Source organism: Corylus avellana, chromosome 2 (genome assembly GCF_965113065.1).
Source record: "Corylus avellana chromosome 2, dhCorAvel1.hap1.2, whole genome shotgun sequence".
NCBI lineage: Eukaryota > Viridiplantae > Streptophyta > Magnoliopsida > Fagales > Betulaceae > Corylus > Corylus avellana.
The window spans coordinates 35,113,763-35,168,261 of NC_142491.1; the positions used below are offsets into that span (position 1 = coordinate 35,113,763).

General features: G+C 37.3%; 3 protein-coding genes across 3 annotated transcripts; 1 reads left to right on the forward strand and 2 right to left on the reverse strand.

Moving 5' to 3' along the window:
• Positions 1-12,715: 12,715 nt before the first annotated feature.
• On the reverse strand, positions 12,716-17,399 carry LOC132166057 (CHY-type/CTCHY-type/RING-type Zinc finger protein). The gene is made up of 13 exons (XM_059576812.2): positions 17,165-17,399; positions 16,949-17,036; positions 16,749-16,805; positions 16,613-16,645; positions 16,437-16,514; positions 16,221-16,264; positions 16,072-16,112; positions 14,723-14,805; positions 14,552-14,643; positions 14,391-14,460; positions 14,187-14,228; positions 13,237-13,380; positions 12,716-12,964 (listed from the first exon to the last, which is right to left on the reverse strand). Exons 1-12 carry the CDS (start codon positions 17,212-17,214, stop codon positions 13,255-13,257), a joined length of 804 nt encoding a protein of 267 aa, XP_059432795.1. The 5' UTR covers positions 17,215-17,399; the 3' UTR covers positions 12,716-12,964; positions 13,237-13,254.
• Positions 17,400-23,184: 5,785 nt separating this feature from the next.
• LOC132168125 (kinase-like protein) lies at positions 23,185-24,935 on the forward strand. Its single transcript, XM_059579213.2, has 3 exons — positions 23,185-24,136; positions 24,647-24,765; positions 24,878-24,935. Exons 1-3 carry the CDS (start codon positions 23,185-23,187, stop codon positions 24,920-24,922), a joined length of 1,116 nt encoding a protein of 371 aa, XP_059435196.2. The 3' UTR covers positions 24,923-24,935.
• A 2,001-nt stretch (positions 24,936-26,936) lies between these two features.
• On the reverse strand, positions 26,937-33,750 carry LOC132189988 (lipase). The gene is made up of 11 exons (XM_059604855.2): positions 33,493-33,750; positions 33,225-33,295; positions 32,573-32,655; positions 31,910-31,975; positions 31,742-31,789; positions 31,556-31,623; positions 28,900-28,972; positions 28,656-28,817; positions 27,688-27,882; positions 27,504-27,592; positions 26,937-27,382 (listed from the first exon to the last, which is right to left on the reverse strand). Exons 2-11 carry the CDS (start codon positions 33,289-33,291, stop codon positions 27,163-27,165), a joined length of 1,071 nt encoding a protein of 356 aa, XP_059460838.2. The 5' UTR covers positions 33,292-33,295; positions 33,493-33,750; the 3' UTR covers positions 26,937-27,162.
• Between the last annotated feature and the right edge of the window lie 20,749 nt (positions 33,751-54,499).

The following is a 54,499-nucleotide window of genomic DNA, read 5'->3' on the forward strand; positions in this document are numbered from 1 at the left end:
ACACACGACTAGTCAATCTTTCTCATATGGTTGCCAAACAAAACTCAACCTTAAAGTCAAAGTCAAAAAAAAAAAAAAAAAAAAAAAAAAACTCAATAGTAGCTCAAATGTGCGCAAGAGTTTAAGCATAGGTAAAATGTACCTACCACATACGATTAAGCTTAGACTATAACAAAACGAGTCCATTATAATGGACTCGTGCATAGTAAGAACATTCTAAGAAATAAGGAATTGAATTGATAAAGAATACATGAGAAATTAATGGATTATCAATGTGTATATATATGACAAAAATATGGAGGCAATCAAAAAAATATATTTTTGTCTTTTTGAATTTTTCAAACTAAAAATGCACAAAATAATGCAATGCGTATGCAAAACTAAAATTATGCAAAAAAAAAAATGCAATGCATATGCAAAACCTTTTTAATAGATTTGGTGTCTTGTTTACGAGAAGTACTTTTGATCTCATGGATTGAAAAACTGCCCCAAGTAATCCCAATCAGTAGGAGGTGGATCCTGATTTTCTTCTTCCCATAATTTAGAGATCATTGCGCGAGTTGGATCATGATTTGTGTCCTGAAAGTTGTTTGGACCAGAATCATTCGAATGTGAAAAAAGGAAAAGAAAAGGAAAAGAAAAAAAAAAAGAAAAAGAAAAAAAGATTAGTGTTAAACTTTAAAATATTATGATTGGAAATTTTTGAAGTCATCAATAGGCATTTAACTATTCTAATAACAAAGCATTTCAACCTCGATAAAACATTTATTTTTGGGGAAACTTCACTAAGGCCCCCTGAACTTCTGGCCGTTTTTGCAGACCCCCCCTGAACTTCAAAAACTCTCATTTTGGACCCTTAAACTTCTATTTTCTCTCACTTTGGACCCTTTTAACTTTTTATACCCATTTTACCCTCGACTAAAACTACGCCGTTTTGGACTTAAACAAAACTACGTCGTTTTTACTCCAAAACTACACCGTTTTGAGCTTTAGAACTACGTCACCACCCAACCCAAAACGACGTCGTTTTGGTCATTAATATTAAAATAATAATAATAAATAAAATAAATTAAAAAAAAAAAGAAGAAAAAGAAAAAGAAATCGGGGGGGTGGCTGAAGCCACCCCCTTGGCCAAAATAGGGTGGCCGGACCACCCCATTTTTGGCCAAGGGGGTCGCTCAGCCACCCCTGGCTGGTCTGGGGGTGGCCGGACCACCCCCTTGGCCATGGGGGTGGTCCGGCCACCCCCAAAAGGCACAAAAAAAAAACGCGGGGAGGGGGGGGGGGGGATTGTGGGGGTGGCCGGACCACCCCCAAGGGGCTGGAGGTGGTTTCGGCCACCTCATACGGCCGGTATGTGGTGGCCGAAACCACCCCAGCCCCTTGGGGGTGGTCCGGCCACCCCCAAAGCACCCCGATCCCCTTTTCTTTTTCTTTTTTTTTGGGCCACGGGGGTGGCCGAACCACCCCCTTGGCCATGGGGGTGGTCGAACCACCCCCAAATCGGCCAGGGGGTGGCTCCAGCCACCCCCCTTGGCCAAAAATGGGGTGGTCCGGCCACCCCATTTTGGCAGCCACCCCCGATTTCTTTTTCTTTTCTTTTTTTTCTTTTTTTTTTTTTAATTTATTTATTTTGCTTTTCTTTTTTAAAAAATAAAAAATAAAAAAAATTAATGCATAAAACGACGTCGTTTTGGGCTGGGTAGGTGTTGTAATTTTAGGACACAAAACGACGTAGTTTTGGGGAAGGGTAAAAGGGGTATAAAACATCCAAAACGACGTAGTTTAATGTTAAAAGGGTCCAAAGTGAGAGAAAATAGAAGTTTAAGGGTCCAAAATGAGAGTTTTTGAAGTTCAGAGGGGGGTCTGCAAAAACGGCCGGAAGTTCAGGGGGCCTTAGTGAAGTTTCCCCTTTATTTTTTTTATTTTTTCAGATTTAAAGAGATTAATTTCATTATGTTGTTGGATTGGATTAATTAATCAAAAACTTAAGGCCAGTCCTCAAATAAATTTTATTTTATTTTATTTTATTCATTATCAAGAATTGAATCAAGAATTTATGAACTCACAAACCACAAAGAAAATGAAATATTATGTACGTCTTATCTTTTTCCAGCATTCACTTTACAAACTGACACCCTAACTCTAAATAAAACACATGAAAGGGAACAAAGAATGTAATGCCCCCAAAATTAACCTTAGCTAATTTAGCAATATTACTGGCAATTACCCCAGTTAAACCAACTTGTGGCTAAATGGGAAATCGCCCATCTAAACATTATCAGAGTTAATGCATAGAAAGGTGAATTAATTTGAGAAACTATTATATCATCAAATGGACAAGCATATTCCTTGAAGTTAAGACATGGAGCAACTAATAAAAATAATAAACAAACCTGATAATAGCATGAAAATTCTAAGCAAGGTCCGTAGTGGCAATCGGGCCACTTTTGAGTGCTAGTGACAACTTCCTAAAAGGGTAATAACAGCGTAAGTCTAACGACTTAGTAAGTAAACCTCACAATTTTGTATGATTAAGCCCAATTAATTATAAATAAACATACAGTTTTAGTCAACATTCAAAAGGAGGTATTGTCTCCATTAGTACACTATAAAATAGTATTTTGGTTTTCAAGTGTAGTGTACTACCGACGACAATCGCCTAAGTATTTTAATGCAGAAAGAATAATGCATTTATAGGTTGTAACTCTCATGTATGGTCTACCCGAGATATTACCCCTTCTCAGTAGGGTTAGCGCTGTCCCGGGGGACCTGTAATACAATCTCGGTTCCCCAGCCATTGTACGCTACCATACATCACATTAGGTGCACGACCGAGTCCGACCTCGGGTGGCCAATGCCACTAATGATGTCCGTCCTGTAGTGACCAACCATTTGCGAATGGCTGCGCCTAGTCACGAAACCATTGGATCCAAAGCCCACATAACAATATACACATTTGACCATAAAATGAAAGTCAATATAGTAAGCCCATAGCCATTATACCACACGTGCCGGTATACCATGTCATAAGATGCATCTTATTAATCAGTTGATAAAGCAGTTACTAAGTTATTATGAAAAGTAGACATGCTCATACCATACTTGTGGTCAGTCAACTGACATATCCCACGTTTTTAAGGAAAGAGTTCGTAAGTGTTTACTTACCTCGTATGCTCACTTGAATCCTCCGACATTGTTAAATCCTGCTATAACGCAACATGACACGTCATTATGCGCAGTTTTAGAGGACCCTTACAAGTAAAATACTAAGCCTTATCTAACAAAAGGATTGCTAGACTCTAAAATACACACAAGTGGGGCTTAAGGGCTAGTGCCTAGCTTTCTGACCGTACATCCGGGCTCGAGGGCGTAAGTTCGGTCAGTGAGTTAGGTCATCTGTCTAAAGCTCCAAACTGTGTTTTAAGGCTTTTATAAAATCTATAGGCTACTATATCCCCTTCTAGGCTAAGAGATAAACACATGCAACGTAAGAAAACTCAACATCATGCAATACAAGGAATCAAAGAAGCTTTCGAAACTATTTTGAAAACATTTCTTGTTTTTTAAGGAAAAGAGTAAAGAGCTTAACATAACATCTTTTGAAAACTCACAACATTTAAGAAAGCAATAAAAACAGTAGTGAAAGTATATAACGGACAAGGGATTACCTTGGGTAGAAGGGCAAGAACACAAGTTCCCTTCCTTCTCTCTCAAAACTCACAAAGATATTCACTCAAGGGGTTTCAGAGGGCCTGGGGGCGGAATGGTGGCTTCAAAGGGGTGGTGGGAGTCAGTATTTATAGGCTAGAAAAGCTGAGGGCGCTACCAACTCCTCTGAAAAGTAGTAGACATCCGGTACTATTTACTCAACGGTCCAAAGGGAGTATCGTACGTACAAGTATTATCCAATGGTTTTCCAAAAAGTAGTGTGCGTCTGGGTGGTCCCCAGGTGTATGACCTCGTACTTTTTGCAGGCGTACGTACGGTGGTCGCCCTGCGTAAGTTCGGTAACCCTAACGTACGTTCGGTCAGAAAGGGTTAAGCTCAGGTTTGTGCTTCAAAACGCCTAAGGAGTTTTAGGTTTTAAGTATGGGCTTAGGTTCTTTATTGTAAAACCGGGCTTTTCATAAATCCTTTAACCATTCTTTGTAGAAAATCTTTTAATAAAAACTATTGTTTTTATCGGGGTATTACAAAGAAAGATTAGCAATTATATATATATATATATATATATATATATATATATATATATATATATATATATATATATATATGATCATCAATGTGTTATAATTAAAATCATATTCATCATCATCAATCATCATGTACTCCTAAATCATATGCTTTTGCTAATCATGTGTTAAAATATTGAAGCTGAGTATTGATATGGTTGAATTACCAGTAGATAGGCCTCCAAATCGTGTAGAGTTGGAGAAAGTACTGTATATTCGGTTCACCTCCTTTTTCGATGCTGCTGATTTTCTTCTTCACATAATTCAATGATCATTTAGTACTATGTGTTTTTGATATCACACACGACAATATCATTGAACTGAAAGAAAAATGGGGAAAAAATACAATAGTGTTAAACTTAAAAATATTATGATTGGAAAATTTTCAAGTCATCAATAGGCATTTGAACCATATATGTATGATGTATGTATGCATAGAATAGAAAACATGTAAAATAAGTACATAATTAAGAACTAATTAATTACATAAATAGGCATAAAAATTAGCCTTTTCCATCTTCATTGGTATTTACCTCTTCAACCTCTCTCACAGAGGACCCCAGTTTGTAACCCATGTCCCTACCCATGCACGCTAATGGCAAGTTATGCATTCGCTCCCAAAAGGTGGCACAAGAGAAGTCCATTTGGGTGGGGGATGTCAGTCCGTCAAATCTTCCACCGAAAAGAGATTATCTTCGAAGATCCACAGGTGCCCCTCCAAGACTAGGGCTTTATGCCAGATATGTTCAAACTTGAGGAGTGATAAGCGCAGAATGTTGCACATTCAAGCCCCTTAACTCATATATGTTAATTTCTTAGCATTGTTATTTATTTAATTTTGTGTTGTTTTTGTGTTTTCAGGTTCCTAAGGAAAGATGAAATTAATTCCATTGATTTTGGGTTTAAAGCACACTTTGAGAAGACCTAGAAGATGTGGTTAAGCTTAACCAATCATAATAGATGACCTATATGATGTGGTTAAGTTTAAACAAATAAAGGAAATGATTAAATCGAAATTTCTCTAATTTGAGTTAAAATCGGATGGGATTAAATTTCAGATTCTGCACATGTCTCAGTATTTTGGCCATAACTTTTAGCTCAAATATTAAATTGAGGTGAAACTAGCGGCATTGGAAAGCTAACTCAAAATGATAGAAATCAATGTGAAATATAATTTTTCTAATTCGGATGTTTGCTATTCTAAAATTGTTTCACAATATAAGAACGCAAATCTGGACGAATCCTATTCCGATTTGTACTTGGGTTGCTTCTCAATTTGACTATGAGATTGAAGTACGATTTTTTTGGGATTTGTAGGGCTTCTAGGTTTTTTTTTTTTTTTTTTAATATCCTACAAATAGGCCTTTAAGCCTTGAAGAGAGGTGTGCTTAGTTTTAGACATAAATTATCTTCTTGGAGGCTTGAAGAATTGAAGAGAAGAACAACATGGTAGAAGGCCATTCTAGCACCACCATGAGTGGCTAAATTCGTAATAGGGTGTTGATTGTTAAATTATTAGTTATCTTAAAAGGTTAACTTGATAGGAAGAGGTGAATTTAATCACTTAACCATTACTTTAACACTCCCCCTCACGTGTGGGCTCAAATTTCCTTTTAATATGTGAGGCCCAACACGTGAAATATTTAATTGAAATTGGGGGGTGAATTAACGGAGTCAAGGTTCGATCTCAGGACCTTTGACTCTGATACCATGTTAAACTACCATTCATCCCAAAAGCTTAAGCTTTTAAGATAACTAGTAATTTAACATGGTATCAGAGCCAAAGGTCATGGAATCAAACCTTGACTTGAAAAATAATCCTACATTGCCTGTGGACAAGATCATGGGCATGTTTATAAGGAATGGGCAACCCTCTCTTACTGAACCGGTTTTATGAGATGAGTTAGGCCCACAAATTTCTTCATGGTATCAAAGCCTACCATAGGACAAATGGGGGCCCACACTACTTACTCCATGACAAGGACCAGGAAAAATACAGACCTGCAAATGAGGGAGGGTGTTGAGGAATGATCCTACATTACCTGTGAACAAGATCTTGGGCATGTTTATAAGGAATGAGTAACCCTCTCTTATTGAACCGCTTTTATGAGATGAGTTAGGCTCACGAATTTCTTCTTTGATGTATCCCTTTCCAAGTAACAATGGTTTAATTGTATTTTAATTTGGGATTTTCTATATGCATGATGATTGTATAATTGTGAGAATTGATTTTAATGTTTATATTCAATCATTATGAAATTCTTCTCTTGTGTTAGAAAGCTTTTTATATTGATTGAACTCAATCCTTTATATTTTCTATGATTATATGAATGATTGTTATACAACGGTTTTAACTGGCATATGATCAATAGGATTTGATAGGTCATGCCTATAGAAGGCGAATTTGTCTACACCCTAGTTTAGTGTAATTTAAGTAGACAATTCGTACTAACCTAAGATGAATTATACTTATCCATTGATTGTGTGTAACTGATTAAGATATTTGATAGTCCATACCTAAGGAAGATGGATCATACCGCATCTAGAGGTTAGGCAAACGGTCCGTGCCAACCGAAGATGGATTATATTTATTTCTTAATTATGGTATTTTCTTGATTACTCGAGTGAGGCAAGCCCTATATCATGCATAATTTGAATTTCCCTTATTAATTTGTGATTGATCATTGTTAGGCAGTTAGTGGTGAAATCAACCCCCTATTCTCTCTCTCTCATCACAATCTACTTTTGCTTTATTTTATGCATTTACTTTATAAATTCAAAAACGACAATCATCTTTTAATTAAGTTATATTTAATTTTGAAAAACTTGATAACAATTTCCATGCAATCCTTGAGGTTCAACACCCTCAATATAACCCTATCCTACGAGGATTCGTACTATTGCGAGTGGTATTTTATTATTGATATATTTTTGCTTTAAAAAGACCGCATCAATTTTTGACGCCACTGCTGAGGAAAGCTTAACGGTTGCATTGTTAAGTTTTAAAGATTACATCTAGCTTAATTATTTTATTTTATTTTGTTTTGTTTTGTTTTATAATCTTGTTTTGGTTTAGTTTTTTTTTTTGTTTTTTTTTGTTTTTGTTTGTTTGTTTTTTTTTTTTTTTTTTTTTTTTTTTCTACTCTTAAGTCCGTAGCTGCGCAGGAGTTTTAGCACCCATTCGCTCTAGCCCAACCATCTTGTGCTCGAGCCTATCATCGGCAGTGCGCTCGAGTGCACTCTCCTGTGCGATCAAGCGCACTTACGCACCCTACAAGCACGCTGCGCATGAGCACATTAGCCCCGCGCACCTACGGCGTAGTGCCTGGTTCCAGCTCCAAATTTCCAGCACACCTGCAGGCTGTTTGTGAGTTTTTATTTTATTTTATTTTGTTTTTGTTTTTGTTGTTTTATTTTCTTTTCTTTTTGTTAGTTTAGTTCATGTGGGGAAGCATTCCAATACCCCATAGACCATGTACATATTGCTATAATCCTTATCATCATGTTAGAGATTGTTCTATTGCTGGACAATTTTTTAATTATTCTTATGAGCATATGAACACACCATTCTCTAGACCGAGGAATGACCGTTGTTTGATTCCTATGACCCAGCATGGAGCAATCAGTTGAATCTCTCGTGGCAAGTTCAAGCTCCTGGAATTATGCTTCACAATTTCATGAAATGCACCATCAATCATATACGCAGTTCAATGATCACTCCTATGATTTCCTTCAATATCAATCAGCTCCACAACAGCAGTATCAAGCTGCACCACCTCCTCGGTCACATGCTGACTTTCAAGATAAGGTGTTGAAGGCTATTAGCAAACTAGAGGCCTATGATCAACTGCTGCATGCTCACGAAGAGGAGCCATCTCCCATCTACTGGCCTTCACAACAACAATACCAAGAGAAGCCATCTCCCATTTACTGACCTCCACAACAATAATACCAAGAGGAGTCATCTCTTTTGTTGGATTCTGACTTTAAAGATAAAATGTTGAATCTTATAAGCAAAGTTGAGGAGACTAATCAGATTATGAAGTCTCAATAGGAACTAGTGCACTATACCCCTCACTTCTTTGCCGAGATAGACGCCAAGATAGAAGCTCACATTAAACAAATCATCAATATTCTCAATAGAGAAGAAGAAGAGCTTCAAAGTCAACCGGTGGCCAATCCTGATAGACACTACATGGTGGATAAGAGTCCTTCTTATCATGAGCAAGCTATCACCACACTGAGGATTGGAAAAGTGATCAAAAATCACGTGGAAAAGGGGAATGATGATCAAATTGAGGCCCCACAGAATTTACATCGGAAAAAAGGCAAGGAAGTGAGCACTGAGACTTCTTCACCATCAACTCATATTCCCAAGACGCCATATGAGCCCTGAACCCCTATTCTATGTAATCTGAAACCTTCAGGGACAGATAACACTCTCCCGGCTATTATTGCTTATGACTTACCAAGAGGCCAGGAGAGTAGTTTAGAAGAGCAAAGAGAGACCATCGAGGTAGAAAAATTCCCTGAGTATTCTTCTCATTTTACTCCAGTTCATGACTCCCTTCTAGATGATAAATTGTTTGAGAATACTCAGAGGGATCTACCTTGATATTCGTACATTCAGAATTACCTATCTATGGGTAAAATTTTTTCTCTTTGGTCCAAGAGAAGAAAATATTGGTGCTTTAAATTTGAACTTAAGGGTTAAAGAGCACAGAACGCATCAAGGATGAGGATTTTGTTGGCTTGGCGGATCCCATATATTTTGACTAAATGAGTCAGCTTCATTGGTCCAAGCGCAAGCCCTATGCACTCGAGTCATCCATCAGGCCAAGGTACATGATCTCCTTCCAGGTTTTATCTTCTCCACTATTGTTTCATTTTCATTATTTGATTATATTTGTACAACAATGTGTTACACTTGACTGGTATTTGGTTGGAGTATCACTTTTTTTTTAGGACATGTATTTTTGCATACAAGTTTGGGGGTATGATGTGCCCCACATCTACTCATTCAAGTATTCCTATCCTCTTGCTCTTGTTTTTCAATTCTATATACACATTGGGGACAATGTGTGATTCAAGTTTGGGGGAATAGAAAAACAAAACATTGTCCAATATTTATGTTATTCTTAAGCATGTGGTTGAGCTTTGATTTTGATTTGAATTTCATTAGTGTGCTTAAAGTTATGAACACATGATCACTTGACTAGAAAATTGGAGTCTTGTTACTTTCTTTGGCAACATGAGATATTACTTGTTTCAATTTGATTATCACAAGCACACTAACATATAGTATGCGAGGTATGAAATTTGAAATCAATTGTGTTTGTTGTCAATGTCTTAAATATAGTTGGGTGACTTGTTGGATGAATAACCTTGGCATGATAAAAAATAAATAAATAATATTGATCACTTTGAGCTTTTCACTGAGTAATCAGACATCTTGCATCATTAAGCATTGAGTGTTCACGTCAAAAGTTTGGAAGTTCGATTTGGTTGATAACATGGCTAGATTAACTTCGTAGCCTTTTTTACTTGACTTAGTAAGCCCTTAAGGGTGTCTTTCCACCTAATGCCCTAAAGCCATTTGATTTGGGAGTCATTGGCTTAACGCTCGATACATGGGTCAATTAGAAAGCTTAAGGGAGCTAAGCATTACACAGTATATATATATATATAGCCTTGGTTATCTTATCCAATTGGGAGTCTAATGAATTTTGAGCATTGAACCATTCATGTTGAAATTATTTTTGAAGCCTCATAATTATGTGTTAGTTCATTATTACACTGATTGGAACTTGTGTTATCTCCACTGCCATTTATTAGTAACTTGATTTTGAATTTCCTAGAATTTTGAAGATGGAGTTTATTTCTTTAAGGTTGCTAATGAATGAGAATCATTATTTTGTAATACTTCATTATTGTGGATAACATAATGATGACAATGTTTGTAGGTATCATTCATGTTAAACCCTCACGAGACTTCACTCGTCTTCTAGGGATGCCTAGGGGTTTAAAATGCTTATTACATATGCTAAATGCAATCGTACATCCCTCAAAAGAATGATTTATCTTGTTGTTTGTATTGCTAAGGGACTAGCAATATGTAAGTTTGTGGGTGTGATAAGCACTGAATATTGCACATTCAAGCCTCTTAACTCGCATATGTTGATTCTTTTGCATTGTTATTTATTTGATTTTGTGTTGTTTTTGTGTTTTCAAGTTCCTAAGGAAAGATGCAATTAATTCCATTGATTTTGGACTTAAAGCACACTTTGAGAATACCTAGAAGATGTGGTTAAGCTTAATCAATCATAATAGATGACATATATGATGTGGTTAAGTTTAAACAAATAAAAGAAATGATTAAATCGAAATTTCTCTAATTTGAGTTAAAATCAGATTAAATTAAATTTTAGATTCTGCACGTGTCTCAGTATTTTGGCCATAACTTTCAGCTCAAATATTGAATGAAGGTGAAACTAGTGGCATTGGAAAGCAACTCAAAATGAAACAAATCATTGTGAAATAGGATTTTCCCAATTCGGACGTTTGCTATGCCAAAATCGTTTCGCAATATAAGAACACAAATCTGGACGAATCCTATTTCGATTTGTACTTAGATTGCTTCCTAATTTGACTAGGAGATTGAAGTATGATTTTTCTAGAATTCCTAGGGCTTATAGGGTTTGTTTTACACCATATAAATAGGCCTCTAAGCCTTGAAGAGAGGTGTGCTTAGTTTTAGACATAAATTATCTTTTTGGAGGCTTGAAGAGTTGAAGAAAAGAATAACATGACTGGAGGTCATTCTAGCACCACCATGAATGGCTAAATTCGTAATAGGGTGTTGATGCATCCATTTCCAAGTAACAATGGTTTAATTGTATTTTAATTTGGGATTTTCTATATACATGATGGTTGTATAACTGTAAGAATTGATCTTAATGTTTATATTTAATCATTATAAAATTATTCTCTTATGTTAGAAAGCTTTTTATATTGATTGAACTCAATCATTTATATTTTCTGTAATTATATGAATAATTGTTATACAACGATTTTAACTGATATATGATCAATAGAATTTGATAGGCCATGCCTAAGGAAGACGAATTTGTCTACACCCTAGTTTAGTGTAATTTAGGTAGACAATTCGTACTAACTTAAGATGAGTTATGTTTATCAATTGATTGTGTGTAACTGATTAAGATATTTGATAGTTCATACCTAGGAAAGACGAACCGTACTGCATCTAGAGGTTAGGCAAATAGTTCGTGCCAACCAAAGATGGATTATACTTATGTCTTAATTAGGGTATTTTCTTGATTACTCGAGTGAGACAAGCCCTATATCATGCATAGTTCAAATTTCCTTTATTAATTTATGATTGATCATTGTTATGCGATTAGTAGTGAAATCAACCCCATATTCTCTCTCATGACAATCTACTTTTGTTTTATTTTATGCATTTACTTTATAAATCCAAAAACAACAATCATCTTTTAATTTAGTTATATTTAATTTTGAAAAACTTGATAACAATTCCCACGCAGTCTTAGAGATTCGACACCCTCAATATAGCCCTATTCTACGAGGATTCGTACTATTGCAAGTGGTATTTTATTATTGATATATTTTTGCTTTAAAAAGACCACATCAATCAAGTGTCTATAAACATTTAAAATACACATTAAATTCTTAAAGTCATTAATATCAGTTTACTAACTTAGACTAACGTTTTAAATGTTTATAAACACTTGGCACTAGTTTAAATGGGTTAGAGAAAATTTCTGTCTTTTAATAAATATTTTGGGTACTAATGTAGATATTGATACACGTGGATCATTTTTATTGGTTGGACATGAAGAAAATAACAATTGGCAAATCTTCTATTAAAACCTGAATGGAAAATATGACAAAATGACTTATTTGTCACTAGCCCAAAACTCGGACATTTAGTTGTTACATTTAGAAATTTAGGTCTTTAATTGTCACATGGACAAAACTCTAAAAACTTTTGTGGTTATTTTTATAAAATAAAAAACAGAAAAAATTGACGAATGATAGATTTAATTTAGATTAAATTTTTAGCAATCCTGTCCTTAGCCTATCAGCCTATGACTAATTGACCGGGTTATTGTAATACATATTGATTGTTCTCAAATCTCAACAACTAGCAAGCTGCAGTAGTATTACGTTTCGAGAAATGCTACAAGTATTTTCAAGTGTCTACTCATTTGATGTGGCCGTAAAAATTACCATCTCATTCAAAATTCTACGGAAATTTTCGCAGCCACATCAAAAGGTAAACACTTGAAAATACATGTAGCATTTCTCTTACATTTTAACACTTTGTGACAATAACCAACACAACGGAAGAGAGCAAAGAGGTATTTTGGTGCCAAACAAACCCAAATACGTTCATTCATTTTATAAATGTGGCCCATAAACTTAAAGATATATAAGAGTAATGCTAAAAACCACATTTATATCCAACAATTATTCCAAAAAAATAAGATACAAAAAGTGAGATATCAATAGATCATCACTGTACCTCACACACAATGTGGGACAGCGACTACTGCTTGTAAGCCATGTAAAAGGTTCCATAGTTTACCACATTGACAACAACAAAGGTTATCATATTACACTCGATGCCAAAACCAGACAACTCCTCGTCAGATATCGCATCACTAGTTGACACGGTTGTTGATAGTCTGTAATTGGGAAACGATGTTTCAATCAAATTACTGTATATACAATGTTTACGTCAACCAAAAAGGCTAAATTTGCAGGTTTTAAGTCCATAAACAGAAGGAAGAATAATCTGAGAAGAGTTTCTGAGGCACACATATGAATTGTGCATTCACTTGAATCATAATATAATGATACAATAAGAAAGATAATAGTTCAATATGATTGAACAAACAATTGAATATCCCCTTCTGTAAAATATGAAGAGTAGGGTGCAAGCTTGCAATGCGCCTACCTGTGACAATACTCTAAATCATTGAGGAAGAACTGGAGGGGCAATTGTGCGGGTATTATATGACTTGCAATGGCTGCATTTCTGCCCAATTATGTGGAAGTAAACTTCAGTAGTATCATTGCAATCATTACACAGTATCCACACCTGCAAAAAAAAAACACTCTTGCTTCTTAATGTCTTCCAGCAAATTTTGCTCACAAATGGAAAGAGTTCAGTAAGGATAATGTACAGGGATATTCTGGTGGATCAAAATCCAAATATTGGAAAAACACATGGCGGGCCCTCTCCATACTAAGTTTTCAAAGTTTTAACTCTAGAAAAGGCATATCCGGATACCAAGGGTTGGCTTTCTCCGAGGCTATGAAATGGATTACTGCAGAAATGAGTAATTTAGAAGTCTCTCTTGTGTCACTCTAAGAATGAGGTGACTTTTAAAATCACCATTTGATCAAAATCCAATAATGATCAATCACAAAGTCAATGATAATTTTAGAAGTCACATCATTTTGGGAGTGACACAAGAAGGACACAAAAGTAACTTGTAGCATTACTCTGCATAAATAGTGTTATTATGTTGGTCTTTAATTTGGTTTCTGTAACTTTCTTCTTTTGTATAGTTCTGCGGTTGTAGATCTATTACTCGTGTCCATAAAATAAAAAAATGTGGTGGCTTTCTTAGTTATTAAAACTTTCTTCCACCTTTTACATTTCTTTCCATATTTTTTCAGAAAGCGTAGTGTTTGTGTGTGCAAAATCATATATGCTTGATGAATGCAAAAATATTATTAATAATACTCAAATCATAGAAACATATCATCCATTAAATAAAGATATTATGATCTATCTAGTGAAGCACTTAGGTCTCTGCTTGAGCATATTTTACATCCATAAAACAATGGGCAACAAGGGTAAATAGCTATTAGATGTGAACAAGGATGAAAAGTAAGCACCTTCTTGTTCCGGTAATCCTCAGGCATGACGGTAACTGCTATCTGACAAAAATAAAAAAACAATATTAACAAACTATTGTGAAATTTTAGATTATGTAGGATAATTACTGTAGGTAAGCATAACCAGCACATTACTAAATCTTTGTAAAAATATGCAGATCAAATACAACCATCTATAAGATAGCTCAAGTTGAATAAGTCTACCTCCTCATCTATTCTCTTCCAGGTTCGAGACATGTCAATTATTGACTTCGAGCATATGGGACAGCAGTATCTGTGTGATGCAACAAAATTAAGGAATCAAACAGAATGCTTTGCCTTGCAAAAAACATACAACTAAGGCAACAAGAAGTTAGGTTGCTCACTTGTCACGCTTTATCATCTCTTCATAACATTCGCAATGCATTGTGTGTCCACATTTCATTACAATTGTGTCTTTAAGTGAGTCAAAAAGATACTACAAAATTACCGTAACATGTTAGAACATCACAAACAATTCTACTTAAATACACAAATAAAGCACACACAAAGCACACCTCATAGCATATTGGACAGTGGTTCCGCATGGAGTTCTCCACACACAAATGGTTATCACGCAGACCAACTGAATAGCAAGACCCTGTGTTCTTGCAAACATTAATAGTGAAGAAAATTTTCTACATACTTCAAAAGAAATTCATGTACCATATGGACCTCTGAAAGGACTCATGTAGCATAATTCATAATTAATACTGAAGGGGAAAAAATAAACATATTTATTTATGCACAAAACAAATTCATGTAGCATAATTAAATTTGCAGGCAAAAAGGACTCATGTAGTCAACCTCAATCATTTGGAAAAAAACTGAACAAGCACTGCATTTTTGAACCGGACAAAGGAATACATCGAAAAATACACATTGAAGACGATTTTATGGCTGGCATGACCCATCCAACAGGCAAGCACTGAGTTATGAGACCACAAAAGATGTGCCAACTGAAAAATAGAAACTTCCATTTGCAAAAAGCCCTTACATGAGAGCACATAAAAATAAATGTACACAATTTTTACACTTACGTTTAGTAAAAATGGAAAAGCATATATGCTTCCGGGATGCATATGGACCTCCAAAAGAACCCATTTATGTTATAGACATTCATTCTGTTGACATCTTTACCCTTTTTTTCCTTTTTCCTTTTTTTCTTTTTTGAGGTTTTTTTACATATTCACAACCCTTAAGATGAAACGTAAATTTGGACTTTTGAAAAGAAGATGAATTGTAAAATTTTTAGTTCTTCTGTATAATATTCCAGAAGAACCATCTGCCAAAGAACTTCAAAAGCATATAATTGGAAGGCTTTTCCTATTGCAAGGCAATCAGGACAACTATGTTTCTTTCAAGCAAGACCAGGTAGATGATAAGATGCCTAATAGATTCTGCGAAATCGAAGAACATGGTTATGGACGCCCATTTCATCAATCAGCAACATCCTTTTCACCTATAACTTAAAAAAAAATAAAAAAATAAAAAAACCACTACTCTCTATATTTTATTATTTTACTCAAGGTTGCATCATGCAAAGAATTGGAAACTGGAGAAAAAATATTTGAGACGATATACCAAAAGACACTCAGCAATACTATCAACCTAGGAAACAAAACAAGTATTATCAACATTCAATGGAAATTAAAGTAAAACTGATAAATCATCCTCACAAACAAAAATGAACGTGTAAAACATAACACAAAAATGGTAACTCCAGTTTAACAAAACAGATGTTGAAAAATTAATAAACAACAAAAGAAGAAAATGTCATGTGCTACTTTTGTACAACTACTAACTGCTGAATAAACAAAACCAATCAAAATGACAAGTTTCTAGTTACAGGGGAGGAAATGCATACCACACTTGTTGCAATGAAAGAAGTTCTCACGACCACCAACTCTGGTAGAAACAATAAAATTCAGAGCAGAACATCATTTATATCATCAATTCAATGATAACACACCAGATAAAGAAACAAAAGACATTAATCATACTTTGCTTACTAACCTGCAGATCCCACAATCAGCGCAATGAAACTGCTTTTTGTCACTCTGAGATTAGTTAAAAGGAAAAGTTTGCATCAATAAAATGAACGCAAGTGATATAACAAACAAATATCACAAATCAGAGTGCCAAATCTCATCCTAGTTCATATGGAAGATAAAATTTGCAAATCAAAAACATTAAAACAGAGAACATTTTCAATCTAAGATAGGTGATTACATCGTCATCATAGAATTTGCAAACTTCACAAAAATATTCCCCCATACGGACGCCGCAGTTTGTACAAACTTGAGCAAGCTAGAACAGGAAGAGAAATATGAATGAAACCAATTAGGATATTGCAAACAAATAAAAACCAGAAAGCTTCACTTAAAATTACAAAGAAACACACATACCGGCTGCTCTGTGTCACATACTGAACAAACAACCTGAAACCACATTACAAGCGATTCACAACAACGTATAAAATTCATAACATCGTTAAAGGAAAAAAAAAAAAATCAAACAAACAGATGAAGCAGGATGTCGTACTTGTTTAACATCGTAACGAACGAGTTCATGCCGATCACAGAAGTTGTTCATCATGCTCTGGTATATCAAATACATAAAAATTAACAAACACCCAGATTAAGAGAAGGCACAAAAGCCAAAGTATTAAGATTAAACAAGAAGAAAAGTCCCAGATTTATGTATGTATGTATGTATGTGTGTATATATAGTAAATGCTATACCGTGGCCTCGTTGTGACAATGGCGACATGGATAGATCTCGTTGCAGCAGGGAGCTCGAATCTTGCATCTCCTTCTATAATGCTTGCACCTAACAAAAACCCGTCAAGGAAAATTGTCAAAAACCCCAAGACCCTGCGTAAATTCTTGAGAAAAAAAAAAAAAAAAAACAAGCCAATGAATCAATCAAGCTAGAAGAGGAAATGAGAAGCAACGTACCCGTAACCCATCTTCCCGAAATCAAGGCGTTCATTCACTGAGCCTTCCATGAGTATTGGCTAGAGATTTCCAGAGAAAGCCTGGGAAGGAACACCAGAGAAAGCCCGGGAAGGAACACAGAGAAGGCGGCCAAAGATGATGAAGGGGGTTTAGTTTCCTAATTTGGGAAGATAGTGGTGGGTTCTGTCCTTTGTCTCAACCCTTAAAACAGAAAGGGGGGCCATGCCAGCATGCTATAGCACCGAGACCCCCCTTTATTCTCATTTTCAATATTATCTTATAATAAGAGATTATTGGAGATATATAATAAATTAATTACGTGTGGTAGTAATTTAATTGATTAAATGAAAATAAGTATTAGTCAATTAATGCCAACCTAAACAAGACCACTTGTACAAGTAATTTTCATATTAAACATGAAAAAAATCTTTTCCATGTCTTATATTAATTTATATTTCATGTTGTTAAATTTTTTAAGGGTGTTATGCAAACAATTAATTATTTAGTAATCAACAAGGTATGTCTTATACACGACTGTCACATTAGTGTCTTTTTGTAACACATGTTATGAAAAAATAATTAAATTTTCTTTTCTTCATTTTACTTGATTAGTGTGATCGTGTCAAATCAACATTATCACATTAATCTAATAGTATGTGAGTGAGATAAAAGACGAGCACTTAGCGGTACTCTGGGATGAAAAATATACAAATATAGAATTTTACGGAGTTTGATATGAATTTTTATAATTTCGTTAACACAGACTCCTAAAAAATAAATATTGTAACAACAAAAATAAATAATGGGTATCTTATTGCATGCCCACACTTGAGGAGAGAGAGAGGATAAGGTGGGGCCGGTATGGGGAGGAGGGGTGACTTGTGGAGAAAGGGACAGGCGCCATAAAGGTAGCGAATTGGGGATCAGAGCCACGAATTCAAGCAATCGTTGGGGCATTTTGACGAACACCTGCCCTACGCAATAATTCCACATCTCGCCAGTTTTTGGTGGCGTTTGGCAACCGGTTAGGCAGGGGAAATGAACCCCTGTAAACTTCAATCATACAACATGTGCCTAAAAATTAATAAATAATTTAAATACACAATATTCTTAAAAAAAAAATTTTTTTTTATTTTTACGCCACATCATATTACTTTTTTAAAAATAAAATAAAATATAAAAAAACCCGCAAAATCACCATAACAAACAAACATTATAGTTCTTTTTCAGGAACATTATCTTAGCAGTTATGTATGATCAATCTTGTTATCTTTACCGACCGGATAATTTATTTGACCAATTCTTGTTTGGTATTGATAAATGTAATTCTAGTTGTTTCAGGACTGTCTATCCTTTGTTTGTTTTCTTTTTGTAATTTCTCATTTCCCTATTGAATAGAAAAACCAAAAAAAACAAAACAAATATGGTTTCACTTGTTTTATGGTTATTCTGTTATAATAACCTATTAGAGGATTTGTCGGATTATGGATCAAACTAAATTTTAAATAAATCTACGGGTTTGTTTGAGTTTACGCTTTCAAAAAGTGCAATTTTAAAATAATAATTGTAAAATGTGTGATTTAAAACGTGATTTTTAAAAATGCAGCTAAGCGTTTGGCAAAATTGCAATTTGACATTTAAAATTGCAGTTTAGCCTTTAAAATTATACGTTTTTTTTTTTAAAAAAAAAAAAAAAAAACACACACAACATATTTTCTGCGTGTTCAAATCGCAATTTTTTAAAAACCACAATCCCAAACAATTTATTTTTTGAGATTTTGTTTAAAATCGCATTTTTTTGTTTATAAAACTGCAATCACAAACGCACCCTAGAAAGATTAATATGCAATTGTGATTTCACTTATTCTAGTTAAAACATATAAACAAAATCCATTAAAATTTTTACTAAATTGTGAAGGCTGTGAAAAATAAAAAAATAAAAAATAAAACTAATAGTTTACGAATATAGGAGTGAAAATTTCATCGAATTCATGTTCCTTTAATTGTTTGGTACATATAAAAATAAAAGAACAAATTTTTTCTTCAAATTGGATTTTTTTTTTTAAAAAAAAAAAACCTAATTAAAATTTTAAAATATATTAGATATGTATTCTTAAAGCAAGTGATTATTAGATATATGCTTTGCTAATATTATTAAAAACACATATGAGAATTACATATTCTAACAATATATATTAATTTAATAGAATAAATTAAAACAAAGCTTTTTTATCCGAAATGAAGACTTTTTTTTTTTTTTTTCTTTTAAGTTTATGTGAAAGCTGGTTATTGGACACGTGGGCATCTGAGGTTGGGAAATGTTAGAATAATCATTTCCACGCATTTAGCCCAACAAATACTGATGTGGCAGACCCCTCTTGTTAGTTTATTATTAAAATTTTATAAATTTTTGGTAACCGAAGCCGCCACTATCATGAATTGGGGTGGCGAGCCACTTGCAATTTCTTTTTTATTTTTTTATTTAACTTTTTATTCTTTTAATTTTGATTTAAAAATTTACAAAATTTTAATAATAAATTAATAAGAGAGTCCTATCAAATGCTGGCTAAATGCGGAGAAATAATTGCATTCTAGCATTTGCCAATGGACTGTTTGGTAGAATTTTGGCAACAGCCTTCCCAACAAAAACCAGTTATAAGACTCACGCGCTTCTTCTCAGACGCATAGAATCATATCCATTTCCTTTTCTTCTCTCTCTCTCGTTTATAAATAGGATGGAGTTGGACGGCTACTTTGATTTGGACATGACATCTAGGGCTGTTAAGTGGGCGAAGCATCTCGCGAGCAAGTTCGGGCTCGGCTCGCATAAGCTCGGCTCGTGCTCGACTCGAATATTAAATGAAGCGCTTCATAAACACAAATCCTAACTCGAATATTAAACGAAGCAAGCTCGGCTCGACTCGGCTAGGCTCGTGAGCAAGCTTGTATAAGCTCGTGTGTGTGTATATATATATATATATATATAAACTAAGTAATACATAAGTAATTATAAATCTCATAATTATTAAAATCTTAAAATTGCATTTATATTTAAGCGTTAGAGAATGAAAAATTCTAAACCCTTCGTGATCAAAGAGAGAGAGAGAGCAATCATTAAAAAGACATCGATTCAATTAGAGCAAACCTAAACGAAAGGAAGAATAATCAATCAAAAACTATTGAGGGAGATTACAAAATGTATAAACTATTGAAGAATCATACAGACCCAAACACTATTACTACCTGTTTGATGAGCGAGAGTGAGAGAGTGGAAAATGAGAGTTCAGGTGGAAGATGTGCTATGACTAGTGAGGGGGATTGAGAGAGAGACATTGAAAAAATAGTTTTTTGTAGGAGGCGTTGTCCCAATGCAGTCTGAATGCAACCTGTTAACTTATCCCACATTGTTAAGAAAACATTAATCTACAAATTTGCTTATCTATAAAAGGATGCATATCCTCTCTCTTTGAAACCAAATGCCTTGCTGTATTAACTCAGGCTCCATACTCGGCTAACTAGGTTAAGCAAATACTCATATGCAAACTAACTTCTTAAGCCGTTTAAGAGTACATGAAGTTAAATTTTTTTAAAAAAAAAAACAAAAACATTAAATATAAGAGCCAGCTCGCGAGCTGGCTCGGCTCGACTTATTATTAGCTCGAGCTCGATTTTTTTGGCTCGCCCTTGAGCTCGAGTAAAATTTAAATGAGCCAAGCCTGAATAAGGGAAGCTCGCTCAAGCTCAGCTCGTTTACACCCCTAATGACATCACTGGATCCGGAGCTTCCTCGACAATTCCTTTCCAACTTGCTTTCCAAGTTCCAAGTAAATTCTAACAAATTTGTTCAGGAGGATTAGTATCCTCTTAGGGAGAATTTTCACTTAATTATGTTTGAATGGTATTTTTGTCCAATCAAAAAATAAAAAAAATAAAAATACTTCTCTAAGAGCACGAGCAACATCATCATCCCTTTGATTTTTTTGAAGTTTAGGGAACAGAATTACTCTTTGCTTCCCTATCAAAATATATTTCACAATAATTTTTCTTATATTTTTCTCTATACCATTAAAATATTATTTCTTTATAAATTACAAGTTCCCTACTTACCCTCACATTTTTTCACAAAATTTCAACACAATCCTCAATGAAAGATAAAAAAGATGAAGGAGGTGAGAGGAAAAAAAAAAAGGGGTAACTTCACTTTAGATCCTTAAATTACTATGCGATTTGACAAGCCTCCCTCAAAATTCAAAACCTCTCAATTTGAACTTCTGAACTTTCAATTATAGTCAATTTGAACTATTTTGTTAGATTTTAAACGTTAAAATTGAGACAATAGTGTTTATACCTCTTGCTTTTTTTTATAAAATTCTAAATTTACCATTAATTCCAAATAAATAAATAAAAACAAAAATCATGGATATTTTGGTCTTTTTAGGTATTTCCGTTAGAAGTTAACCGCTAAATCTGACGAAATGATTTAAATTGACTGCAATTGAAAGTTTATGGGTTCAAGTTAATAGGTTTTGAAGTTTGAAGGGGGGTTATCAAATCACGTGGTAATTCAGGGGTATAAAGTAAAGTTACCTCAAAAAATAAATGTTTATATTAAAATATTGTATAAGGAACCATTTTTGGGTGGTGTTTGGCAAACAACACCAAACACCACCGCACTGTTTAGGTGTAAAAAAAAATAAAAAGGAAAATAATGATTGGTATAGGAAAATGAAAAAGTGGTATTGGAAAGTAAAAAAAAAAAATTTGTAGTGATTTTTTTATTTGAATAGTAATAAAAAATAAATGATGTGATATAAAAAGTGAATTATTTGACATAAAAGTAAGAATGTTTTATTTTTTTGGAAAAAATGAAGTGAATAGTATGGTGGAATGTGGGGGGATGTGAGGGGGATGTGAGGGGGTTTAACAAACAAGCCCTTGGTTCTCTACACACTAAGAAACACTGTAGTAACCCTTGTGGGTTTGTTAAATGTAGGAAATCTGATGTGAGTAGGTTTTTGTGGTTTTTTTTTTTTTTTAATTTTTCCTAAACATAGGAAAGGGAATGACATATAGGCCATCTACTGCAAGTGCTCTAATATAACTAGCCAGATACTCTCTCGTTCATTTGAACTGGAGATGATCATGTTCTATTCTAGAAGACTCTCCAAAGAGATTAATCAAACACGATATTAGTGAGTTAAAGTTTATCATAATTAGATTTTTGTCACATTTGGGTCAATCCGTTTATAAAATCATTTATTTATTTAAAATTTATTCTTTTTTCTTTTTTTTGAACAAAAAATTTATTCATTTTACACTTTAAAAAAACTCTCTTAAAATGGGTAAAACGAGTTGTGTTTGAGTTAAACCACTACAACGTGTTTATTAAATGGGTTATGCGGGTCGGGTCAATTTGACATGGCCTATTTATCAAACGAGTCGTATCATGTCACTCGCTTATTTAAATTTTTCATGTTAAGGTTGAGAAATCTGGCCCTTTACTTAAATGGATCATGTCAGGGTTGACCTTAAAGACAAAAAACAACCCTTAAAGACAAAAAATGACTTCATATGGAGAGGGTCAAGTGTAACCATTCATCTGTTCACATGCTTTCCATTTTTAGACAAAAACTCAATTTGTTTTCAATGGTCTAAAAATTTTGACAAGAAAAAAAAATTGTTCAACCAAAAACTTCAATTTTAATCAATGAATCCGCATTGCCAGCACAAATCCTTTCAAATTTGCCTAAAATTACACCTCTTCTTATCGATATGAGTTGCCAATAGACCCATTTCCACCCTCAAAACACAACGGAAATATCGCTTCCTTGCCAAACCATTGACACCAAATTACACCCATGCAAACCAATACTCCAACACAAAAGAGTAACAAATACATAAACTCATGCAACCTCTTTCAACAACAAAGGGAGACAACATATTTTACATACATATACCTTTATTATCTCCCTCTCCCTCACAATCCTCTTTCATAATTCACACACACACAAAAAAAAAACATGGGTTGTGGTGAATCAAAACACGATGTGGTGGCTGGAAACACCGTCCTTCACCACAAGAAATCCGACACCAAAGCCAAGAACAGCAAAGACATAGAAACCGTCCATGAAACAAATGCCAAAGATAACAATGCATACTCATTGGTGCCGCAACAACCAGCAGCCAAAAATGAAGACAACAAGGAGGTCGTTGGTGGTGCAGTTGTGGCAACTCGTGATACCGAGGATAGAGATGAAAAAACGGCCAAGATAAAAGACAACAAGGAGGTCGTTGGTGGCGTAGTTGCGGCGGTTCGTAACGCCAAGGACAAAGATGAAAATGCGGCCAAAAATGAAGACAACAAGGAGGTCATTAGTGGCGCAATTGTGACGGTTCGTGACACCAAGGACAGATATGAAAATGCGGCCAAGAATGAAGACAACAAGGAGGTCGTCGGTGGGGCAGTTGCAGCGGCTCGTGACACCGAAGACAGAGATGAAAATGCAGCCAAGAATGAACACAACAAAGAGGTTGTCAGTGGTGCAATTGTGGCAGCTCGTGACACTGAGGACAAAGATGAAAATGCAACCAAGAATGAAGACAACAAGGAGGTCGTTAGTGGTGTGGTTGCAGCGGCTCGTGACATTAAGGAAAGAGATGAAAATGCGGCAGCCAAGGAGGAAAATGGTGACAAACAAATAGATGAAGGGAAAAAAGGTGGTGATGTTAAAAAGCAAGAGGAATCAGGAGGGAGGTTGATATCTAATGATTCCCTAAACGATTACTTTACACCAAGGAAAAATGAGGAAGGAATTGATGGGATTGTATTTGAGGAAAGGTCTGAAGAGCCTGTTTATTACTCTCCCCACCATGCAGACGGGAAGGAAGATGTGTTGAATGAAAATGTGAAAGCTGAGAATGCTGTGGAAGAGAAAGAATTGGTTGAAGACACAAAAGTAGTCAAGGAAAATGGTTTGTAACCACAATTTCACTTTGATCGAAAGCATTTTTTAGTTAATGGGTCGTGTTGACATTTTTTGAAAGAAAAACTCTAGAAAGTTCTCCTGGACTTTCACACATTTTGAAATTACGCTCTCGAGGTTTAAAAACTCTCAATTAAGGATATCAAACTTTCAATTTCTTTCAATTACCCCCATCCGTTAGGATTTTTCATTAAATCTTGTCAAAATTTTCAAAATATCCATTGTTTTTTTTTTATTTCTAATATATATATTGCAAATATGTTTTTTTTTTAAATAAAAAAGTGGTATTTTTTATAATAAAAAAAATTGTGGTATTTTGAAAATTTTGACAATATTTAATAGAAAATAATAATGGAATAGGGTAATTGAAAGTTCGATATCCTTAATTGAGAGTTTTTAAACTTTAATGGGTGATTTCAAAACGTGTAAAAGTTCAAGAGGACTTTCTGAACTTTTTTCCTTTTTTAATTTAATTGAATTGATTTTGTTATATATACAGAAGAGGCCGTAAATGAGGATAAAGAGAATGTGGTTAAGGACACAGAAGTGTTGAAAACAACCATTGATGCAAAAGTTTTGAGCTCTACTTTAGAAGAAAAGAATCAAAATGCCGAGGAGGTATTTCTTGAATATTCAAATTAATCAACCTTTGTTGTGGTTATTGTTATTGTTGATTTTTGTTGGCGAAAATGAAATTTAGGACTTAAAAAGGGTGTTAGTGATTATGCAGGAAAATAAGGATGAAACACCTACCAAGGATGAGAACACAAAGTGAATGAAGAAGAGGATTACATGAAGCTTTGTATATCAAGTTTTAATAGTTTAAGCAATTTATGTACTTTTGTTGCCTCTGAAAATGCAATTGTTATGCTATACTACTTCATGATATGTATTTTGTGCTTAATGATCCCATTTGTTCTTCGCTACAACTCTCACAAATGCAGACATTGCATTTGTAGATATCTCCAACCAATTCCCATTTTTGGGAAGCCACGGTATATGAGTAATTGTATTTGGTAAATTGATATACGACTACTATACACCTACGATGACGTGACATTAAAAATCATGAGTAAACAAAAATTTACCGGCATGATCCGGTGTTTTTATGTTTATTCTATCTAGTCTTTTAAGATGATGTGTCAAACTCCTATTAGAGGCTATAAAATGGGTTTGCACAAAAGCCTGATAGAAGTTATTCTCAAAATTAAAACACATTTATGACTTCCTCAAAATTGTACTTTATTCAATTTCAATTTCCAAAATCAACCCTTAAAGTAAAATTTTGGTACTTAATGGGGAGGAATGTGGATCGAGATCCCATGCAATACAATGCAATTCACTTAGTTTGAACATTATTTTAGAATGAATGTAATCTTTGTCACGCTAGCTATCCATGTGAAAAATAAATAAATAAATAGATAATTGCATCCCATTTTCAGTACAGCTACCTCACCTCTCCACCCCACCACGGCAGCCCTCTACTTCTTTGCAACTTTCTCACCATCATCTACCTCCTCTATCGTTGCCTCCCTCTGTATTATCTCTGCACTCGTTGTCTCCTTAGGGCAACCCAAAAATCTCTTTTAGGGTGAACCACCCACAAACCTTGGCCACTACCAAAAATCTTTTTTTGGGATGGTTAGCTATCCAAAACAAGCTTGAGGGTAGTCTAACTAACCCCAAAACAGTTTTTAAATGTAGTAGGGCCTCCCAAGCCTATTTAGAGATGTCAACCACCCTTATTGTTATGGGGTGGTTGGCCGCCCTCATTAGCTTTGAAAATTGATTAACCACCACAAAAAACAAATAAATAAATAATTGTTCCAAGGTGATTGGATCACCTACCATATGCAAGGGGACAACAATGATGGAGGTGGCATGATAAGAGCTCAACTATAGTGAAGAGGAGGCAAATGCACAAAAGGAAAAAGGCAATAGCGAGCAGAAAGGCGACGATTGTGCTGAAAATGAAATACAAAATGTGGCAAAAGAGTCTTGTGTGTTTGGTAGAGAGTTTGAGTAGAAAGGAAAAAATTTGATTGTTGTGATATAAAGTAGAAATGAGTTTTGAATTTTTTGTAAAAGAAAAGTAAAGAAAATTGTTTGTTAATGTGAAGACCTTTTTAGGAGAAATGAGAAGAAATTGTTACCAAACAGGCCCCAAACCGTATATTCACATGTGCAGAAATGTGAAGCTAGAGTGGCTTGACTACTTTCTTTTGACAATATTTAAACAACCAAGAATGCATATTTCAGCATTAGAGTCAAAGGCACCACCACATCTAGAACTAGAAGATAACACCCCAAAAGCATGGGTACTCAAGATTCTTTCTCCCTCTTATCCATTCCCCTGCCTGTCTATCTCCTTTGTCACAGGCTCCAAAGTCCAACCCACATCACTGTGACCAAAGAAATCCCACCCTGAGAATGTGGCCAAACTCTTCAGCCTTTATTGCACCACAACATTTCTCACCTTCCTTCATTAACTGCAATTTTTGGGATACGAAAATTAGACCACCCCCCCATCATGAAATTTCTTCAACTTCCAATTCGTCTGAAACAGAAACAAACATCAGGCATCGGTGCTTTAATTGAATAATTGTATCCAGTCCAGTACAGAACCACCTTCAAATGGGCGTAATATTTAAGTTATCAAGCTACCCCGGCATTCTGACCCAGAATTCCAAGCAGGCAGAAGAGGGTCACACTCTGCCCAATTCTGATGATCCCCCTCATATTTGCATCATGTCTTCAAAATCATAAAATTGAGAGCTTACAATTGCATCTATAATGAAAACAATGGTGATCATATTAACAATGGTGATCATATTAATGGGGAAGAAGATGTACACAATTCATATATACATAATTTCCATTCCAACCCCATCATTTTTCAACAATATTCAGCTGCAGTACCTTTCCAAAAGGGTTCTAAACAAACAAGCGAAGACACATTCTATAAGGTGTTAATCCACAACTGAGCTCTCACAAGTATCGTGTAGGATGACCAAATCAATTCTGAACTTGTCTCTCCCCAATATCTGACTCTCTATTCAATTTGATAACTGGAGTTGCAGGATCCCTGGATAAGATAAAGTTTCCTCCAAGATCGACTTTGCCATACTCCGTCACTTGGGAATCCATCACAATTCTGCATGTTCCTGGTGTTCTACACATTAATTCAACACCATAATACACTAAATGGTCTGAAATGCTGTTCCCGGTCACTGACCTGCACAAAATAGCCAAAGAATTTGTAGCAGCTTTCCCACAGGACCGCTCTTTTGACGTTCTCAAATACAATGGGTAAACTGTCGAACAAAAAAAATTTACCCCATACGACAGATGCTTACCTGCTACAGGTTGGGTCTTCCCCGGTACCGTCGCAGATCTTCTCAATTTTATAAACAAGACTCCCTAATCCAATGTTGTAAAGCCACACCTAGAATGAAGAAATAGGTTTGGGAGCAAATGAAGCATACAACAAAGAGATGGTAAGGTGACACTTAATCATCACTTCAATTAGCAAAAGCATACCTCTCTTGGGAAGTGGTGGTACGTCTTTTGAGGGAAATGAGTATAATATGGAGGCAAATGAGGCACAATATCATGCTCATTTGTGACTCGAACTGTATTTGGCACAAGTTTGCTATAGTAAGTTGCAAATACTGCATTGCCAATACGAGGTTGTCCAAATGTCATAACTTGAACATCCTGTGCTTCATGATTAACCTGGAAATTAACAGATATTCCTTCATCAAAACACCAATAATTTCAACGAATGTGCTTGCAGATGAAAATGTCCATAAGAACCAACATTTAATAAACCAGTAGAGAAATGCAGCAGCAAACAAAAAAGAAACAGCTCAGCAAGCAGCGGAAAGAAATCAAGTCATAAACTCAGAGCTTCATTTCAAAAAAGGCATCTCGAATATTTGAACCCCACATATATTGTCAACAATAGTTACTAGACGTATAATTTTAAATCAGTGACAATGATTACTAAATAAAGGTCTTTTCATTTGTAGTCCACTTCTAATAGACTTGACATATTAGTAAAACTATTACTGAACAAGAAAATGTGAGTACCAAAAGTTCCACATACAGAATAAAATAACCATCCCAAAAGAACTTCATTATAACTGCCAGAACTCGGTAGTAAAAGTAAAAGCATATGAAACTTAGTGCTATTTTGGACCAGATGACATAACATGTAAATAAGTGGAAATACATGCGCATGTCGAAGAGTCGTGTCAGAGTTTCCATGTCCACACTACTGTCAAGGAACATGTGACAACCAGAACGTATGACCCAACCCATAAAAGTGATACTAAAGAACAGCACATAGTTCTAACTCATTCAGCATTTTAAAGAGCTTCACATCAATGGAGACAACAGGAACAACAACAGATGTGGAACATATTTTGAAAAGAAAAAAAAAACATATATATAAATCATATTAAAAAATCCCATTTGCATAAAAAAAAGTCTTATTTAGAATTTACCTTTAGATCAAGTCCACAAAAGGAGGCCATCGCCCCTCCCATTGAATGCCCTGTTACCATGATGGGAATGTCCCCATAGAACTTCTTTGCCCTTCTAACAGCATTTAAAACTGCAGGGCGTATAGTTGTGTTGTGGTAAGCATAATAAAATCCATGGTGCACCTAGAAAGAATGAAAATGTTAGTGAGAATTAGTACTCTTTAACTCCCCGAAAAAATTTGTAGCAGGCTTCTGCAATACATACCATTGCATCATCCATGCCAGGGTAATTTAAGTCGAGCTGTTTCCAGTATAAGTCTTCAATCCAATTCATTATGCTACACAAGAAGCTCAATTATTAATCAGCAGTAAATTCCAGTGGCCTTCGGGCAACCACGTTTCGTAGTGAAAGCTGAATTGATTTTGATCTAATAATTTGTTTCTTCTATTGTCATGTATCAATCAACTTGCCAGTAAATTTTGAAAACTAGAGGACATCATCTAAAAGCATACCAAAACTCATAACAAAGTAGTTTGGGATGGAAAATGAATTAGGTTTAAAGCAAAAAACAACTATCAACAAGGCCAATTAAATTTTGGACATTCACCAATGGTATAGAATGGATATGGCCTTGAGTTAGAATAGATATAGCCTTGACGATCATCCAAGGGGCTCAGTCAATAAATAGTTTGAAAGTTAAGGAAGGGGCACTCTTTCAAGTAGGTCATAGCCTGAGATTTTGACAAGCATATGCTTGTCTTGGGAGCAAATGGAATAGAGCAATTTTCAAGGAATAAAGTGGCACCCTGGTAGAAAAGACGAAAAAGAATTATGTAAATATTATCTTTGAATTCAATGAGGTTACAATATCATTTGTTCTCATTGTAGTCCTTATCCTTCAGTGTTATGTTCCCTTCACTAGAATAGCAGTGTTTGCATTGATTATTACCTTCACATTATCTGGCATAATCATGTGCTTTTAAAGGTAAGTACAGCAGCCTATGGGCCATTTTGTTTAGTAACAAGTCAATAAGTCAAGCGGATGGGTTTTGTTTTTAATAAGTAATCGCAAATTCATTAAAAACCGCAAAGGTGCAACTTAAGTATACAATAATATTTTTTTTTTTACTCATCGAAAAAAAAAAATAATATACAAGAGAGAAGCCTAACAAGTAGCCGAAAAAAGTATGAAAATTCAAAAAACTGTAATATGAGGCATCAGCGCAAAAAAAGTGTCTTAAAGAAAAAATCCCTCAATTTCACTAAGGTCCTCTCGTGATCCTCAAAGTTACAACCTTTTCTTTCCCTCCATAGAGACCACATTAGGCAAGGCGGAATCATCTTCCAAATTGCATCAAGCTGAAACCTACCCCCAGCACTCTCCAACAAGCAAAGTGATCTACCACCCTTTCAGGCATAACCTAAACCAACCCTACACTGCTGAAAATAGTATTACAAACAGCACTTGCGATCTCACAATGGACTAGAAGTTGGTCTAATGAGTCCCTATTCTTCTTGCACATGTAACACCATTCAACCACAATAATATGTCATTTCCTTAGGTTGTCCAAGGAGAGGATTTTCCCCAAGGCGGCCCACTCTCAAATGAGCCTTATTCCGCCAAATAATTCTCCAATGGAAATGAGCGATATCATGGAGGACAAGAACTTATAGTAAGATCTAACATCAAACAATCCTCACTTGTAAGGAATCCAACAACATCTGTCATCATCTCCCCGTCTCACTCTAACAGAATACACCAAAATGAAGAGTGAGGTAAAGTGATCCATCTCCCAATCATGAGTTGCTTTGAAAAAGTTAATATCCCATTGATAGAAGGCACCAGAAAGCTCCACATGATCTGCCAAAACAGCGTCCTTAAAATGGGCAATGCTAAATAAGTCTAGAAAAGATGTCTTGACAGTCTGAGCCCCACACCAAATATTATGCCAAAACGAATTTTGGATCCATCCCCAATCTCAAATCTAGTGTGGCTAGACAGCTCCCCTCAGCCCCTCTTAATATTCTTCTAGAGCCCTACCCCATGCAGCCATGAACCTCATTAGAACACCGCCACCCCAAGAACGACCGTATTTAGAAGTCACAGACACCCTCCATAAAGCCTCTGTCGGGCATAGCACCATAGGATGAGCTTTATGTTAACTCTTCTAAAAGCCAATCAATTTTCCACAAATCCAATCAATACATATGCTCATAAATATCTCACCGTGTATATGAGAATTTTCATACATGCAAAATAGCAGCATAATCTTGAGCTTGTGTGACCTCATGCTTGTGAAATTCATATGTAGGAATACTTTATTTAATCAAATGGAAAAATAAGGTTTTTTTTAAAAAAAAAAAAAAAAATTATTTTAGGCTCAATTTGTTTCAACATATAACATTTTCTAATGTAAAAGGTTCTTAAAACAAAAACTACTGATTTCTGAAGTTTAACTATCACCCAGAAATGTTTTCATAAAAGCATTTTTCTCTGTTTGGTTTGCACAAAAAACGTGAAGGGACGAGTTGTGGACAAAAAAAGGTTTTGGCGGGGGTTGGTATCATTGGGAGAGGGGGTGGCGTCTGAGATGTACCGTAGTGTGGGAGTTCGCCGGAAGGAAAGGTTTTAAAGGGAGGAGTTGTGGACAAAATATGTTTTAAGTCTTAAAAAAATGTAAGCCGTTTTACAGAAAACAAGCACCCAAAAATATTGAAAACGGTTTACATCAAAACAGCTGGAGCCTTATTTTTATCAATCCCATGGCCTAGGTTTCTCATGTCAAACACCATGCAGTAGGGCTGCCCAGCCATCCATCAGAACTCATAGACAAGCCCTTATTATTCTTCATTCAACAGTCAGGTTTGAACAGCATCATTGACCAGAAATTATGAGTAATAAAGCCACCAGAATATCTACCTGTGTTCCTGAGTTCCTCTAAATGCAATCACAATAGCATTAAGATCTTTTGCCACTCCAACAAAGCCCTGCAGCAGATAGTCATACTAATGTCAAAGGCAAAAGAAAAGTTCAGTAAATTAATAACAGTATAAGACCAGGAAGGATGAGCTATGATTTAAATGCCAGCATGCTATGAGAATGCACCTGTAAGCAGTGCTGGATGTCAACAACCAACTCTATAACTTCAAATCCCTGTTTCCATTAAAAAGGGAAATAGCCCAACCGTTTTAGTAGAAAGAGGCAAAATACCGTCTTATAGCATGTAGAAAACTCAAAGTGTTGCAATTACTTTGACAATATTAAACTTAGTACCTTAGTCAAACCATCACATCTTCGACACGTCCAAGTAAACAACTCTGTCAAATCTGACACATACACCTGCAAGAGCAAAAGCTTGTTTGAGTCACCAATTTGATGTTAGAGAATCTCTTGACAGTGTTGTACTATACTAAAAATCCAGACAATTGCAATATGGAGCAACATGAGATTGACTTAATTTAAGTAACCAGACTTACCATTTTGGCGCGAGTTAAAATGAGTTCCATGACCTAGATTAATTTTTTAAGCACCAATAACCTAACTAAATGGTTGGGTCTCTCCATTTGGACAAGCGTCAACTAGGCGTCTCTGGCTTGATCAGAAACACTACATTGCCAGCATTGACTTCTCTATTCTAGTTCCAGGAAAGCAAAGGGTAGAGTAGGCTAAACTGGCTAATTCAAAGTGAGCTCCAAAATTCTAAGGGGCCTCTGGGACTTTACATGCCATTTCTTCATAAATGGTTCAACTACACAGACTAGAAACACTCCCTAAAATGCTGACCTCTTCTCCATGTTAAAGCCACAGCACCAACTACAAGAAGTAAATTGTACCGTTTAACATGGTAAAATGGTGGGACTAAAAATTGTTTGTGACATGAATTTCTTAATCCATATCCCCCGCTAGTGAATTTAAATATATGATCCAAGAACTTACCGCAGAAGCATACTCCACCAATATGGTGGCCATGGTATGATTGTAAATGGACCCATGATCCACCTTTTCTAAAATTTGAAGTTCTGCAAGTAAAACAGGAAAACCCCAATAGAATGTGTTATATAATACAGCCATATACATGAGTCTTGCTTAAGAAAACACAACACATACATTTTAAGGACACACACATGCACGCAATTAAATGTGTAATAAAGCCTCTAACAGACAATCAATCAAGCTAGATAAAGACAACTTTAGGCAATCCTGATTATCCTAATCTCAAAATGCTGACAATATATCTGTACTGGAGATATCATGGCTCATTGAGTGGAGGTCGTCGGGTCATTAGAACTTTCTCTAATTAAACAAAATCAGTAATTGTTACTTAAAAGTTTCATATTCCCAACAAAAATGAATTACCCCCATCACCCAGCAACCATACTTGCAATGCCCATAAACCAAGAACCCCACATTGTTCAAAATACATATTAACACGTCCAAATGTACATATGAATTCCCACAAAACCATGTACAAATGAGACAGAACTACAGAAGCTTATCAAATTGATAGAACACCAAACCTAAACATCATTACGGACTGGAAAACCAAAATTAATTGAGAGAACGTTGATTTTTGAGATTCCATTGTTACCTCTCCCACTAGAAAACGCAAGTAGACATGTATAGATTGCCAATATGAACCACCTACTTTTTCCCATTATTCTGTCAACAACAAAAGAAAAAAAAAAGTAATAAATCAATTAGTAATTAAAAAAAGGGAAAGTACTCAGCAAAAACTAACGAAATATCTGGTCCTAAGCATGAAACGACACCAAAATCAACAAAATTAGCAACAAATTTAGGTTTATGTTTCGAATTGACCGCAAATACGGCACGAGACTCGGATGAGTAAAACGGACCTAAGAGGACCCCGCTTGCACTGTTGATTCGGAGCTCCGGCGACGATCGGAGTGCTTCCGTACAGCTGGTCAGATTGCAACCAACGGTCCAATTCGGCGTACAATGAGTACTGCCTGATTGAAGAGTTGGAGAGAAAGTTTGATCGGAGAGCGAGAGAGTCGTCCTGGTATCTTACGCAGGTTGCCGAAATTGCCCCGAATATTCTTTGGCTATTTACATTTGTTCTTGTTTTTAATGGGCATGGGTTTGGAATTTCGGTGGCACTGTATGGGTATATGACGGAAAGGATGCTGGACTACGTGGCGTGAGGGAACTTGAGAACTGCCACGTGTTCTTGTGTATTATTTTTTGCCTGGGATAGGATTAGTTCCTATCATTTTGAGTTTCCGTGCACCGTGTTCCCTTCCCCTTTCTGGAACTCTTTGATGGAATTTCGTTTTAAAGGTTTTGGGCTTTGGCTATGGCCCTATGGGCCTCTCTGATCCCAGCCATGTGTGCTCTGGGTTTGGACTGATTTGTTTGCTTCAACTATGATTTCTGGAGGCCTTGAAGGGATGAAGTGAGTAATGCTACAAGTCTCTTTTGTGACTCTGCAAGAATGATGTGGCTCTTAAAATCACCATTGTACTTGTGATTGATTACTATTAGATTTTGATCAAATAATAATTTTAAAAACTACCTCATTTTTAAAGTGACATAAGGGACTTTTTATAATTACTCTGAGTAGTGCTACTAGCCACACCAATTCATGCCAGTGATGTGGTTCGCCTAAAATTTTTTGGGTTAATTACCTTTTTAGTACTTAGGTTTGCACATTTTTATTTTTTTCACCTAATTTCAAATTTTATTACGAATGGTACCTGACTTATGGGAAAAGACTAACTTAATTTAATATCTCTGTTAGGTTCTGTTAGCCCAAAGTAATGGAATGCCAAGTGTCATCGCATACAAATGACACGTTTTCTAAAATAATTAAAATTAAAAAACTAAACCCTAAAAAAAAAAAAAAAAAAAAAAATTGAAAATTATAAGGTGGCCAAACCAACCCCAAACCAGCCTTGGGGGTGGCTTGAAAACGTAATTTCTTCGCAGCTTTATGAATTTGCTTATGGAGGACCTTTTGGGCACTTCCTAGGAAGAAGGGCAACAAAATTGTTGCAAATAAGGTAATTATTTTCCTTAAGTTCATGTTCTTTGTTAGTAACACTCATGTTCTTTGTTAGCTGTGTTACTGTCTTATGCATAATTCTAGCAATTTGAGTTATTCAAATGATCCTTTTTACTAGCCTAATGTGTATGCAGTTTTTTGATCTAGAATTAATGGATTAAGTGTTCTATTATTAGGTGCCTTGGAACAACCTTTTTTTCATGATGTACTATGGCTTGTTGTAGCTTTATTGATAGATTTTCTTCATCACATTCTTTGTGAGTTGAGTTACTGTCTTATGCATAATTCCAGTGATTTTGAGTTATTCGAATGATCATTTTTTACTAGCCTAGTATATCACTACCAAAAAAAAAAAAAAAATTATTACCTAGCATTTTTTTAACTGCCAGCAAAACCGGTTTTAAATGCCCAGAAAACCGATCTTAGCGTTTAATTGATAAATAAAGTATACATCTATCCCAGCATCAGGAAAATTATTTCCTGGCACAAGAAAATTTAATAGCACATAATTTATGTGCCAAGAAAAAAAATTATATGCCGGAGAATAGAATTTCCCGGCACATTGTATATGTGCCAAGAAAACTTGAATTTCTGGCAGAAACTTGAATTTTTTTTATGTGCCAGGAAGAAACATGTTGTACAAACGCCAGAAAACGAAATTTCCTATTTAAAAAAATTGATTATACTAGAATTCAGTATAATCAATTTTTTTTAAACCCTGTTGAAATATAATCAATATATTCACAATAGAATCACCAATAAATAATATTAAGAGTGATGATATAAGGAAGACTAGAGTCCTCCCAAATGTGACACGCCTTTTAAAATCACTAATAGATCAAAATGCAATAGTTATCATCTCAAATTTAATGGTGATTTTAAAAGCCACATCACATTTGGAAGGACTCTAGTCCTCCTTATATCATTACCCCATTTTAAGAGTGATGATATAAGAAAGACTAAATCCTCCCAAATGTGACACTCCTTTTAAAATCATCAATAGATCAAAATACAATAGTTATCATCTCAAATTTAATGGTGATTTTAAAAGCCACATCACATTTGAGAGGACTCTAGTCCTCCTTATATCATTACTCCATTTTAAGAGTGATGATATAAGAAAGACTAAATCCTCCCAAATGTGACACGCCTTTTAAAATCACCAATAGATCAAAATTCAATAGTTATCATCTCAAATTTAATGGTGATTTTAAAAGCCACACCACATTTGGGAGGACTCTAGTCCTCATATCATTACTCTATTTTATGTGCTAGTGCATTATACAAAACAAAAGCAATATGCACTAATAGGAGTGCATAAGCCATTTACGATGTTGTATGCAATACTTGATACATGTTCTTACATGTTCTTGCATTGCAAACAAATCATGATTGTTGACAAAATATAATTACATATTTAGGAGAAGACATGTTTTCTTCAACCCAATAACCTCCTACAAAACAAAAGTAGATTAAAAAATGGGCAATCCAAAGAAGGTAGGTGATTCCTTAGTAGTTGATACTTGGGCTACTTATAATGCACTTGTGTTTTTCTCTGAGCCAGGTCACCTTTTGTTTGGCATAAATCCAAAAAAGCCCACTAACCATGGATCCGGCTTAGGTGCGGAAGTTAAAAACTACCGCACCATGCTGTTAAATCTCCCAACGGCTAGGATTAAACAGAAAAAAAAAAAAAAAAAAAAAAAAAAAACAAACAAACAAACAAACAAACAAAACAAAACAAAAGCTGCGATTTCACAGAACCCATTCCCTTCTCTCACGCTTCTTCTTCTCCTTCTTCTTCCTTTCTCTCTCTAAACCCATTCTTCTTCTTCCTTTCTCTTCTTGTTTTTGTTTAATCTAAGAATTAATCAAGACAACCAAACTGAGTATTTTCACGGAATTTCTCTAACCTTCTTCTCCCTCTTCTCCTCAAAACCCATCTTTCTCTCTTAAACCTCTTCCCTTCTCTCTCTCTACCCGCGTGGGTTGGTGTTCTTGCAATTCATGATGAAGAGCATGTTGAATGTGGAGAAGACTGGACCTCAAAACTAGGTTCAATTTAAGAACAACCCAAATCTTCAAGTTCAAGAACACCAACCCAGGCGGTCAATAGAGAAAAAAACCCAAGAAAATTCAAGCCACAAACTTCTCAAGAAAACCAACACCTTCCTTCCTCCCAAACCAAAAGAAAAAAACCAATTAAACTCCCTTATTTATTGTCCTAGGCATAAAAAATAACCAAATAAAAACAAGAAAGAGAAAGGAAGAAGAAGAAGAAGAATGGGTTTAGAGAGACAAAGGAAGAAGGAGAAGAACCATGAGAGAAAGGGAACGGTTTTGTGAAATCCCAACCTTTATTTTTTTTTTTTTATATTTTTTTTTTTTCTGTTTAATCCCAGCCGTTGGGAGATTTAACAGCATGTTGCGGTAGATTTTAACTACCGCACCTAAGCTGGACCACTAACCATAACCTTCAACAAAAACAACGATATTTTAGTATTCAGGATTGCAACACTAAATAACATCAGTTGCTATGTTAGTGGCCCTAATCCCATGCTGGACCTCGCAGCGGAGTTTAGATACCACATATTCTCAAAGGTTGTTATTCTTTTGTTTCACCAGGTCCTTTTAAGATCTCAAATAAGAAATCCAAATTCAATTTAATCAAATAAAATATATTAGGGATAATTCAATGACACACAAATAAAGAGAAGGATATGCACAGGCATCACCAAATACATGCGACATCATTCTGCCTTATAAACTGCTGATTTTCAAATCTAACATATATATATATATATATATATATATATATATATATATATTCCATTGCTCATTTAGGCTCCCATATTAGTATTATAAGGAATTATGTAAGACAATTGCAAGTGTTAAATGAGATTGAAGTTTTAAGTTGAAAATCCACATATTCATTTCAATCTTCAGTCATATTGGTTATCCCAAAAATGAAGCTTAAGTCATTGTATAGGGTACATGAATCTATAGGAATCTAGTTTTAAATCAATCTTGAAGTGCTGTACCTACCATCCAAAAACTTTCATGAAATCCAACAAGTAACCCAAAAATCATTTTCACATTTTTGAATCTAAGCACCATACATACCTTCTGCGCACCATTACATATACATGTTCATGTAAGAAACCTAAGGAAATAGCTATTTGGCGGAATGCATTCTACTGCTTTCTCATTGAAAATATATAGGTGAAGATATACAAGTATAATCAAACATCAAGACTGAAAGGATAATCTTGATGTGATGATTATCTAAGAAACTAATTACAATTAGGAGTACTAATATAGAAGAGAGAAGGAGTCCTAATACAGAAGAGAATTAAACTAGGATAATCACAAGTGTTGTCATTGAATGCAATCAGTCTTGTTTAGAGAGAACTGATTGAGTTTAATGACAACATTACAAATAGGAGTTTCTGTATCGGTAGAAGACTCATAGTCGTTGGTGACTACTTGTCTCTGCTGATATACTTGTGTTCTTGTTGTATTGTAGTTCCTTAACTGTTCAGAGATTAAATCCACTATCTAAGAAAGACTAGCCAAAAAAATTGGATACATTATGAAAATAATGTTTCCCCAAAGAGAAGCAAATGAAGCACTTTTGTGAAAAGTTACAGACATGTCCAGCAAGAGATTCCATTTCAAAAGGTTTAACCCACAATTTAACAATTGCTATATTGGGAAAAAGTTTCCATAATAACCACTCCTTGAAAATTTTATTTTCTCGCTTATACTAGTAAGTTTGGCAACTAGTCTTGTTAATCATAATTCGCTTATGTTTTCTATTGGCATCCCATTGCCACAGATAATTCACATTACTTGCTTATATGTTGGGTTGTGGATCAGTCAAACAAAGCCCAACGGACCAAAGGCCCAAAACTCAATAGACATACTGGGCTGCTAAGCTCTCGGTCGGCTTAGCCCAAAGACATCTCGGCCTCCTAGCTTGAGACAACTCCTGGGCCAAGATAATCAAAGGCCAAGGAGTGCATTGGTCATTCCATCGTAGGGATATGATCAACCATTCAACATTCAAATTGTCTATGTCAATCAAGATATGTCAGTTAGCAGATAAGCTAATGAAGGTGCCCGAGACCTACTCGGACACGCTAACTTAACATCGCACGAAAGCTATGATCCTTATCCCCTGATCTTAGGCTACTAAGATCATGGAATGACTAACAAATGCTATCCCTCTTTCAAATGTTTGCATAGCAGATACTAAGGGATAAGATCCCTCGACGTGCGGGAAATCAAACTCCTCTCATGCCTATAAATACAGATCAATTATCAAGGTTAAGGTAATCGCAACTCTTGCTATCTAAAGTTTCATTGTTGCTTACATTGTCTCTCTCTCATCCCTGACTTAGGCATCAGAGTATCCCCGCCGAAAACCACCGGGGACTCTAATCCTATTGTTTGTTCTTATGTGCAAGGTTGATGCTTCCTCGGACACCATTATGTAGATTGTGCCACGTCATTCCTCGAAAAACTGTGTTCTAATAGTTTGGCGCCGTCTGTGGGAACTCGAGATTTTCATCAGTTCTCGACAACAATCCGAAATGGTAACTACGCGTGCGTCACAACAGCAGTTGGAAGGTCGAGCTGAGATGCCCTGTGCAACTACTACTCCCCCAGACCTTGCTGAGTTCATGAAGCAGATGACTGCTTCTATGGACGCAGTCATCTGACCACCGGGGACTCTAATCCTATTGTTTGTTCTTATGTGCAAGGTTGATGCTTCCTCGGACACCATTATGTAGATTGTGCCACGTCATTCCTCGAAAAACTGTGTTCTAATAGTTTGGCGCCGTCTGTGGGAACTCGAGATTTTCATCAGTTCTCGACAACAATCCGAAATGGTAACTACGCGTGCGTCACAACAGCAGTTGGAAGGTCGAGCTGAGATGCCCTGTGCAACTACTACTCCCCCAGACCTTGCTGAGTTCATGAAGCAGATGACTGCTTCTATGGACGCCCTGAAGAAGCAGAACGAGGAGCTTGCTACCAAACTCACAGCCGCTGAAGGCCGCAATGGTCAAAGAGAGCATGAGTGAGAAGAAAGGCGGGAGAAGGAGCGTGAAGAAAAGCGTGAGAGGGAGTGACGAGAACTCATCCGCCAAGGCAAGCGGATTGAAGGGAGTGCTAGCTCAGTTCATGGCAGCCATCATACTACGGTCCAGAACGAAGGCAACCTTGAAAAATCCTATACTGAGAATGAAGATGACCATGAGGAGTCCAACACTGACAAGTCCGAGAGACCTCATCGTAGCAGGTCTCATCATGAGAGACGCCACGAAAGGTCCCATCGTGATTGGTCTAGGCACGAGAGATCCCATCGTAGCCACTCTCATCGCGGGAGATCCCATACTTGCCACAGTGAGACTGATGTAAGTGCTGAGTTGGGAGACCTGAAGAAGAAGTATGCCGAGATAGCTGCTAAGATAGCCAACGGAGAGAATGGGGTGATGGCAAAAGAACTCATGAATAACACCAACCTACCCTTCACAAATAGGGTGATGAACTTTCCCCTGCCCGACAAGTTCAAAATGCCTCATATAGACAAGTTTGATGGCAATGGAGATCCTAGCGAACATATGGAAGGCCTCCGAGCACACTTCATCCTCCTTGATACCCCAGATGAAATCTCATGCCGAGCATTTCCACTAACTCTAGCAGGAGCAGCTAAAGAGTGGTTCGCAAGGCTCCCAACCAAATCTATGGATAACTTCAAGTCTTTGGGATGCCTTTTCCTCACCCAATTCTTGGCTACTCGTAAATAGGAAGAAAAGCCCGGCTTACCTACTCTCTATGGTCCAAGGGAAGGATGAACCCCTAAAAGACTTCACGCTGAGATTCAACAAGGAAAAGTTGTTGGTGGAGAATCCAACTGAGCAAACAGTACTCGATGCACTGATGCATGGGGTAAGAGCCGAGGGACCATTGATGGCTGAGTTGTCAAAGAAAACTATATAGGTGACTCTTCGTCACTTTATAAACAAAGCCGACGAGTACATCAATCAGGAGGAAACGGTGGCGACTCTAATGAAGTCCCAAGAGAAGGCTACTCAGCAGAAGAAGACTCGGTAAGAGGAAACTCGGCAGAGAGAGACTCGCCGAGAGAAGACTAAAGCAACACCAGTAAGTTCCAGGAGAAAGCATGAGAAAATCCCGAAGTGGTAGGACAACACAGCTCCTAAGCCAATGAATGACTCCCAACGAAAATTCAGTAAGTTCACTCCATTAAACACTAGCATGACCGAGGTGTTGATGGAAATTAGAAAGGACCCCAACTTCAAATGGCCAACAAGGATGAAGGGTCCCACATCAAAGTGAGACCATACCCAAGTTTTGCCAATACCACAACGAAGTTGGCCATTTGACAAAAGAGTGTGTGTCTCTTCGTCAGGAGATAGAATCCTTCATTAGAAATGGCAAACTAGTGAGGTTCTTGGCAGACGAGAGGGACCGAGGAAGAGACCCTCAACAACCCTTGCCGCTTGAGAGGAACCGAGAAGCTGGTGGAGCCCGTGACCGAAGGCCAAGGCATGGTAATGTCCCGAGGGATGATCGGTATGTTGACCCAGCACATAATCGGCAGGCCGAGCCAAGGAATGATCAGGACGCTCATCCCCCACCTCGGAATCATGATGTAGTAGGAGAAATTCGGACCACTTTTGGAGGAATAGCTGGCGGGGGAGAGTCTAACTCAGCTAGAAGAGCCCATGCCAGAAGGGTACAAACCAAGGAGGTTCTCTTTCTTGAAAGGCCTACAAAGATCTTGAAGCGAGAACCCATGGTTTTATCATTCACTGAGGAAGATGCAAAGGGAGTGATGATGCCCAATGATGATACATTAGTAATAACTGCGACCGTGGCCAACCATTTGCTTCGCCGAATTTTAGTAGATAACGAAAGCTCGGCTGACATCCTCTATTGGCCAATTTTCAAGCGAATGGGCATCGATCGTAGTAGGATCACGCCATTTGGGTCTCCCCTAGTTGGATTTGCAAGAGAGCAAGTCCAACCTATTGGAATTATCTCACTTTCCGTCACAACAGGAACAGCTCCAGGGTAATCGACTGTTATGGTAGATTTCTTGGTAGTCGACCGACCATCTGCCTACAATGCAATAATCGGTCGACCAGCCTTGAATAAGTTGAAAGCAGTAACTTCAACCTACCACTTGAAGAAGAAGTTCCCGACAGAGGAAGGTGTCGGAGAAGTCAAGGGTGACAAACTACAGGAAGGAAGTGTTATATAACTTCCCTGAAGAAGCCTTCAAAGGCCACACCTTTGACGGTAAGTACCGCGGAGTAGAGAGGAAGATGAACCGAAAGGTGAGCCTGCTGAGACGTTAGAAGATGTGGTAGTAGCAAACGACAAAGTAGTGAAGATCGGTTTTCAACTCTCCTCGGACGTACAAGGAAACCTTGTCACCTTTCTGAAAGCGAATTTGGAGGTATTTGCGTGGACGCATGAAGACATTCCTAGTATTAGCCCTGAAGAAATACTCCACCAGCTCAACATGGATCCTAGTGTAAAACCAATAAAGCAAAAAAGAAGGAAATTCGCTCATGAGCGAAACATGGCGATAGCCGAGGAAGTAGATAAGCTGCTAAGAGCTCGGTTTATCGAAAAAGTACATTATCCTGATTGGTTAGCCAATGTAGTATTGGCAAAAAAATCTAATGGGAAGTGGAGAATGTGTGTAGACTTCACCGACCTCAACAAAGCTTGTCCAAAAGACAGCTTTCCTCTCCCCTCGCATTGATGCACTGGTCGATTCAACATTTGGGTATGGTTTACTCAGCTTTATGGATGCTTTTTCTGGTTATAACCAGATCTACATGCACCTTGAAGACAGAGAGAAGACTGCATTTATCACCGATCGAGGACTGTACTGTTATACGGTCATGCCCTTCGGTCTAAAGAATGCAGGGATGACATACCAGAGATTGGTAAAAAAAATGTTCCCATAGTAGATCGGACGGAACATAGAACTGTAGAAGTATACGTAGATGACATGCTAGTCAAAAAGCACGTTGCCACAGCACCATACAGCTGACCTACATGAAACGTTTGAAACGTTGAAGAAATATGGGATGAAGCTGAATCCTGCAAAGTGTACGTTCGGAGTGTCCTCAGGAAAATTCCTCGGCTATATGGTATCAAACCGAGGAATTGAAGCTAACCCAAAGAAGATCCAAGCAGTTCTGGATATGCAGTCCCCGAAAAATACGAAACAGCTCCAACAATTGATAGGAAGGATAGCAGCACTTAACCAATTCATTTCTCGGTCCACTGATAAGTGCCTGTTGTTTTTTAAAATCCTGAGGAAGGCCTTTGAATGGTCTAAGGAGTGCGAGGAGGCTTTTGAAGAACTAAAGAAATATTTAGTTAATCCACCTTTACTCAGTCGAACAACCCCAGGAGAAATATTGTACTTGTGCTTGGCCGTCTCTCCGACAGCGGTTAGTGCAGCCCTTGTACGAGAGGAAGAGGGGATGCAGAAACCCGTATACTTCATCAGCCAGGCATTGAAAGGGGATGAGGAGAGATACCCCCAAATGGAGAAGCTGGCCTTCGCTCTCACCATTGTGTCTAGGAAACTTCGGCCATATTTTCAAGCTCACACGATAAGGGTTATCACTGAATACCCTTTCAAGAAAGTGCTGCGTAAATTGGACTTATCTAGTAGGCTAGCCAATTGGGCGATTGAACTTGGAGAATTTGATATCGAATTCCTTCCTCGAAACTCCGTCAAGGGTCAAGCATTGGCAGGTTTTCTAGCAGAATTTACTAACTTGCCAGATGCTACACAATGGCTGAAGGATAAGACTTGGGTAGTTTATGTGGATGGGTCATCCACAGGAAGACATAGCAGAGCTGGGGTAATACTAATCACCCCAGAAGGAGAAGAGTTGCGCAACTCCATAAGGTTGGAGTTTAGAACTACCAACAATGAGGCCGAGTGCAAGGCTATCTGGACTTGGTCTAGCCTGAGAGATGGGAGCTGAATTCGTTGAACTACGAAGTGATTCTCAAGTAATTGTAGGACACATCCAAGGGGAGTTCGAAGCCAAGGGAGATAAAATGAGGCCGTACTTATCAAAGGTACAAGACTTACAGAGTTCTTTCAAGAAGTTCTGCATTGTGAAAACCCCAAGGGAAGAAAACAAAGGAGCAGACCATCTCGCTCGGGTTGCATCAACCGAGGAGTATGTAGGAGAATCCGAGGAAGTAATTCAAACCCTGTCCCAACCTACGATAGCAGAGGAGGTCTCGATCTTGACAGCAAAAGCGGTACCAGAATGGCAGAAGAAAGTAGTGGAATATCTGGAAAAAAGGATTCTCTCGGAAGGAAAGAAGGCAGCTATCTAGCTGAGGAAAAAGGCTGCTAGATTTACCATGGTAAATGGAACCTTGTACAAACGAGGTTTCATGTTACCACATCTTAAGTGCATTTCCAAAGAAGAAGGTAATTATATACTTCGTGAGATTCATGAAGGTATTTGCGGAAGTCATTCAGGTGCAAGAATGTTGGCACATAAGGCAGTCCGAGCAGGCTTTTATTGGCCTAATATGACCAAGAACTCGGTAGAGATGGTTAGACTTTGCGACAAATGCCAACGTTTTGCCAACATCACCAAACAACCCCCCGAGAAGTTAAGCTCAGTCTCCTCACCGTGGCCTTTCTCGCAATGGGGGTAGATATAGTGGGACCACTACCTCATGGAAAGGGGGGTGTTCAATTTGCAGTGGTGGTTGTAGATTATTTCAAGAAGTGGGTGGAAGTGGAAGCCCTAGTGAATATAACAGCCAAGAGCATAGAGAAATTCTTATGGAAGAATGTCATCTGCCGATACAGCATTCCACACGCGTTCATCTCGGATAATGGAAAGCAATTTGACTGTGATTCATTCATAGAATGGTGTGCCAAACTCCATATAAGAAATTACTTCTCATCCCCCGAGTATCCCCAGGCAAACGGGCAGGTCAAAATCACTAACAAGTCAATCTTCAAACTTTTGAAGAAGAAACTTGGTGATCGAAAAGGAGAGTGGGCAAAAGATATCCCAGAAGTTCTATGGGCTTATCAGACTACAAGGAGAACTCCAACCGAGGAAACCCCCTATACTCTGGCTTTTGGGACCGAGACGGTTATACCTGCCAAGGTAGGCTTGGGCAGCTTCGGAGTAGAAACCTTCCGGCCTAAGAGTAATGATGAAGGCTTACTGTTACATCTGGATCTGCTACAAGAGAAGCGGGATCAAGCTCAAGCATTCATGTTAGCATACCAGGAAAGAGCAGCTCGATATTTCAACAAAAAGGTCAAGCATCGAAGCTTCAAAGTCGGAGATTTAGTCTTACGAAAGGTTACTATCGCCACCAAAGATCCAACCGAGGGCAAGTTAGCTCCTAATTGGGAAGGACCTTACAAGATGACCGAGTGCCGAAGAGCGGGAGCTTACTACCTTGAAGATTCCAAGGGAAAGGCACTCCCCAAGCCATGGAACGCCGAGCATCTCAAAAAGTACTATGTTTAAATTGTAATTTCGTAAGAGATATTATTGTTTTGATTTATTTCTTTCCTTTTATTACTTGTTTCATCAAATAAAAATCCTCTGAAGTTACACCATTTAAAAAGACTAAGTATGAAGTTAGAGGCTCCTCTTGACTTACTTCTCGGACAGGTTTCTGAAGGTAGTCAGATGATACAGTCGAAGAGACTATAACTCACCTCTCAACTTACCTCTCGGACAGGTTTCTGTAGGTAGTTAGAGAGAGACAATCAAAGAGACTATAACTCACCTCTTGACTTACTTCTTGGACAGGTTTCCAAAGGTAGTTAGAGGATACAATCAAAGAGACTATAACTCACCTCTCGAACAGGTTTCCGAAGTTAGTTAGAGAGAGACAGTCGAAAAGACTATAACTCACCTCTCGACTTACTTCTCAGACAGGTTTCTGAAGGTAGTTATAGGATACAGTTGAAGAGACTATAACTCACCTCTCAACTTACCTCTCGAATAGGTTTCCGAAGGTAGTTAGAGAGAGACAGTCGAAGAGACTATAACTCACCTCTAAACTCACTGCTGATTCACCTCATTACTAACCTCTCGGACAAGCGTCCAAGGGAGGTTGGAGCTTAATGATTAAAAAAAAAAATCGTTGTTTTCAAGTCTTCTAGCATACAGGAAAAAAGACTATTATCTACTGCAAAGGAGTAAAATAAAGTCATTCATTTATGTTGAAAATATATAAAATATATACAATTAGACCCTTTTTGGGTCGATAGGCTCAGGGGCCTCAGCAGCAGCAGGTGCGTCAGTAGGGACTTGGGGCCCTGGGACTAGGCCATTATCCGAGAGCTGGTCTGTACCTCCAAGAGTATAGCCAAATTCAAAGATCCCCTTGGCATCTGGCATTTGCTCTTGTCCAAGTGAGATGACCTGTTCAAGGGCTTCATCGGTAATGGGCAAATTATCTGCCTCCACAGTATTGAGGTCCATAGAACAGGAAGGATCCTGAGCCCAAGCTCGAAAACTCTCGAAATCGAAGGTAATTCCATCTAACCAGGCATTGTCGCGTGTCCAGGTGGCATACGACAACTGCTTCTCATACTTACGAGCTCGGTCATTGGCTTCTCGCAGCTGAAGCCGATCTTCCGGAGCTTCTCTTTGAGAAACTTTTTCCTTTCCTCAATCACCCCCTAGGATGTGCGGGCATCCTCAGCCACTGACCTCTGAACGTTCCTCTCGGCCTGAGCCTCTCGGACTTCTCTCAAGATCTCAGCAAGTCTCTCCTCGAGTCGATTTTGATCCTCCCTCATTTGAGAACTTTGTTCAAAGAGACGACCATTATCTGCCCAAAGAGCCTCCACCTCGGCAGTTAAAACCAAGAGTTTTTCATTTGCTAAAGCCCGAGTAGCTTCGGCCTCAGCGGCTTCGATTTGAATTAAAGACTGTTGCTGACCTGCAACCAGCAATTCCGCATCCTGCTGCGAGAGGACTCCCCTCAGCCTTGAATTCTCGGCTTTGGTTTCTGACAACTTTTGTTCCATCTCTACAAATCTAGCTTTCGACTCCTCGGCCGAGTTATGTACAGCTTTCATGAAGTCACAATAGAGTAACAGTGACCTCATTATGCTCTGGAAGAAAGAAAGAAGTTAGTATATACGAAGCACTGCAAAAAAAAAAAAAAAAAAAAAAAAAAAAAAAAAAAAAGAGGTACTTACAACAAAGTGATAGTAGAGACATGCTTTCGCCATGCCCAGAGCTATGTGATCTCACTGCCCTATTAGTCGGTCATGAGGCACCAGAGCCACCAGGGCAAAGAAGGGGTTCCCCAAGAGTTCACCCCCAAGGTTGGTAAAGGGGTGGCCTACTAACCAATCGATGTCGGGGGGTTGTACCCTAAACTCACTTGCAGCAAAATCACCTACAGCTACAGACTCGTGTGCACCAGAAGCAGCTATAGCCCGAGAAGCTCTCGGAGAAAGTGCCTGTGAGCTTGCATTAGCTTGCATTTCCTTAGCCTCGGTAACTGATGGTCTCACTAATTCGGCTATCGGAATCACTCGCTCGGGCCTCTTATCCTTGTTCCTTACCGAGGAATCAGAGCACACTTCCAACGCAGCCTCTTCTAAGATGCGATTGATGTTGGGGCCCGAGGGAATGGGAGTAACTGACTCCACAGCAATCACAAGAGTCGGGACTTCGGCAAGCTCGGCTAAAGGAGCCGACGGGCAGGAAACAGGAGAAATGGGCCAGCAGTACGCACTGGCTGGGCGGACAATGGGCTTGGAGCTCCCCTTCCTTTAAGCCGCCAAAAGTTGGGCAACCTTTTGCTTGCCCACAATAACAGCATCAGGGGACCTTGCCAGTTCGGTCACCCTGACCTTCTTGGGAAATGGCTGCTCGGCCTCCTCAGGCTCATCAACGAGCCCCAAAAGAGTCTTCAAAGGGTCATCTCTCGGACGATTGTTCTTCTTCATTGGTGCCCTCTTCACATCCTTCTTTTTTGGCCTCACGACCGACTCTTCCCCAACCGGACGGGGTCTCACCACTGCTTTAGGCACCGCACCCATCATCGCAGGAGTCAATCTTCCTACGACCTCAGACGCCCTACCTCCTAGAGCGGTCTGTTTTTGCGCAACCCCAAGCGCCACATCTCTCGGTCTCTTGGGTTTACCGAGGTCGAACCCGAGAGCATATAGATATTGTTTCAACTTGGCTGTAGTGACTAAGTTCTTAAACACAGTAGCACTCTCGTGCTCTCGGGCCCAAGCTATAACCGTGTTCACCCGAATGTGCTCCTTTAGAGACAACACTAGTTCAAGACCAGCATCATCCACTGGGAAACTTGTCTCCCGAGGAACCCTCGGACCTTCCACCCTCTCCGAAGGGGCAAATTCCCATTGTTCCCGAGCAAAGAAAAATTTATTCTTCCATGCTCGGTTGCTGGTAAGAGTTTTTTAAAACAATACCAGTCTACCCCGTCGGGCCTAGAAGTTGTAGAGCACCTCCATCTTTGGGTTCCTGGTGAACCTATATGCCGATAAGAATTCCCTGATAGTTAGGGAATTCCCGTCCCCCAGAGCCATTGGCTACAAGATTATGTAGCCAAAGAACATTCTCCAGGCGTTGGGGACAATCTGGTGAGGAGCCACATTCAAGTGGCTTAATAACTCCCGAACGAGCCTCGGGAAGGGTAGTCTGAGACCTGCACGGAACATCTCCTCGTGCAGGCAGACCTCATGCTCCTTGGCGCTCACTATGGCGCCTCTCAATTCATCATCAAACCTGACCAGAACCTTCCACATAGCCGGGTAAGAACCCGCGCCGTCTGAACGAGAACCTTCTCTGTCACCCATAAGATAAAGAAACTCAGGATATAGAGACCGAGGAATGCAGGGATAAGAATGGCGTATCAACAAATGGGTCACTGACAATCGAAGGTGATCAACCGTAGGTTCAATAAATGGCAATAGCAGATCCAAGTACTTAAGTACTGGACTATCAGGATGAATGAATGATTCACAGGAAGGAAGAGAAAGGGCTCGATTGATTGAAACCCTGAAAAACACTACTCGAAGAAAGAAATATTGGAAAGAAAAATTAGAATGAAAGCAAGCCAGTTGGGGGGTTTGAAAATTGGCAGAGCTTCGTACACGATAATGGCGTTTTAGGAAAATCGAACAAAATGAAAAATGAACAGCAACCTCTTTTAATAGCAAGTCTGAGAGACTGAAGAGTTTGAGAGACTGAATAGTTTGAGAGACTGAAGAGTCTTAGAAGCTGGAGGAGTCTAAGAAGACGAAAAGACATCGACACTTTGAAACCCTAGAAGATGCTTTGGGAACACGCGCATTAAAAGCCGTAGCAGCCGCGTCCTATCGTCTACGAATGACGTGCAGTAACTGAAAAGCCAGCTACTCCTAGGCTGACACGTGGATGAGTGCTCATTCATTCAGATCAATGGGTGAGTAGACCGACTGGTCCTCGGATAAATTGAGCATCTTGGCAAAAAGTTAGAGGGAGAAGTCCCGCCAAAGCCCGGAATTGAGATTAAGATTTTTCTCGGAAGCCTCTGACGTACAGTCATCAAAAGTCCAACATTGGGAGACCGATCCATCTCTGAAGAACACAAAAATTTCCGTTGTCATCCAGACCAGGAAATTGGGGGGTAATTGTTGGGTCGTGGATCAGTCAGACAAAGCCCAACGGACTAAAGGCCCAAAACTCAATAGACATACTGGGCTGCTAAGCTCGCGGTCGGCTTAGCCTAAGGAGGTCTCGGGCTCCTAGCTTGAGACAACTCCTGGGCCAAGATAGACAAAGGCCGAGGAGGGCATTGGTCATTCCATCGTAGGGATATGATCAACCATTCAACATTCAAATTGTCTATGTCAATCAAGATATGTTAGTTAGCAGATAAGCTAATGAAGGTGCCCGAGACCTACTCAGACACTCTAACTTAACATCGCACGAAAGCTATCATCCTTATCCCCTGATCTTAGGCTATTAAGATCATGGAACGGCTAACAAATGCTATCCCTTTTTCAAATGTTTGCACAGCAGATATTACGGGATAAGATCCCTTGACGTGCGGGAAATCAAACTCCTCTCATGCCTATAAGTACAGATCAATTATCAAGGTTAAGGTAATTGCAACTCTTTCTATCTAAAGTTTCATTGTTGCTTACATTGTCTCTCTCTCATTGCTGACTTAGGCATCGGAGTATCCCCGCCAGGAAACCACTGGGGACTCTAATCCTATTGTTTGTTCTTGTGTGCAAGGCCGACGCTTCCTCGGACACCGCTGTGTAGATTGTGCCATGTCATTCCTCGGAAAACTGTGTTCTAACATTATATATCCCACAAATTAATCAAATCCAAAAGCAACAAAATTATAAGAGTAATTAATTAAACATTCACGCAAAAGTACTTGGCTAATATCGATTCACAAGTCCTTGATTAAGCCATATATTAGTAGAAAGTTATAATAACCCCAATATCTTCCTAAATCCAAATTGCAATTCTCTGTGTACAATCCCAAAAGTTTATGCATTCCATTCTTTTCATCAATAATCAAAACAATAAATAAATAAATAAATCAGAGCCAAACAGAAAAAGTTTTGCACAGTATTTTGCATATAAAAAATGAGATTTTCTTTCTCATTACATGGCTATAAAGCCAAAAAAAAAAAAAAAAAAAAAATTGTTAGGCTGAGCTTCAGCATTATTGTTAATCTTAAGCCTAATAGCATAGAAACGAAACATATCCATAATAAATCTTTTTTTCTTTTCCAGAGTTCTCCAAGAAACCAAACAGAGACCGACTACATTTTTTACAAATGTTAAATTGTTAATCTTTGGCCATATGGTAGACAAATCTAACACATCCATAACCCTCTCTCTTCTTTTCTGGAAATATCTCCGAAACCTAACAGAGACTCATAACTATATGAGGTAATTACCTTTTCTCCCATCAACTACAACGTATTGTCACTTTGCCCCCATGAACTGACAACCCTACTGTCCGACCCTATCAAACTACCATTTTGTTTCCAAAAGCCCCATTTTGTCAGTCAACTACGTTAACTCAGACGGTCAACCTATCACTTGCGTGGCACATGTCATCTTGAAATTTTCTATCCCACTTTTGCCCTCACTTTGGACAGTTAAAAGACACTTATACCCTCCATTCACGGCTACCAACACATGAAAATATCTTCATGTGTAAAACGACGGAAATGCCATTATATTTTGAATAAAAACCATAAATGTCCAAAATAATGTAATCGGTTGGACAAGTTTAGCCTGCAATTGTAAATTAATTCCCCCCCGTGTCCCTTAGTAAAAGTGAAAATAACCCTGACCCAACTCAACACCTTATGTGTGTCAAATATTGCATATTTGGACCCCTTAATTTACTTGTGTTAATCCTTTAGCTGTGTTATTATCTGATGTTCTGTGTTAGTTTTGTGCTTTTAGTATTTTGTAGGTCATTGAAGAAAAACTACTTTTCGGAAGAAAACATACTTTGAGAAGACCTAGATGATGTGGTTAAGTTTAACCAAATCCAAGAAATGATTAAATCGGATTAAAGATAAGATTAGATAAAATTTCGGATTGGATTCAAATTCAGATTCTGCACATGTCTCAGTATTTTGATCATAATTTTTCTCTCACATATTCGATTGAAGTAATTCAAGCGGCATTGGAAAGCTAACTCAAAATTATACAATTCATTGTGAAATATGATTTTCCTAAGTCGGACGTTTACTATTCGAAAATCTTCCCACAATAAAAGGGTACAAACTTGGACGCTGATTTCAACTTGTAAAACCCTAAGTTTTAGGTCTATAAATAGGGAATTATCAGATTAGTTGAGGGGGGCTACTAAATTTGAAGATTGCAGAGGAGAAAGAAGAGAGTTTAAGGTTTTCCTACCTTTTGGATATCTACTTTGTGATTCTTATTTGTAAGTATTCGATTTTACATTATGAATTCAATCAATTTTGTTTTGTCTTTCAATAACATAAGAGGCTAAACCTTCAACTAAGGTTGAAGATGAAGCCTCACTTATGATTAGCAATTTTGTTTCATGTATGTAATATTTTTCAATTTAATGGTTTAATTGCTCTATTGTTTTACTTCTAATCAATTTGATTGAATAATTCTTGGATATCTTTTATGATTCAAGGATACAATTGATGATTTAAGATTATTCAATATAATTGATTGCTTGGTTTTCATTGCTAAAAATTGGATTTTCCATGTGATTTATTCTCTTGATACAATTGATGTTTTGATAAATATTGGATATTTTCTTGTGATTTACGGATACAGTTAATGATTTGATCGAATATTGGATTTCTTTTGTGATTTGGGTTATGAATGGATACATGGGATCTTTTGATTAATTCTTTAAAGCAATAGTAAAACAAACTTAAGATTTATATGTGAGAACTTTGGGAAATATTATAGATCATGAAATTATGTTGTTATGAATTTGTGAGTGCAGATTCCGAAACCTTAGTACTTCGTCATAAGATTTCAATCACTTTAAATTGCTCATGCTTTTGCTTTTTCATTCAAACAAAAAAATCTCTCAAAAATTTGGAACTAGATTAGGGTTTAATTAATTTAAATTTAAAATTGCTTTCAAGAATACAATTCCCTTTGGGTTCGACCTCGCACTTGCAATCTATTAACTACAATTGATTCGTACACTTGCGAGTTAAATAAATCTGCACAACAACACCCACCGACACACCCACGTTTCATCTTTTGCAACTGGAAGTTTGAAACCCTTAGGAAAAAAATTTCGAAGCTTTGTCCGCCATCACGCCCCTGCTCAATGCCTATTCGCTGCCGCCCTTGCCCAACACCACCCGCATTTTGGGTTGCAAATTTTTATTAGTTTGTTCCTTCCAGCAAGGTGAGCTTGTTGCAAATTTTTATTTTTTTTTTTTATTTTTTTTATTTTTTTCAGTTAGCATGTTTGGTTTGTTCCACTGCCTGAGTTCTTTTGAGAAAAAAACAAGGTTTGGTGACTCATTTTTTGAGGAAAAAAAAAATTAAGAAACTTTCCATCTTCTAAATCTCCTTGTGTTGGCTTATAGAGAAAAATGGATTCTTTGAGAAAAATGGGTAGTTGTGAATGTCAAGCTACCCATGTGTTTGATGAAATGTTTGTGAGAAAATTTATTGACTTTAGAAAGAGCTTTATTCATTAAAAAAAAAAAAAAATTCCTTTCATTTGTGTTACTGCTGCTATTTATCAAAAAAATAATTTGTGTTATTGTTGCTACATTGCTCATGTTGATGAGATCTCCATAAAAAAAAAAAAAAAAAGTGTACAACGTTGACAAAGTTTTTTTTTTTTTTTTCCTCATTTAAGGCTTCCTATACACGTGGTCCAACTTAGGTTGGGGAAAAAGTGGAAGAGAAACTTTCAAGATGGCAAGTGCGCCCCACATGACGGGTTGACCGTCTCTTTTAATACATTTGACTGACGAAATGAGGGTTTTGGGCACAAAATGGTAGTTTGATAGGGTTGGTTAGTAGGGTTGTCAGTTCATGGGGGCAAAGTGACAATGCGTTGTAGTTGATGAGGGAAAAAAGGTAATTACTCCTAATTATATTCACATGCATTAAAGAAATATAAAAAGAAATAAAAAAGAAATGCAATGTTTGAATCAGAGAGAGAAAGAGAGAGTACATCTGGAATGGCACGTGCAAAGAACCTTGAGAGGGAGAAGAGGAGCAGCAGAAGGAACCCTATATATGCAACTTCAGGGTGTGGAAACAGAAGGGAAATGAGAAACAGAGACTAATCATGTACACGTGAGTAAAATAACCATTAATCACATCAGCCAACCCAAAAATTAAACCCTTAGAAAAACTATTATATTGTTAAACCCTAAATTGAAATCCACATTCTTTCTCCATTCTTCCATATTTTAGGGTTTTTACCATATTCCACCAGAAAATCAAAATTTCCACATTCTTCCTCCATATTATAGAGTTTTTAACAAATGGGTTATTCCTTTTCAAAATTAAACCCTAAATCGAAATCCACCACATTCAATCAGAGATAAAATCATGCATACATGGTGGAGGATGAGAGAGCGTGAAATAAAACACACCGACAGTGGCTGGCGACGGAGTTGGTGGTTGAGAGCAGGAGACGACGACAATGAGAGATACAACACCACCACCACGACGGCAACGAGGGCAGGCTAAGGGTAGGCGACGATGACGACAACGAGAGAAGTCTCTTCTACGAAGCTATGATAGAGGAACAATGGGGGCAACATGTGAAAATATAATGGAAAGTCTCGTGTTACTGAGAGAGGAACAATGGGAGGAACAATGGGAGTAACAAGGAGAGCCACGGGAGATTTGATTCCCCAAAACTTTCTGGCATATATGTGTAAACGTAGATAAAATTTCTTTTTTAATGGAGTTTGCTATAAACACCAGGTAGTGTTTTGGCGTTCAAAAAATTAACGGCAAAAATGATATTTTATCCTAGCATTTAGATAAATGCCAGTAATTTTTTAAACGACTATCCGACATTTAAAAAACTTATGCCAAAAAAGCCTTCTAACTTGGCGTTTATTCTAAATGCCAGGATAAAAAATAAAAAATAAAATAATAATAATAATAATAAAATTAAAAAAAAAAGGCCAGAAAGACCAATTTTTGTTGTAGTGTATATGCAATTTTTTTTTTTTTATTATTATCTGGAATTAATGGGTGAAGTGTTCTAATATTAGGTGTTACTAA

Bases quoted from the DNA above. Each gene is read 5' to 3' on its own strand.
- LOC132166057 (XM_059576812.2), bottom strand. From the start codon at position 17,214: ATGGAAGGCTCAGTGAATGAACGCCTTGATTTCGGGAAGATGGGTTAC. The intron at 16,265-16,436 runs GTAATCACCTAT...AACTAATCTCAG, and splicing joins GCAAATTCTATGATGACGAT to AGTGACAAAAAGCAGTTTCA. The intron at 14,229-14,390 runs GTAGACTTATTC...TATTTTTGTCAG, and splicing joins GGAAGAGAATAGATGAGGAG to ATAGCAGTTACCGTCATGCC.
- LOC132168125 (XM_059579213.2), top strand. From the start codon at position 23,185: ATGGGTTGTGGTGAATCAAAACACGATGTGGTGGCTGGAAACACCGTC. The intron at 24,137-24,646 runs GTTTGTAACCAC...TTATATATACAG, and splicing joins AAAAGTAGTCAAGGAAAATG to AAGAGGCCGTAAATGAGGAT. The intron at 24,766-24,877 runs GTATTTCTTGAA...GTGATTATGCAG, and splicing joins AGAATCAAAATGCCGAGGAG to GAAAATAAGGATGAAACACC.
- LOC132189988 (XM_059604855.2), bottom strand. From the start codon at position 33,291: ATGGGAAAAAGTAGGTGGTTCATATTGGCAATCTATACATGTCTACTT. The intron at 31,624-31,741 runs GTGCATTCTCAT...TATCTGCTGCAG, and splicing joins ACATCCAGCACTGCTTACAG to GGCTTTGTTGGAGTGGCAAA. The intron at 28,818-28,899 runs GTATGTATTGCA...CATTCTTTCTAG, and splicing joins CTGGCATGGATGATGCAATG to GTGCACCATGGATTTTATTA.